This window comes from Gouania willdenowi, chromosome 6 (assembly GCF_900634775.1).
Source record: "Gouania willdenowi chromosome 6, fGouWil2.1, whole genome shotgun sequence".
Classification (NCBI taxonomy): Eukaryota; Metazoa; Chordata; class Actinopteri; order Blenniiformes; family Gobiesocidae; genus Gouania; species Gouania willdenowi.
This window is the reverse complement of record NC_041049.1, coordinates 70,804,156-70,865,103: the sequence shown is the minus strand read 5'-3', so window position 1 is coordinate 70,865,103 and position 60,948 is coordinate 70,804,156. Positions and strand designations below refer to the sequence as shown.

The 60,948-nt window shown below is 37.0% G+C and overlaps 1 protein-coding gene across 2 annotated transcripts; it reads right to left on the bottom strand.

Moving 5' to 3' along the window:
- Positions 1-15,540: 15,540 nt before the first annotated feature.
- Positions 15,541-55,599, bottom strand: kitlga (kit ligand a). 2 transcript variants are annotated; one of them, XM_028451699.1, is made up of 10 exons: positions 55,366-55,599; positions 27,284-27,394; positions 26,271-26,327; positions 25,996-26,148; positions 24,435-24,615; positions 21,759-21,815; positions 20,615-20,712; positions 19,365-19,468; positions 17,668-17,730; positions 15,541-17,564 (listed from the first exon to the last, which is right to left on the bottom strand). In XM_028451699.1, exons 1-9 carry the CDS (start codon positions 55,378-55,380, stop codon positions 17,700-17,702), a joined length of 807 nt encoding a protein of 268 aa, XP_028307500.1. In that variant the 5' UTR covers positions 55,381-55,599; the 3' UTR covers positions 15,541-17,564; positions 17,668-17,699. The 2 variants fall into 2 exon arrangements, with proteins under 2 accessions (XP_028307500.1, XP_028307499.1); XM_028451698.1 differs by lacking the exon at positions 55,366-55,599 and adding an exon at positions 35,958-36,005.
- Positions 55,600-60,948: the final 5,349 nt, after the last annotated feature.

The following is a 60,948-nucleotide window of genomic DNA, read 5'->3' as shown; positions in this document are numbered from 1 at the left end:
GGTGGAAGAATATTACATACCAAGTCCTTGGATAAAAAAAAGTTTTTGCTTGTTTTTGTGGTACACTGGATTAAGTATCTGACTCAGGCTCATAAGGTTGTTGGTTTAAAACCCTTGTGTTTTGGTTGGGTTTTCCCACTGCTTCTGTTGGTAATGTACTTTTTGTCATTTTGGTAGCTTTCTGTAGCTGATGGAAACTTTTTGTTTCAACAGTTCCATTTCTACGAAATGGGGAGGTTTCACCTTTTTAACCCTGATTAAAAACACCAGAAACCCTGACAGAATGATCCAGCCAGCCAAAGACACAGGGGAGACATTTGTGGCTCTTTGATTATTTGATCCCTTCTTCTACCAAATAAAGATCCAGAAGGTCATTCCTCACAACAATAGCTCCGCCTATCACAGGCAGAAGATGGTGTCAAGAAGACTAAAGTTCCTGTTTGCAGACATCAATTTTCTCTCCTGGCTAGGAATGGCTTGCAGTAAGCAGCATAAACACATCCTTACAGGTGGCTGACACCTTTTAGCCTAAAGCCAATGTGCCATAAATGTACCTTTCTGCCGTGGGACGCCTGGTCTAGCAGACTTGCCACACCGCAGGCCTTCTGAGCACTGCCCATCTGGCCTGTCAGGCCCTTCCCACAGTAGGCCTCCTGAACTCTGCCTGTCAAGGCTGCCACACAGACGTCCTTTTGAACCTTGCCTGTCTAGCCAGAGTGACGGTAAAGCATGATTGAAAGTTGCTGTTTTTTAATCTATTAAGATTTACATTCCAGTATCTCAAGTCTATAACCAAAGTCAAACAAGAAATATGAAGTGACCATGAGTAAAAGCAAGTAAAACTGGTGCAACTTCTGAGAATGGAGGTAAGACAATAAAACTGAGACTAAATTCCTAATAAAGACCCACCTTTGCTTGCCATTTTAGGGTCATTCCTTTCGTGCTCCAACTTGTTATTTGAAAACCTTACTTTCTGGCAAAGCGTTCAAGGCTGACTCACCTCACTGCACATTATATTATTTCCATTTTATTGTATACTTAAACTAAGAAATAAAATACATCCTGTTAGGAAAATTTAAAGTGAGAAAATTCCCACCAATTTACCAACAAAAAGTTTTTAGTTTTTTTTTGCCATCATAGAAATGTGAATAGACATCTCTTGCATTTCAGTAGGAAATGTCATGGATTTCTTTGAGTTAATTTCCAAAAGACCAAAAGTATTAAATCTGAAGTAAACTCTTCTCTGATTAACACAGCATTTTAACACATAAAATATATACATTTTTTTGGACACCCAACTGTGAAATTGCATGCATTTGGCCTGTTAATTCTATTACTTCTTAGTAAAAGTGTTACCATCCACAAAGGGTTTCAAAATGACCAACAGATTTTGAAAGCGCTTGAAAAGCACTTAAAAAACACATACTTATAAAGTCTGTCATACTCAATGTGTTATTTCCTTATTTCCTACAGTTGATTACCTTTTAAAACAATTTTAGATTGATATGTGACATTCAGAAGACCAACTTGCTGAGCACAGATCGATGTAGTTGAATCGTAGGAGTATAAATCATTTATCCATCTATGAATAAATTGTCTTACTCATAAGGTATTTGCCCAAGAACATCTAACTCCAATGACCACTGTGATTGACAGTTGCTGTGATAAGATCATCATGAATCGTGTTTTTTGTACTAGAAGTAACATGATGCAAACTTTCCTTAAGTTCAATATTTCTCTGACCAACAACTGAATACTCACATCAGTTAAATATTCCATTCAGTTTAAAATTTGACAGGAGATTTTTATTTCGCTTTAGTCATAGTGTTTTGACTAAGATGCAACTTAGTTTTAGTTCAAATTTGGTCATCGAGATACAGTAGTCGAGTTTTAGTCAACTAATAATAATGCATTGGATTTTATGTAGTGCTTTCTCATAGACACTCAAAGCGCTTTACATTCATGTGCATTATTCTTTCACTTCACACACAGTGGTGGTAAGCTACTATTGTAGCCACAGCTGCCCTGGGGCAGACTGACAGAAGCGAGGACGCCATAGTGCATCATCATTCCCTTCGACCACCACCAACACTCACACACACATTACATTCATACTAGGCAATGTGGGTAAAGTGCCATGCATGAAGAAGATAAACCTCCTTCTCAATGAGCTGATGGAAATGGAAGACGATCGTCCCAAAAAGAAACCTTTCTTTCAGCGACTCGTCAAAAATGTGACGTAGCGATGGCAGAAGATGAAAAACAGCTTTTGATTGGCTACAAGAGGCCACCACTAAGGGAGGCAACCATTGGAAAGTGGACCATCCTAAAATAAACTCCAACTTTTACCAAAATTTGGCAACAAACCACGTTTAAAAAATGTGTGAATTTTTTTGTCCCTTTTGACCAGATTTACTGCAATAATTGTGATATTTACTTTTCTCGTAAAAATGTAATGTCAGAGTTAAATCTAAATGTTAAATCTAAATCTCAGAGCAGCGATCACCACTTCCGGGGAAACTTTCCATGATTGTTCACACTGTTTTTTACACAAAGTGAAGACCGCGTGCGTTGCACTTTCAGATGAAATCTCTGATTAAATAATAAGAGTGTTTCATGATTACTTTTCTTGCAGTTTTTGTTTTGGACTTCATAAGCCAATAAGTGAAATAATTGCTAATATATCAAAGAAATAATAATAAGGCAAACATTTTGAACAAAAAGAGGAAAAATGTAAGGAAAAAAGAAAACAAGTGTTATTTATTGGGCAAAAGGTAGTTTACATGGATGAAAAGTGGAAATTGGATAAAAGAGTAAAAAAGAACTTGCAAAAATGGACAAAAAAGGAAAAAAAGGGATATTTATATGCAAAATGAAGCTAAAATCTAAAAATAACAAAAATGTCAATTTTTTTTTGGAAAAGGGGCAAAAATGGGACAAAGAAAGTTCCAAAATGGCCAAAGAAAAAGGTATTTGTAAGGGCCAAAAAGATACTATTTTAATAATAGTAATATTTGTGTTTAAATATCACTTTTTGAATAATATATTTTAAGTTTATCATAATTTATATGTTTTATATTAGTTTAAAATGCATATTTTAGGGATGTGCTTATATGTTAAAAATGTGTTATGACATCACTTCTAGTTCTTTATGGTGATTGGATGTAACTTACATCAGTCATGTTTTTTCTTAAGCCCAACATGTGATGGAAACAACACAGTCTTTTGACCGTGTTTCAGACATTGTATCATTTTTATTATTTTTGCAACTAAAAAGTTTAAAACCAGAAGGACGTTGTTATGTGTTGCACGTGTCCAAAATGTGGTGTTAAAGACTGGGTTTACACAGTGGTACATGAGAGGAACGAGTGTTACTACAGTATCTCTGGTCTTACATTAGGTTTTTTTTTTTTTTTTTTTTAACACTTTAATAAATAGGGCTCTTGTTTTGAAGTTAACTGGATGTTTTGTCAATAGAACAATGAGTTTCCGAAAATGTGTTTACAAAAATGTGTTTATGTGAGGTTTATGGGTCAAATGAGCACATGATGTTATTCTACTTGGTCACACATATTATATAGTCATCTTAAAGATGTAAATCCTTGTTTTCATCAGAATTAAATGGGTTAAAAGTTACAAAAAACAGTGGAAAATGTGGTGAAATGGGAGTTTAAAAACTGCAGAAATTGGTTAAAAGTTGCAAATTAGAGTGGACAAAGACAGACAGAAAAAGTGGTAAAAAGGGTTTAAAGTGTCAATATTGTCTTAAAAGTGGCTGAATATAAAAGCAACCTGTTAGGTTAGTAGGGTAAAACAGGTTAGTTTTACCCTACTAATGATGTGTTGTTGCAATAGTTAAAATATATATATATATATATATATATATATATATATATATATATATATATATATATATATATATATATATATATATATATATAAGCCCCCCTGTATAAAACACAAATTGTGTATAAAACACTTACTGTGACATCACTCCTTACATGTACTGTACATAATATTACATAGTTCTCCTAAAATGACGTTAAACTACAATGAAATAAATTAATATACAGATGTTGCCAATGTTTTTGTTAAGCTAGGATTTTACCTGTTTCTGTTTAGCACTAGCTGCTAACATTAGCATGGTCGCTCTGCTAGCTTGTTTGACTATCATGGATTAATAAATTGTCATGGATCTTCAAACACTGACTTACCTCTGGCTTTTCCACGTTTTCTTCCTCTTCTTTCCATTGTTTTATTCCATGGGCATCAGATCATTATTTTGTTGTTTAGACATGACGTAACGTGCTGCAGCAGTAAACAGGAAACAACTGGTTCGAGCTGACGTCACGCCTCAGAACTGAACTGTCAATCGATTTGGGGGGCGGGAATAAAACTATTTATTATTTTTTTCCATTAAAACTAGACTTACTAGTTATTAATAATTCTACTAAGTTTAGTTTGATAATAATATCAGCACTTTGACTGTTTAATTAATAAAAAATAAAATTTAAAATAAATAAAAAAGTTTTTCTTTCTTTTTTTTATTCTATTTTGCTCCCCATATGATGGCCGGCGCCCCTAGCATTTGCCTATACTGCCTATGCCACGGGCCGGCCCTGCATACAGATAGATTAGATGTGATCATTGTGTAAAAACCACATAATCACATCAGTTCTGATTGGATTTTGTTCCCTGTGACGAAATTATACTTACGTTTTTATTAGTTTATGTAGTTTTGGGCAAACCTGTATTTTTATTTTGACTAGTCATTGTCTAAGATTTGTTACTTAAACATATATAGTCAATGTCAACAAAAAGAAAACCTTTAGTTTACCAAATGAATTGAGTGCATTTTGCCTGTTTAACCAAATGGAGTTGGGCCGAAGCTCGGTGCTGAGGTTGCACTTCTTTGTTTTGCAGTAGCGCGTGAGGCCTACTGTGTGTGATGTTGTTCTCCTGTAACCTCCTCCTGTAAAATGGATCGACTGAGCGCTGTGGGAATGTTTTCCATGTTTATCTTTCTCTCACTGCACTGTCGACTGTTGGTCTCACTAAAGTCTCGAATGCTTTTCCAGCCTCTTCAGAATGGTTTCTTGTTTTTTCAGCCGTTCAGCCGTTGTTTGAGAAAACAATCTTCACGGCTGGATTTTTACTTTTCAAGTGTTTGTGGAGGAACTCAACATGTAATGCTCAACATGTCGGACTTCTGTATTTATCTTAACAAAGAAAAATAACTCTACACATTTTCTTTTTTTTAAAGCGCTTATTGATGTACCAGAGGACAAAAACTCTATATTAAAGAGAATGCAAAGCTTTCCTACTATTTTATCATACACTTCATCATTATTATTATTTTCCTTCCATCAGACTGTAACTCCCTATTTCAACTGACTCCCCTATTTTTATTTATTTATTTATTTATTTATTTTATCTATCGTAAAAATGTATTAAATTGTTCCACTAATTATTGGCAATTAAGATAGATTTTGGTAAAAAAAAAAAAAAAAAATCTACCTTTTTTTTTAACTTATTTGAACCTTTTTTTTAAATTTTCAATGTATTTCGACTTATATCATAAACTTTTCAATGTTTTTCCAACTTTATCAGCATATTTCACACTTTTGTCTCATTTTATTACATTTCTCCTTCATTCAGTATTCAGATATGCATTTCAGCATAAGACATTCCCAATTCCTTTTTATTTTGGAAATGCAATTTTGCCTCTAAAAAATCCTCTCCCATCCCTAATACAAGGTCAAAATAAACTGGTATACATAGAAATCATTCTTATCTGTTCATTTGATGATGTTAACAACGTTTTGTGCTCCAAATGTCTATTTTATGCACACTCGCCGCACTACCAAAAAGAACAGGTGTCTTTCATGTTAAAATACTAAGAGGGAGATAGCTTTTGTTTGAATTTTTTGTTAGCCGGCTTTCAGTATTATCATGTTTCTCCTTTGAAATCACTGAAAAGGGAGATTGAATGGGGAAGCGGTAGTTTTTTTCAAATCCCTAAAGTACGGCATCACCCATTTATTTTTTTTCTTGACATGTTTTCTGGGGAAACCTCCAGGGATACTTTGGTTTTGGCTATATACATTTTTTTTAAAAGTAAGATATACATCATCTTCGGATAATGTAATGCCTTGAAATACTTTAATGGATCTAACACTGAGGAAAGAGCCAGTGTGGAGTGTTTTAAACTCTAACAGCTCGCCAGATGGTCTCATCAAACCTACAGCAGCTCTCATGTGGAGGCGAGGTGCTGACCAATGTTCCCTTCGGAGCAAAAACTGTGGCTGCATAGAAACAAGATCCTCTCCAATAATAAAAGGCTGAAGTTAAGTGAGTCATCCTCAATCCAGCGCTGAGCAGGCCTGAAAGCAGCATTCAGGGACCACTGAGTCACACTGTATGAAGAGGTGACCTTAGTTCAGATGACGGGGGCTCGAGTTGTTGTGCTCCCGCTCTGCGTCGAGGTGACACCAAACAAGAGCTCTCAAGGCCCTCTTGTCTGCTTCACCCACACACCTCCCCCTCCCTCTCTTTGTCTCCTCCTCCCATCCATCTTCCTCGATGACTGTCTGTTTCCACCGCTATTTGGTGAATCTCTCACACACTGCCAAATGATTGTAGTTATGCTAAGTAGCAGCTTCCTTCATATAGGTAAAAACATACATAGTAAGGATTTTATTTATTTATTTTGACAGGCACATATGTACAGTATTTGTCTGTTTGTAGGATTACATGAAAACGGTTTTTGACAACATTTTAACCAAATATAAATCGTACGCCATGGAAGATTGTATACATTTTTGGAGGGGATTCAGATTAATATACTGATACTTTAATAGTTTGAGAAATTTAAAAATCCCTATTCCTCTTAATGGCCGAAATTAAAAAAAAAAAAAAAACATCACATCTTGGTTTTTAATTACCTTGATAACATTTGACTCATTTAAGCAAGGTTGGTGTCTCAATTACCCCAACAAGTTTTATCTGGATTGGATCCAGATTAGTGTCATTCAAACTTGAACTTTTCAGTACAGATCAGAACAAAATTTCATTGCATTCGTATTGCAGGATAAAAAACAGCAGCAAGTATTTACATAAGGTAAGTAGTATTTTTTTTTAAAAAAAAGTAAGATGCAGATATACATAGATACCAAGAGGGACAGCTATTTGTTAGATTGCTTTACAAATAAGTATATTGCACTTTTTTTTTATTATTATTATTTTTTTTTATGCATATCATATTGTCTTTTTTTTCATGCCAGTGAGGTAATGCGGTTCTGGGGGTTTGAGGGGAAATTAAGGGATTATTTTTTGTTCAGAAGTCTTATGTCCTGAGGGAAGAAGCTGTTACAGAACCTGGAGGTTCTACTTCAGAGGCTGTGGAGCCTCTGTCCAGAGTCAAGGTTCCCATACATTTAGACCTAATGTATCATTGTCAATGGGGATAGAAATCTCGGTAACACTTTACTTAAAGTTGTATACATAAAAGCAGACATTACACTGTCATTATTATGACATGACACCTGTCATTAGCATGAATAAGGTGTCATGAAGGCTGTCATTAAGTGTTGTTTGTTACCATAACCCTAACCATAACTCTAACCCTTCGTTACTCTAACCCCAAACCCTAACTGTAAAATGGTAAATGGTAAATGGACTTGATTTATATAGAGCTTTATCACCACTGAAACAGTCTCAAAGCGCTTTACATATCAGCTCATTCACCCAATTACTCTCACATTCACACACCAGTGGGACAGGACTGCCATGCAAGGCACTAGTCGACCACTGGGAGCAACTTAGGGTTCAGTGTCTTGCCCAAGGACACTTCGACACAGTCAGGTACTGGGATCGAACCCCCAACCTCTCGATCAGAAGACGACCCACTACCACCTGAGCCACGGTCGCCCTCCCTAACTGTAACCCTCCCTAACCCCACTAGACCCCTCCACCTAACCCAAAAAATGTCAACATAGTTCCAAAGGTGTCATAATTTGGTAAAATGTCATAATTTAGCGAACAACACTTTATGACAGCCTTCATGACACCTTATTCATGCTAATGACAGATAATGACAGCGTAATGTCAGCCTTATGTAGAAAACTTTAAATGAAGTGTTACCAAAATATCTTACACTGCCACGCAAGGTGCTAGTCGATCATTAGGATTCAGTGTCTTTAACCCCCAACCTCTCGATCAGAAGACGACCCCTTTACCACCTGAGGCACGGTCATCGTAATGGTGCGTATGATCAGGATCACTGATCCAGATAACTGCCAGTATGTGACAAAGAGGATATTTGGTGCTTCACAGAGGTTTGAGCTCTTAATTAGTGCTTTTCTCAACACTATATGAATTCATCTATCGCTAAGGACAACACAAGGATATTTATTAGAGCTATTCTAAATTGTTGCACCACAGAAACTCCACAATAACAAGGTATTTTATTCTCCCTCTCTGTTTTCGTCTTCTTTACCAAACCCAGTTTAATTTCAATAGTACAAAAACAGAACTTAAATTTGTCATCTCTGTTTGAGGTTTGGATACCTGCTGCTGTGCAGGATCATCAGCACCTTAAGACTTTTCTCTCCACATAATGTCTCTCGTTTTTCTGCTGCTTTTAAAAGTGTGTGAAAGCTTTTCTGCAATCATATTTCGGCCATCAGCTTATGTCAGTGTAAAAAATTGTTATTGTTGTAGAGATGCTGTGAACTTCTCTATTATGTGTGTCTTGTTGCATCTGAGTATTCTGATTCTGTCATCATACAGACTAAATGTGTCTGTATAAATAAGACATTGTGAGTCCTTTGTTTACATAAATCAACACCTATAAGCGATTGAAAACAGCTAAAGCAAGTAGCATCTCTGTGTCTCTCACCGTCCCTCACTACTCCTCATTATAATCCACTATCTCTACCTGTCTCCGCCCCCTCCCTGGTTGGAGTACTCCTGAAGGGGGAGGGAGGGCCTTCTCAATTTCCCTCCTGCCCAGAAAAATCAATATTGGGAGGCGGTCTGAAAGACCTTTCACAGGAGTATTACAGCACAGCCCGGCACTCCGATAAGCCTCCTGTTACGTTCTCTCGGGACGTGGCTGGCCATGCCCACGTTCCCCACCTGAGGGGGAGGCATTCTGCTCTGGCCACAGGGAAGAGCGCCATAAAGGGCAAGACGTGGATCACAAGTCTATTGGTGTGGGCTATTAGTAACCTTATAGGCCCTGACCTGTGACAAGGGTCCTGTGCTGATTCCCACACACACACACTATAACAAAGTGGGAGGGAACAATGCATAACACAAAACAGTTTATGACGATAGAGAGCTTTGTGATGCATTCAAGAGAGCAGATAGAGCTCATCTTTGGTTTGGCTAATAATGTATGCACAAACAGTAGGCAGGTTAAACGTTTCTGTGGTGACTCATATCATCCGACATCACAATGACAGCATTTGAACCATCTTTTAAGAGAGACCATTCTGGATAACACAGTTATACATTTAAGGGGTCTAGACCAGTGGTTCCCAAACTTTTTACTTTCCCTACAATGCTCCCTTAAAACATTTAACCTGAAGCCACGTACCCACCCTCCTGCACACTAAAAACACAAGCAGCCTTACAGTGAAATGTCTCTTAATTTTACCTATCCTGTTGATGAATAATATTTATTAAAAAATAATAATAATCTGTAAACATACAAGAAAATCTCTTATTCAGAATTGACCTTTCGCAAAACCCCGCCCACAAACAGTCATTGTCCCAGCCAGGTACCTCGTGATGCAATACATCATGATAAAGATGTTATCACAATGCAGCGATTCTGCAATAATCGATATATCGTGGGAAATTTCATCCACAATACATTACAATATCTGTCACTAAAGAATTCAGAATTTATTGACTGCACTGAATCCATTTCACAGAAAATACAAAACATTGTCAATCAATTTCACATGAATGACACACACATGCACACACACACACACACACACACACACACACACACACACACACACACACACACACACACACACACACACACACACACACACACAGAGGACACTCACACACGCCCACACACTTATAGGATGCACACATTTAATCGGGCAGAAAAAAGAAGACCCGAGAGAACACGGCCCACACCTTTCCGACCAGAATGAAGACAATGTCTCTTTAAGCCCAAACACGTCCATGCACGTGCATGTAATATGATCCGTTGTGAGTTATAAACATGACGAGCAGCTTCATGTGCGCTACACACTACGTTTTGGTTGAAACACACTGTTCATATTGGACGGTAATTACAGTTACCAAGCGGAGTAAGTACACAGGGCAGGCAGCATCAGGGGCAGCTAAGTGGCTGCAGGGGTCCTCTAGGTCCTCGGGTAAAGACAGGGGCATCCGAGCAGATGGCCTCTATTAAATTGATGGTACGGCTGATGTATGTGTTTCTCAGTTAGAGAGATTAAAGAGAGTTTAAACAACCCATGCATGCCTGGAAGTGCCTTTTGTTTCCAAGTGTGCAACAATTATTACGATGCTATCGATTAAAAAAGGAAAAAACAACAGAAAAGCCAGCGTGGCTGAAAACTGAACGTAGGGGTCATCATTGCTCCGTAGGGGAGCAAAATGACAAAGTCAGGGGCCCCTACACTCAACAACGCTGGCGAGAACCCTGTTCACCATTTCCTTTGGTTCAACGTTTGGGATCTGCTTTGTTTACCTGCTGAGTACCTCCAATATGGCGACTTCTGGTTTGATGATGGCATGAAAACCTTCCATGATTCCACAGGTGATGACCACAGACCATTTCTCTGTTGTCCTCCTTTCTGAAGGATCTTTTTGTCACTTTTGGCCGTGCTCTCACCACTTGTCATGTTAAAACGTGGGAATCTGTGACTCCTCTTTCCACAGTAAAATAAAGGAAAGTGAAAAAGAAAGAGAAATAGATAGAATGATATGGGTGTCAAACTCATTTTAGTTCAAGGGCCAAATACGGACCAGTTTGATTACAAGTGGGTTGCAGGTTTTAAGCGGGAAAATTAACAATTTCATCAGTAGTGTGCCGAAGTTTGCACTTTCAGTAATAGATTAAACATAAAAGATGGAAGGCATTAACAGTATCGAAGCAATAAGTGACAGATAATTAACTGTCCTTTATTTTTTTTAGAATTTTTGACAATTTTTTATTTAATTTGGCGAGATTTTGTGGAATAATTTGAGAATAATTGCAGGATTTTGGAAAAATGTAGTTCTTTCAACAGCAACTGAATTATTTGGTGATTTACACAATGATTCATGTTTTCTCTGTCATTTTCGCTTTCTCCTGTGGGCTGAATCGGGTGCTCCGAAGGGTCAGATTTGGCCCCTGGGCTTTGAGTTTGACACATGTGGGCTATGTCTATTGCACATGTATGTTTAGCTTAGCTTTAGGGGGGTCAGCAGGGAGCCATTTACAAGCCTGATGGCCTGTGGATAAAAAACTGTTGGTGTGTTTTGTGGTTCTAGATTTCACACTTGTGTATGTTCTTCCTGAGGGCAGAGTTGTGAACAGGCTGTGTTGTGGGTGTGTGAAGTCTTTCATGATGGTGTATGTCCTTCAGTGACTGAAAAGTTGCCTCTGAGATGTTTTGTGACGTTCCCACTTCTTAGGAAGTGTCGTGTGTTGTGACTTCTTCAGATTGGACTGTGTTATGAGATCAGATGAGGTACTTGCTGATGTGGACTCCAAGGAACTTAAACATTTTAACCCTCTCCACATGAGTCTCACCAATGAACAGTGGAGCATGTAGTCCAGTCCTCCTCCTCAAAACAAATCTCCTTGGTATTGTGAAGGAAAGATTATTGTCACGGCAACAAGTCAGCAGTTCTTTCACGTCTCTTCTGCATGTTTCCTCTGCCCCATCAGAGATCAATCCAGTGAAGGTTGTATTGTCAGCAAGTTTTGACAGTCAGAATCTCATCACTCCTCCTCCTTAAAGGGATCCTCCACTGTTTTTACAAATGTGACCCAGAACCTTTGAAATGTTATTACAAAACACATTATTTTGCACCATATTATTATAAATACAGGCAACCAGGATCAAACTGCTGCTCTGAGCTGCAGTGGATCCTGGCCGTCTATGAAACAGCAGAATTAGAACTGTCGCCCCCTGCAGTCACAGATTTTTTTGGGGCACGGACTTTGTTTATCAAATTTTGGTAAACAAGAGGTTTACATAAACTTTTACTGATTTTTAGAGGAACTCAAAACAGCACAAGTTGTCATTTTCACTGAAAAAGCTGCTAAATGATCCTGAATGCTTCACCTCCTATAGAACTCAATAGACTGAAAAAGGCGATTGGCGTCATCAATGACGTCATTTCAACATGGCGGCGCACAGTGTAAAGTATACCCAGTTTTAAAAGTTAATAAAACAAATATGGTGCAAAATAATGCGTTTTGTTAGACATAGATCTACTAATAAGAACATTTTAAAGGTTTTAGGCCATATTTGTAAAAACAGTGGAGGATCCCTTTAAGGTTTTTAATCAAGAATATAAGAGTGGATACTTCACAATATCACTTCATAGCGCCATAATCTCACTCGTCCCTGCTTCTTCCTCCTTAGCTAATGGTAGTATCAGTGGCTAATCTATGTGCTGCTGCTACCTTCAGGGCATCAGGTGTCACTAAATCAACAGAGAAGCCTTATATTCACAGTAGAACTCTGTGAAAAAAACGCAATGGCACTGAGCGTTTGGATTTGAAATGACAAATTATCTCGTCAATGGCACTGAGTGAGTTAATTATCCAGCTGATCATGTTCTGTATTTAAACCACGGTAACACGCCTACTTCCACACGCTTTGTCTGCAAATGCCTCGCAACCCACCCCCCACCCCAGCTCCTCCTCTTTTGTCTAATTAAACACTGTCTTTTGTTGCCATCTAAACATCTGTGCTGCTGTTCCTGGGGGTCCTGCTGGCCGCTCTCTCTGCTTATGCCTCTCCATGTAGCTCATGGAAAAGCGAATGGGAGCTTCCTTCGCTTCAGGCTTTTCACGCAGCTTTGGAGTGGTCTTTTACGGCAGGATAAAGCTACAAATAAAAAATTATTTGAAAGTGGTTTAAGGAGCACCAATGAGTTTAAGTCACTAATATTGCTTTTGAATTCTTTAGATCTTAATCTAATCTAACATGTAGGATGTGAACTAATAGAGGTCCAACATCAAAGCTGGCAGAGCTTTAAAGATCTGTTGCTAATGTCTCCATACCAGGAACCATTGCATATGGATGTTTATTTCAGTCTAGTTAGAGTAGCCCCTAAAAGAAGATACTTATGGGCCGTTTGTCTTAAAGTTGACTTCCTGATGAATAAAGAGAAAAAGATCAACCAGGGGGCAACGAGATGAAGTGGAATTACCTTCAAATAGCCACAGTTCACAACAGCTTGAAACGTGTACATTTGTCTGCCAGAGGCAAGTTAGAAACAGTCCTGCCACTGAGCTGCTAAACTATTTTACCCCGAGCAAGTTTAGGGCTTACTCCCTACTGACAGACAGTGATGAACAAAAACCACAAACCAAGAATGCATACAAATGTTGTATATGTTGACTTTATTCATATTTCATAGATGTTTGTTTACATTTATACAAAAATACAGAATACAGTAGAGTTTTCACCCAAAATACCAAATGGGCGATATTTACATTTTGGCACCCAGATCTATTTCCTGCCTAAAGCCAGTGGGAGTAACTGGAATACTGTGGCTAATACACAAAATCAGACCACACACCAATAACCCCCAGGAAAGGATTACAGAGTAGCCTTTTGACTGAAACATGAAAGTATGAAAGTGCTCGCAGACAGGCAAACAGTTTCTGTTGCTCTCGTGTTAGCAGGTGAATGGGGTAACCTTTTATGTATTTCTTTATTTTCAGTTCACAGCTTAGAGATGTTGCAGTTAAATATATTTGATTATTTATAGACAATGAAGCATTTTCTAAAAGTCTCTTGTTCATTCTCAGCCAGCCTTAACTGTATCTGTCACAATACTGAGCACTGCATATTATATAATCTTCATGTGGCAACGGGCAATCCAAAAAAAAAGACAATGTCTTGGGTCCAAACTGCCTTCTTTAAGTGTATCCATCAATTGCGTTCAAATGCAATTTCTGATGAAGAGCAAAAAACTTTTGAAATCAACTGAACTTTCCCGACAATGCTCCTCTCAGACATCTGTTACAAAATACCCCTGTTGAGGACAGTGTTGACACCAATATGGTATATCAGACTGCGCTCTAAACTGCTGTGGCTTAGGTAGCATCTGACCATAAGCAGTATTTAGCAAAAATGCCTTTTTTAATGAAACAAACCATTTTGCATTTCAACACAACAAAATCTATATATTACTACAATAACAAATTCCATTGACTAGTGCTAAATGGTAATGTCAATCCAAAAGAAAACACCAATATGGTATACCTTTTTGATCACTTTGTTTTTAAAACAAGTTTTTGTTTGCGCAACACGCTGTCGTCCTTAGGATTGCTAAATAATTCACAAGGAACCCACAGATTGCATGGGTTATACTTTGTTACCTCAAGTGTGGGACTTATGGTTAATGCTAATTAAACAAACAACTGCATTTTCATTTTGGGACAAACTGGAATTAGATTTGAGGATTTTTTTTTTTCCAAAGACTTTTCCCAGCAAAGATCTCCAAGTTTTCTGCTACCTGAAACACAATCAGGCTTTAAACACCATCAATTCAAGTCTATCACACACACAAGGCACACACAACCAAACTATGAGCACAAAATCTGATCAAACTACTCAAAGAGAAAAATATAAAGATGAGATGCTTGTGTCCAGCAACTTGTCATTCAGTTTCTGCTAGCTGTCTGATGGCAAGGGCCACAGCCAGCGTGCCCATTACTGTCATTACTAATAAACAGATCGTCTTAAAGCCCCCCCCCCACCCCCCATGTTAAAAATGGGGTATTGTATAAAGTACAAGAAAGTCATATAAAGGGATCCTCCACTGTTTTCACAAATGTGGCCTAAAACTTTTGAAATGTCCTTATTAGAAAATCTATGCCTAGCAAAACACATTAATTTGCATCATATTCGTTTTATTAACTTTTTTAAACTTTACCGTTTTCGAGTCTGTGCGCCGCCATGTTACATTGCTCCTTTTAGTCCATTGAGTTCTAACGGAGGTGATCAGAGCTGCCTGTTGTCATGAAGGAGAGAAGAAGAGCTCCGTGTTGATTTACAGCAGAGTTTCATAGACTGTCGCCCACTGCAGTCACAGATTTTTTTCGGGTTTTTGTTTATCACATTTCGGTAAACAAAAGAGGTTTACATCGACTTTTTGACCTTTTACTGATTTTTAGAGCAAGTTGCTATTTTGACTGAAAAAGCTGCAAAATGATCCTGAATGCTTCACCTTCGATAGAACTCAATGGACTAAAAAAGGCGATTGGCGTCATCAATGACGTCATTTCAACATGGCGGCGCACAGGGTAAAGTAGTCCCAGTTTTAAAAGTTAATAAAACAAATATGGTGCAAAATAATGCATTTTGTTAGACATAGATCTACTAATAAGAACATTTTAAAGGTTTTAGGCCATATTTGTAAAAACAGTGGAGGATCCCTTTAAGGTTTTTAATCGAAAATATAAGAGTGAATGAACTGTGAACCTGCTTTTGACAGAAGTATTTTGACTATTGTAAAATTTCCCAACATTGGCCAACAAACTAGGTTATTTGGCAACAATGAAGTTGCTGAACAAAAAACTACCTAAAGAATACAGCAACTTAGAGGAATATGTATATATATATATATATATATATATATATATATATAATGTTACCATGTAATTTTAGACCTTGGTAAGATCAAATCAGGTACAAAAAAGAAGTCATTTATAATGAGGCGATGGGTCGATTGCTATTGCAAGGCGATTGATGAGTAGGTTGAGTCAAAAATGGGTGGGCGTTTCTTGTAAAACATCTGAAGGATGTAATCACTCAAATGCTTTAAAATCTACCTAAAGGAGTTGTTCTGTCTAAGATGTTTTCAACTTAGACGGCTTTCTCTCTATTGGCTCCGATAGGATCAATTATCACCAAGAGCACCTCCACCTCCTTAGTTATCAGATCCTAGAGTGCATCAAGCAAAGAGGGCATACACAGGCCCATAAATAAATAAATGTAAGATTGGATCTGAGAACTTACTATCATGTTTTCACAACCATTTTATTAACTTGTAGTGTGAGATGGATTACGTGGATCCAGCAGTAAAAGTACAAACATAGAAGGTTGCACCACTAGCCTGCAGTACATCGTTTTCAGACCATGTTTTAAAAAGAGGGAAAGTTTAAGGCAAAGGCAGTTAACATACAATGAGTAGCAAGTGGCAGACTTTGAACACTGTGTAATGCACAATCGTCTACAGATGGAATACAACGGAAACACTTTACTTTTTGTTAATTTTTCAAATCCTAATAGCTAAAGCCTAATTACCCTTGCCTGTGAACGACTTCCAATGATCTTTATTCCACAATCCACTTACCCTTGTCAAAATGACCTAGTAACAGTCAACACATTATTCACTATGTTACAGACTTAAAAAAAGGATTCTTGAGACACAGATTGCCATAGCTGATAACAATAGTCGGATTGTCATAGTAAGTCAAAACAGCATTATGTGTATATGTTTGACATTCCAAGCCACCAAATTACACCGTGTATACCAAAAACCAAAACAAAATAAATCTGTTTTTTGTAATTTACGAATGTGCAATTGAATCCACAATTCGTCGGTATGCAGATTACTCACTACACACATTGCTCCTCAAAAGGCGCACATAAGCAGAGGGTGCTCCTTAGTAGTAGCTTCAAACATTTTATTTCGAGAAAACAGCAGCAGTTGTGTGCTGCCACCAAATAAATAGATATTTTCTATTGTATACATAGCTATTATAAAAAGTGACTACACCATTCAGCACTTAACAATAAAATACAGAGTCTGAGAGGAAGCTTTGCAGCTTGGTGAAACGCATGAGGGTCACTGGAGGTAGTAATTCAAGCCTCAGTTCATACAAAAAGATAACCGGCATCGGTCACTGTCTGCTTTGTTCTTTGAAGTCAGACTGGCAGGCAAGCAAACAAAAAACGCACAAAAACAGGCAAACTGGAACAAAGTGGATACAGAGGCAATGATTTCCCTCAACAGTGGATGATGCAGCACAGCAAGATTTTTGTAGATGATCAGTTAGAGCCAAAACCATCTGAAGCAGGATAGAGAGGAAGGGGGAAGTGGGTGTTGTACATGAGGTTCTTATTAGGTAAAATCTTAAAGTTCTTACGCCAATACAAGTGTATATGTAATCTTGAAGAAAGGCAACCTTGTCCAGAGAGTATCAGGCATTATATACCAAAAGGAATCTTCTTTATGGAAACTGTGGAGCAGTCAAACAGGCCATTGACACTTGGATGAAACTTGGCTTCTTATTTGTTTTTCACTTTTGGGCGTCAGCGTGTAAAAAGGGCAGATACCTGCACACGAGCGAGAAGAAATACTCAAGATTCCACTTTTTGCACATGACTATCAATATAAAACTCAAATGATATTTATTTTGTATTTTAGATGGAAACTTACCGTACACTGAAGAGCCCATATGTGTAGAAGTCTTACACTGTTTTGACAACATGCAGCTTGTTTCTGTAATTAAAACGAAAAAAACATTACAAACAACCTGCTTTGTCAACAAAGCATTATATACATTAATAAATCTACATTGGTTTCTATATTTTATATTTCTGCTGGGAAGCAACATTCCTTTAATCGTAGCCGACTGATTGGCAAAGACTCTTTATTGGTTAAAATCATGGTTTTTAAATCACCAGGGGCCTGATTTACTAGCTACAGTATTTGCGTGACAGACAAACACATGATATGGTTGATCTACTGACTTGAGGAGTCTCTCAAATGCACAAAATAACACAATCTATCTATTTCGCTTGTTTGTCGCTAATTAATATGTATAATGGGCGGACCTACCATGAACCACGCAAAAATATTGCTCATTTCGCACACGCAATGTGATTTACCAAATAGATCTCAATGGCAGTAGGCGGGGTGGACTGGCCATCTGGCACTCCAGGCATCGTCCCGGTGGGCCGGTTTGGTACGCTACGTTTTTTTTTTTTCTTACCAGCGAGTAGAGGCAGACATTATAACAGGTGGCCAATACTGTGTATTTGATTGGGCAATAAACCTGCTCAGATAACCTTGATCTGCTGACTTCTCTGTGTGTTTGTTGCTGCCCTAAGCCAAGCATGTGACAATGTGGGGGCTTGTCCGGAATTTCAAACTTTTAACCTGGTTTTCTCATACAGTTGGATTCACAATTCTTGTCAGCAGCAGAAGTGAAAGTATTGGTTTACAAATACTCACATTACTGAAATTGATTTGCTTTTATGGGTACTTGTACTTTTTTGCGTATATTTCTAAATCAGTCATTTTACTTGTACGCTAGTACGTTTTAAAAGAAGTAAAGTCTACACCCAACCGTTACTGAGTAAATTATTTTTTTTGGTTTTAAAATGATCAACGGACATTGTGAAACTACAAAAAATGAAATGACCAGACAACAATTAAATAAATCACATCATAGCTGACCAATCAGATTAAACATAATGTACAGCACCAAAAACACTATTAAATGGAGGTTATTTTCACAGTTTTAGAGTTCATAAATGTAGCTATACTTAGAGCCTGATCATTTATCTATTTTTTATTAAATTCATTGGTGTTTTTTTTATTTACTTTACTTTGTGGAAAATAAATTAACTTACGATAGTGCAAGATTTGGTCTCTTACTTTTTATGTTTATACATGAGATGTTTAAGGAACCATGGCAAAATGTATTACCAACAATAAACATGGTGGGTGAAAGTAACGCGTAACTTTTACTTTGAGTACTATTTAATTGAGCTACTTTTACTTTTATTTGTGTATTTTACGTGTGACTTACTTGAGTACAATTTCAATCAAGTATCAGTACTTGTACTTGTACTTGAGTAGGATATATCAGTACTCTTTACACCTCTGTTCAGCGGCGACTAAAAAGTCTCCTCAACAGAAGTCAACAAAAACATTTGAACAAATGAAAAAAAATATAAATCAATCCCTCAGTTAGGGTGTCGCTAGAGCCAATTACTTATGGCAAATTTTTGTTCATAGACATCTGTATTATTCACCAAATTATATGATTACCTAAGGTTGTTCTAATGTATATCAGCTTTCCAAATAGGAGAAACTTTTTAAATTGTTATTTGGTGGCAAGCACCTACTTTTCTGTTGTATCTAAAGGGGGAGTGGTCTCTTCTGTTCCGGTGAAGGGCCCACTTTCTCCTAGGTTTTGTTCAACATCGTCCTGGTTCCTCCGTGACCTGATCTGTGTGTAAAAAAAAAGAAAAAAGAAAATGCTCTTAGTTCTGACGCTCACACCAGCCCTCAATGAGAGCTTTAATTCCTCTTTAAAGCAGAATAAAAGTTCATTCCTCTTTAACCTGACCTTGTAAACACCTCATTCCTAATGCTAATTTAATTCTGAATCAAACTTAATTCCGAATTAGGTAGCTGGTTTATTCCATTTTCAATTCCGAATTAAATAATTCCTCTTTCATGTAAACAGTTAACAACACATAAAGCTGTTTTAAGTTAATTCCAGTTGTTCTGCGCATGTGCGACTTGTGGCGAAGACGCGCTGGCGACGACATAATCCAACACGGTGGCCCGGAGTAGAACCGACACTATCTAATAAGAGCCTTAAAAGACATGGGCATAAAGAAAAAAGGGGATGGACGGAGGCATAAACATGCGGACATTAACACGGACACATGGACTTATCACACACATGGAGGTCAGCAAACGGAACGGCGTCATCGGATGGGTGGAGCCTGTTCTCCCGGACACGGAGTAAATGCGTCCCCATACTGCTGCACAGGCAGTAATATCACCAAGTTTTATCATTGTAACGGTTGTGAGAGCTACTATCTTTACCAGGGAGCACAGATTTATTCCTGGTTATTGTTTTCCAGTGGGATTTAATTAGCGGTGATTAGTTCATATCTCCTTTCTGCTCCTTGGACCAAAGTGTGTTATTGTGGAGCTGTTGCTTCAAAACTACAATCAAGATAAAGGTGAAAACGGTTCTCATGTGGTGTTCTGTGTTACAGCCGACAATTAAAGGTTTGTTGTGTGTTTTTCACGTTCTCCCCTGTCCAATCAGAGCCTTCCCAACCCTCAGACCTAAAGTGGAAGTAACTAAAGTTGAATAAACTGGTTTTCCATGTAAACCTCAGTTCAGGTTTATTCCAAATGGTTTATTTCGGAAATAACTAATTCCGAATTAAAAAACATCATGTAACCGTGGTCAATGAGGTCAACACAACGTGCAAAACGACCTGTGTGAAGAAGCAAGGTCGTCAGTAAAAAATGAATTTAATAAAATAAAGCAAGGAGACAAAGAAACAGTTGTAGCAGCTGCAAATCTTCAGAAGTTAAACTACGGTCAGCGTGATGTCAAAAGACAGCTCACCTTCCACACCAGCAGGAAAACAAGGGCGAGCAGTGGAATGAACAGTAAGGAGAGAAGGCTTCGCTCCACCACCTCAGGCAGAAGTCGTGATTCTTTGCCTGGATAAACAAAGAAAACTGAAAGGTTAGTCGTCCAACATCTACAACTGACTCAACACTTTTTTAAAGAGCTTTAGTTTAAATAATCTAATATACTGTAGTGCCAATGATTACATTCAACTCTTTTTCCTAACCTAAATATTAAATAGTAAATATTACCCCAGACTAGACTTTCGTAATACATAATTCATGCAATTATTAGATAAATATTAATGATTTATTTAGAATGAATAAAATGTATCAAAAATGTTATCCATTACTCTGTTTATAAAATTTAGTCTTTTATATGTCCTTAGTCTTTATTAATTAATAACTCATTTTACTTGGATACATCATTTAATTTAGAATCTGCATGAACCTATTTTTACATCTAAAAATGAATTACTAAAAGATAAAATAGAAATAATGTTTGGTAAAAGTCTATAATCAGACCATTAGCCAATCCACTGAGAGTCAGAAATCTTAGTGTACATATGTATATATTCCGTTTTTCGTGTGAAATGTACTTATTGCACCATTGTCTTTCCTCTTTCGCTATGTAATGTGTATATATATCATCCATTTTTTTTACATTTTATAACGCTGTTTATTTATCTACTGCTGCTGTAACACTGCAATTTTCCCCTTTGTGGGACAATAAAGGTTATCTTATCTTATCTTAAAAGTAAATGTAATACACCTTTTGGATGAAAACTAAAATTAACACAAAACAAATATTTTGATGAAAGTCTTTGTTGTACTATTCTTATTTATAAAATACCTAGAAATTTTTTTATATCCCAAGCTCGAGATTAAAAATAAATCAATCCAAATGTGCATTCCATTGATGTCTTTACGTCGCTCTCAGATAGAAACAGTTTAACGACTTTAGAAAGATGCAGACCTTTTGAAGCCTATACGCCTAAAAGGTGAGAGACAAGAAAAGGCATGGGCTGTCAGGTGGAATTTGCCCTGAAGACAATCATTAATCAATGAACGTAAAAAGAGTGTGACACAACTGCTAGGGCTGCTTTTGCCACTTTCAAATATACAAATTTTGAACTCACTTGTTGAGCAACTATTGAGACACTCTACTGCCGCTCTACTGTCGGGTACCGGGGAACCTAAGGGAGAGAAAAGAAAAGATAACCAACATCTGAAGACAAGATTTTTCAAAAATAATTTGGTTTGAAGGCACCTCAGTTTCACCCTTCATTACACAACAGATCAGATCTATTCACCTGACAAAAAAAAGCCAAGCGCTTGGAAAGATTTGCAGATTGCTCTGTAATCAACACTAACACAATCAGGCTTCGGCTCATTTCTTCTCTTGTAAATGAGCTACCTTGGAACATCTTTCTGTAGTCCTGTTACTCAGCAGTCAATGGACCATCCAAGAGCTTTATCTCAGATGGTTCTTGTCAAGGCATAATGGCTTCTGCATTTAAAAGGATTCCCAAGCAGTCACAATAAATGTGTCCTAAATAGAGCCTGTTCACAGCGGTTTCACAAAGAACAGCAGCAGCTCCTTGAGCAGAGGTGAGCTCGTGAGTAGCAATGGATGGAATGCTTTTGCAGCTTTAGAAAGAATGTGACCTATATTACTGTCACTAATGAGTGCAATGATAATGTTCACTAAACCATAATCTCTTGAAAAACAGGTCCTATATTAACATTGACAATACAAAGTAAAGACTGTAAAGAGATTTATGTCCTCACATATCTATATGTCACACATCCCATCAGAAACATTGTATTAATAGATGTTTATGTATGTATGAGAATACAATGCCTCATGTATACTGATATCAGTTTACAAGGAAACAAAGACTTTTGACAGTTAATTGTGAAGCAACTACATAGGTTATAATTAGAAATGATGTGATCAGGGCCAGGCAAAGTTAGGCAAATCAAAGCAGTAGCTGTTAGCGTTAGGGTTTGAACGACTGTCAAGAGTTCAGTTATTAAGAAAAAAAATCACTTTCAACACTGTTTTATTGGCTCCATAAGTGGAAAACTGATGCTTAGAATTTTTGCATTGACTCCAATTGCTCACATTACAGCAAAATTCAAAATGCTGTAAAAAATTTCTGTTTTTGAACTAAAATTTGGATATTTTCCAAACACCATCAATAATGACTCCAAAATTGTGTAATTTTTAAATGACCAATGAAAACATATTTAGCTAAAATTTGCAAGTATACATTTACAAAACCCTTTACAGTCAAACATGTTGAGGTCCAGTTGGCTCAATTTTCAATGAGCCAACATGAACCTAGCAATAGCATTAACCTAAGAGTAACATTAGCTTAGCAATAACATTAGCATAGCAATAGCAGTAACCTTGCATTAACACTAACCTAGCATTAGCAAATTCCTAGCAGTAGAACTAACCTAATGTTAGCCGAGCTATAACATTAGCCTAGCTATAGCATTAACATTATAATTAACCTGGTATTAGCAATAACGCTAATCTAGCATTAGCATTAATCTAGCAAAAGCACTAACCAGGCATTAGCACTAACCAGGCATTCGCATTAACATTAACCTCGCAATAACATTAACCTAGCATTAACACTAACCTAGCATTAACACTAACCAAGCATTCGCATTTGCCTAGCATTAAAACTATCCTAATGTTAGCCTAGCTATAGCATTAGCCTAACATTAGCATTATAATTAACCTGTTAATAGCATTAACCTAACATTAACACTAACCTTTTGCATGAATCTAGCATTAGCACTAACCAAGCATTAGCATTAACATAGCGATAGCATCAATCTATTAATGCTCACATTATTAATGTTATTAATTGTTGTGTCACATTAACCTAGCTGTAACATTAACCTAACAATAGCAGTAACCGAGCATTAGCATTCACCTAGCATTAGCACTAACCTAGCATTAACATAGCTATAGCATTAAAATAAACCTGGCATTAGCATTCACCTAGCAATAACATTATCCTAGCATTAGCATTACCTAGCAATATCATTAAGATAGTATTAGCACTAACTTAGCATTAGCCAAGTAATAGCATTAACTTAATTGTGAAAATTGGTCAAACAACAAAAGAAGGAGGTGAAATGTTTAAAATAAAAATAAAGTATGAAAACAATAGTGAGGATTCCTCACTAATAATATTAACAGATATTAAATAACTATAAACAAGTTTAAAAAGTTGCAAATGTGTCACATTTCATTGAACATGTGATATTTGTCATTTTAGTACAAAAGAAGGAAAAGTTAGAAAGTTTTCATAGTTTAATGGACGGTTCAAAGCTTTGCTCAAAAAATGTAAAAATATACTGCAAGTCAAAATTATTTGTAAAGCATGTAAAAGATGTATAGTTAAAGCATGAAGAGTGAAAAAGCTACATTCATGCAGTCATTTGTGAATGCTTACATGATTAGTGGTAGAAATCATTAACACTAGAACTCTGCCCAGCAACATCAAATTCAGTTGATCATTTATTAGGTACATGTCTGTCTTCTCTTTGAGAAATAACCAAAGGGCTTTTCTTTAATGTCAAACCATTAACAGTTAGCAAGGTTCTTTTGTACTTTGAAATTCATCCAAAATACAATTAGCTCATGTTTGTGCCAGAATCAGAGACATTTCCTCAAGGCTTTTTGAAGGTATTGCATCACACAGAGTGTGAAAACACCAAAACTCCATAGCAACTGGCATGGTTCTACAGGCGAAAACGTTTTAAACTAGACAAACAGAGGCTGTTTTTACCGTGTATATAGCCTTCTGTTGGTTCTGTGTAAGGTGTGGAGGGACAGGGAGGAGGGTCGCAGTTATCTGAGTAGCTTGTATTCCGTGCAGCTGTGAGGAACTCTGTGATAAAGTCAAAATATTGCTCCGTCTGCCACCTCTCGTCCCTGTAGTGGCACTCAAAGTCATACATGATCATCTCCTGTAAACACAAAGACACATTGTTACAAACAATGAGTTATGACCAACCAAGACATTATCTGTTCAGTCATGTATTAACTAAATTAATGCAACAATGTAAAGATATAAAGGATAAAGATCAATAGGGGTGATAGATGCAATATTATATTCAAACCGGTCTATTATCCATTCTTCAACTAGCATGAAGCGATAGCAAACGTAACCATATCATGGAGAATCCCAAATCAATTCAACTTTTTCATATAGAGCAAATGACAACAACAGTCATCTCGTAGCACTTATCAAAATATATTCTTATTATTGCAGCAGATTAATTGCATATTTCAAGAGAATTGTTCACTTTGGTATAAAAGCATGACATTTGACACAGATACTCTAAGGGCCACTATTTTGGAAAAAGTCATTGGCCACTCAAAAATGTAATATGTCGGCCATTTTTCAAGATGACCACCATTGCTATTCAATAGTTGTTATATGACCAAAAAATGGTGTCAGCGGAAAGGTCACCGTAAAAGTCCAAATATGTGCATCACCCTCGGGTAGAGTCAGAACCCACGAGAGGCAAAAAACTCAATCGCAGGTGCAAAAAAATTGCTTATTTTGTAAAAAGTGTGGCACCAGTGGACGCGTTTTATTCCCCCCAAGTCTGAATAAATGGTTTGTTTTGGGCTAGAGGTCGAATTGCGCCTGCAAGAGGCCACGGAAGTTTGGTGCACCAGGGGTAACCTTGGTTAATGGGAGAAAGCAGTATCAAAGTCACTCCCTTTTGCTCATACTCCTCTGAGGTTACCCCTGATGCAGGAAAATACCAAAGTGACACCTCGTTAGACCAGATCCAAGCATTTTCTGATTTTTTCCAAGTTTTTTGAGGCAAGTGAGTGTTTCGCCTCTAGTGGGCGCAGTCCCGTCTCCACCCAGGGGATGCACATATTCGGAATGCAGTGAATAGGCATCTTGAAAAATGGCCACCACATTATTATGTACATTTGTATTTTTGAGTGGTCAATGCCTATTTCCAAAATAGTGGCCCTGAGAGAGTATCTGTGCTAAATGTCATGCTTTTATACCAAAGTGAATGATTTTTTTTTACTAATCTGCTGCACTGTAAGAACAAACCCACATGCATCAGGATTATTCAAAATTAATGTAATTTATTCATAGTGTTATATTAATAAGGTGGAGTTATTGGTTAATGTCTTGTTTAGTGTGTCTGTAGGAATGTCTATATGCCTACATGTGAACACCTAAAAGAAAAAGTCTGTCAATAAAGGTTTCTTAAACTAAGTAAAAGCTGTTTTTACTTTTTTAAATCCAATATAATACAGACATTTTCAATCACAATCAGGAAGTATTGGCACCAGCAGGGACGATAAGCACTTACCACAGAACCCATTTTTAGCCGAAGGTCCTGGAGTATGAGGATGAATATCCTTAAGTCATTTTTGTTGGTTGAAATAGATCCAAACTTATGAGCTAAATCCTGTAAACTTGTCTCCAAAGCAAATACATTCAATTCGACCCAACACATGCCACCCTAAAAAAAAAGAAATGAAACTAAGTAAAGACGGACATTTAAAAAAGAAAACAATACGACACCTAAAAACATTAGGGTACTCAGTAATTGTGCTAAAAACAGAAATGTTGTTAGGTACTTGCCTCTTGTTTTGGAATGTAGCGCACAGGAATTTTGTAGTCTTTAGGAATATTTTGTTTCTGTGAAAGAAAGGATGTTCATTATCCCAGACATAAATCACTAAAACACTGCAACAGAATTGTTTCTTCACTCATTTACAAAGAAAATAACACAATGAATTTTTTATGAAGTGGTAAAAGTAAGCTGCACGACTATAAGCACTTTTATAGATTCTAAAACTGAGACCCCTAGAGAAGTCTCTTTAAGCCCGAACACGTTTTAACTCGACGGTATTCACATCCGTGCGTGAGCATGTAGAATGATCCGGTATGAGTTATAAACATGACGAGCAGCTTCATGTGCGCTACATCTAGTTGAAGCCACACTGTTTATATTGGACGGTACACACAGGCAGCATTGAGGGCAGCTCAGTGGCTGCAGGGGTGAAGACGGGAGCATTCAAGCAAATTGCCTGGATTAAATATACAGTGCAGTTGATGTGTGTGTTTCTGGGTTATTCAAAATAAACAGAAAGTTTAAACAACCCGTGCACATCTGGAAGTCCCTTTTGAAAACTGACCATAGGGGGAACGTAGGGAGAAAATTTACATAGCGCTCCATAGCGCTGGCAAGAACCCTGGATAGAGTTACATCAAAGGCTTTTTTAATTGAGCTATCGGTGTAACGTGTTGCTACTATTATGCAGTGGAGGGAAATCTGCTGTGCCAGTGTAGTGACATATTGTATGTAGAGAGAATAACAGTGGGGACCATCCCCATGCTCAGACACTATAAAGATAAGAGTGAACAGAGGAAGTAGATGTGTGCTTCCAACTGTGACAGAGCTATTTCTATGTCACAGCTGTCCCAAAGCCCCAGGCATGCCTGTGCTAACACAATAGATGTTGGTGTATGAGGTATTATTGAACCCCAGCACTCACAAAATCAGATATACTGTATTATATATACTCACAAAAAAATCGCCAAAAAATACTAAAAAAGTCATAAAAGTTTTGCATCAAACTAGCAAGGCTTACCAAAGTAGAAAGTTTATAGATGTCATCGGTCACTGGGTTGACCTCAAGTGAATATGAACGTATTGCAAGCGTGATCAACAGCAGGAAACGGACACAGACATGTACCCAACTCTGCAAAGAGAGAATACCATTGTTATATAATGCAAACATAAAGTAATCAACACAAATACATTTATGAAACATTCTTACAATGTATATATAGCAATATTACACACAAATGCATGTCCATATCTACTTGGTTTTAGCACACTGAATATGACTTATAAAAAGTAATCGACTAAAGACCATTATATAATAGACAACTAGTGCACGGACAACACAATAAAAATGCTGTAACTACTCAAAAAAAAGTATTTGCTTCAGCATTTGCGGTTTAAATAAAATAACCTCAATGATAAACTGGCTACTTAGTGAAAGTTGTAAGTTAAAAGCATGAAATGGACTTCTGTCTCCTCAACTTACACTACACACATTGACAGCATGCACAAAACCAACAATGTTTGACACAGAACAAGAAGCTGCTGTAATACGCTGTCAATTTACTGCCAGTTACAAACACAGCGGCAATAAACCTGAGTGTTGACCCAATCACTTTTATCAATACAGATCAAAGCCTTCCTCAGATGTAGCGACAGTGATCATTACTGCCGACTGGGTAAATTATTAGCATTGACAGCTGGGAATCAAGCTGTCCAGGCAATGCTGGTCCTAAAAGTAGTGTTTTTGATCCTAAGACCAAAGCAGCTGCACAGTTTGACATTTGAATGTTTCAGTTGTGATGGAGTTATGGACTGTCAACATACGTGGAGGAGTAAGAGGAAAAAAGAACAAAAAAGTGCTTGGTTAATTTAAATTCAACAAAAAATGGTTCTCCTTTGTTGCAAAATAATATCTATATAAAATACATATATTGACAATCAAAATATCTTTAATTGTAAGCATCTTTAGTGACGTTTCGTCAATAATTATCCCATTTTCCCTATTTTTTGTCCATTTTTACATGTCCTTTTTGACACTTTTATCCTATTTTTGTCCTTTCTTTAAAAAATTGTTGGCCACTTTTCATTTAAATATGCAACCTTTTGCCCAATAAATATTACGTTTCCTTTTCGTCCTACATTTAGCCTCTTTTTCACTATTATTTGCCACATTTTACCTGTTTAAGTAACTTTTTGCATTACATGCCACCTGGTTCCTTTGTATTTGCCCATTTTTTAGCCACTCTTGACTGCTTTTGGCCAATTTTAGTCAATTTACACTCTTTTTTTGCTACGTTTTTACCATTTTTTTTACCATGTCTGCCTACAGTCACTCGTAAATAAAATTAAAAATTAAAAAAATTATGCCTGGTATACCAGTCCACCCTTGCTATAATGTATTTAGTAGTTGATATAATTCTTGGTATGGGTACAGGGTGAAACCTTCAAACGTTCCAAGACTTTTAACTGACTTGCACCTTTTATTCAGATTTTTTTGGTCCAAGCAGCACAGGAATGATCTGACGAAGCTCCCGCTAAGCATGATAGCAACAGAAACTACCAGAAAATATAAATGCCAATGTCAAAATAAATAAAAATGTTGCTTTTGAGTAAAATCTTCCACTGTAATCATAGGCATGTTAAGAAATGACGAGCCGAGTCCTTCAACTATACCCAACACCAGCATTGAACAGTAGGCTAATGCTTGGTGACACAAAATATCACAAATGTCACTACAAATCACATTAAGATATTTAAAAAAAAAAAAACTTTCTGCAAAAACAAAAAAAAAAAAAATATATATATATATATATATAAAATTAAATGTGCAGAGAAAAGTGAAATTACAACCCAACCAACAGATGTGTTCATCCTTTTTGAATATGCATCAAACAAATAAATCTGGTACCAGCCAATGAAAGTGGTTAGATTAACATAATAGATTCCTGTGCTGCGTTAATTTGACTTTAGGAAAAGTGGCTTAGGAGGTCAAATCATAAAGTCTTCTATTTTGGTTATATAGAAAATTACAATATTGCCTAAATTGATGTATATTTTTTATAGTGTATTTTGAATTAAAATTAGGGATATAACGATTCACTCAACTCCCAATACGATTCGATTCACGATACAGGATTCACGATACAATTCTCTCATGATTTATTTTTTTGGGAAACTATTGATAAACTATTCAAAACAATGCAATTTAACAAAAAATAAATCTTGAATGAAATAAATAAAGGAATAATACAAATGAAGAAGAAGCCTATTAATTTAAATTCTGGTTCTATAGTAAACAATGCAAAACTGCATAATAGTTATTTTTCTTTTTAAAAGTGCAACTGAAAATGTATTTTGTGCCTTAACAATTGGACTTTAAAAAAAAAACCAGTCCGCACTGTATTTACGTCCGATATTTGTTTGGACCAGCAGAGGGCGCTGATAACCCAGTGGTCGGTTGGCATGCAGCTATTTTGTGCAGTGAAGAAGAGATGCTATGCGCTAGCAGACAGAGCTAATAGAAAGACGTGACTTTTACAGATATTCACGTAATATTACAGATATTCTTTCGGTGCTAAAGGGGTGAGGAATCATTTATGAACATGTTTAAGAGTAGAAGGTGGCCAGAAAGAAAGTAGTAGAAGATTCCGCCCGCCGTCTCAGCATTTGGACAAGAGAAGGATAAATATATAGCGCCCTCTGCTGTTTAAAAAAGTACTGCAATTCAATATTCAGAAAATCAATATGAACCGTGATACCTATGAATCAATTTTTAACTGTCTTACGATTAATCGTTACATCCCTAATTAAAATACTCGTTTTAGTCGCTGCTTTCCCTACTTCTCAGATCAGCATGAAATGCTCAGGTAGGACGCACTCAGCATTTCATCTAACGCAGACCATCCCCCAAACAAGCCACACTACAGAACTCACTCATACCTGCTGTCCTTAAGAGGAGAAAAAGCCAAAAGTTGCATACAGTATATTATGCTGTCGTTTGTTAATAACTGTGCCTGTGTGGCAATTTTGAGAAAAAATATCAAGATTGGTCCATATCGTCATATTGCCAACCCTGTAAAATAAGAAATCATCCTTTAGTTGATCATTAAATGTTGAGTCCCATATTAGTTCAATAGAGGACATAATTTGTTCTGTAATTTCATAAATGTCACACACACACACACACACACACACACCTAAATCTGACAGTACTGAACAAAATAAAACACAGGAAATACTAAGGCTATTCCTAAGGTGGAATTGTTATTCACACCACACAGCAGCACAGCTCACAACACCTGCACTTCTTTTATTAATGTCCACTACACCGATACTCCATAATGTCCTCAAAAGCAAAAAAAATAAATAAATAAAAAAATCTTGCAAAAGTAGAGACGTGAGTGGGAAGAGGCACATCAAACGGTGGGATGTGTGACATCAGCATCAGGAGAACAACTGCAGACATGTTAGTTGACTAATACTAGAGTTGTCACGATTCCAAAATGAGTAAAAACGATACTATATCAGACAAAGTATCACGGTTCCGGGTAATATCGCGATACTGAATCCTTTTTTTATTATTATTATTTTTATGAATTGCAATGTATTTGTACAAGTTAGAAATAATTATTAATTAATTACTTATAGTGTTGTTTGGTGCATGATAAGAGTACATGAACAAAAGCATAAAAGCAATAAAAAAAACTAAAATGTAATTAGAATTTATATGGTTGAAATAAAAAAGATAATCATTCAGTTTCCTTTGCACATTAAGTTTAAATAATATAAATAATTAACTTAGAATAACAAATCTACTGTCTTAAAAAAAACCCAACTATTTTACAATAATGCTTCTTCTCCAACATAAACCATAGAGGAAAAAATACAATAATCAGGAACTGATTTCCTGAGGAAACTATTTTTGTATACATTTTCTGGGTGACATCACTGATGTTTTATGAGATTGGATGTGATCCCTCCTTTGTATGGATATAATTTGTAAATATTGTTTGTACATTGTAAATATTTCTGTAAATCCATCCATCCATCCATTTTCATACCCACTTATTCCCGTTTAACAGGGTCGCGGGGGTCTGCCGGTGCCAATTTCCGGCTCTCATAGGGCGCTGGGCGGGGGTACACCCTGGACAGGGCGCCAGTCCATCACAGGGCAACACAGACAAACAACCATTCACTCTCATTCACTACTATGGGCAATTTAGAGACTCCAATCAACCTTACAGTCATGTTTTTGGATTGTGGGAGGAAGCCGGAGTACCCGGAGGAAACCCACGCAGCACGGGGAGAACATGCAAACTCCACACAGAAAGGACCCAAATCCACCCCAGGGCTTGAACCCAAGACCTTCTTGCTGTGGGGCGGACGTGCTAACCACTAAGCCACCGTGCGCCCTATTTCTGTAAATAAAAAAGTTAAAAAAGATCGCTCTGAGTCGGTGCGGAAAAACAAACCAAAAAAGTATTCCATCCTTTGGCTCCTATAGCTGGTGACAGCGCCTGCACAGTAGATCTCCTATTGCTTTACCATCTCTGCCTCGTTTAAAGCCAAAATAGTTCCAAATGAGACTTTTAGGGCCTATGCTGCAAATCTAGAGTGGATTAATTTACGTTAGCTGGCTTGAACTAACCAAACATTCCTTTCCACATATGAGCTGAATTACGAACGTCAATCAAAAGTGATTTCACCCTCGTACGTGCGCCCTCACGTTTAAGGGGTGGAGATTAGAGCATCTGGTAGAGCGTCTTCACAGGAGGAACAGTTTATGATCTTAAATATAATGAATATAAATCCATGATGACAGGGAAGAGCAACAGTGGTGCAGGAGGCGGAGCTTTTACAGTCTATCAGATCTAATCCATTTCATAACCTGATCGGTTACGTGTTGCTTGTGGATATAAATACGTATCTGATCTTTTGCAATGCGACCGCTGTCTGAAAGGCCGGGTCGCACACTATCTACTTGCGTCTACTACTGTGTTTTGTTTTGTTTTTTATGTGCGATGAGGAGGTTTTTCCTAGTTCTACACTGTACTACCCAAAGGGAACTCAGTTTAGGACCTGCCTTTTACCCCCTCTCTTTTCCCACTTTTCATCTCAACATGATACGTGGCGCTGCCTTAGTGGTGACCCACAGTTCTATTCGCTCCCGTCCTCCCATATTATATGAGATTGTCTTTTTGTGTTTCTTGGATGGGATGTAACTGAAATGCAAATTTCCCCTAGTGGCACGAATAAAGGATATCTCATCTCATCTGTGATAGCGTGATAATTCTGCATCCCAGAATTATCACTTTAAAGCACTGTGCTGATCAGCTGTCTCCAGTGTTCACAGACATTTTTAACACCTCACTGGACACATGCACCATACCAGCCTGTTTTAAGGTCTCCACCATCGTTCCTGTCCCTAAAAAGCTGAGGATCACAGGACTTAATGACTACAGACCCATCGCTCTGACATCTGTGGTCATGAAGTCCTTTGAACGCCTCATGCTCTCCCACATCAAGGACATCACCTACCCCTACCTGGACCCCCTGCAGTTTGCCTATAGATCCAACAGGTCTGTAGATGATGCTGTAAACCTGGCTCTCCACTTCATCCTCCAGCACCTGGACTCCACAGGCTCCTACGCCAGGATCCTGTTTGTGGACTTCAGCTCTGCTTTCAACACTATAATCCCAGCTCTCCTTCAGGACAAGCTTTCCCAGCTGAACCTGCCAGACTCCACCTGCAGGTGGATCACAGACTTCCTGTCTGACAGGAAGCAGCACGTGAAGCTGGGAAAAACCATCTCTGCTCCCCGGACCATCAGCACTGGATCTCCTCAGGGCTGTGTTCTTTCTCCTCTGCTCTTCTCCCTGCACACCAACACCTGCACCTCCTCACACCAGTCGGTCAAACTCCTGAAGTTTTCAGACGACACGACCATCATCGTCTCATCTCTGATGGAGACGAGTCTGACTACAGGTGGGAGACAGACCGGCTGGTGTCCTGGTGCAGCCAGAACAACCTGGAGCTCAACACTTTAAAGACAGTGGAGATGATAGCAGAGTTCAGGAAGAACCCAGCCCCCCTCACCCCCCTCACCCTGGGAGACTCTACAGTGAGCTCTGTGGAGAACTTCTGCTTCCTGGGGACCATCATCACTCAGGATCTCAAGTGGGAGCTGAACATCAGCTCCCTTATCAAAAAAGCTCAGCAGAGGATGTACTTCCTGTAGCAGCTGAAGAAGTTCAGTCTGCCAACAAAGATGATGGTGAACTTCTACAGCTCCATCATCCAGTCCATCCTCTGCTCCTCCATCACCATCTGGTACGCTGCAGCTACGGCCAAGGACAAGGCCAGACTGCAGCTTATCATCCACTCTGCAGAGAAGGTCATCGGCTGCAATCTGCCCTCACTCCAGGACCTGTACCCCTCCAGGATTTTGAGGCGTGCAGGAAAGATTGTGGCCGACCCCTCCCACCCCGGTCATAAACTGTTTCAATCTCTCTCTTCTAGAAGGAGGTTTAGGTCCATCAGGACCAGAACCTCCAGACACAAAAACAGCTTCTTTCCCTCTGCCACCATCCACATGAACACACCCCAAGTCACCCACTGAACCCCCCCCCCACCCCATCACCACCTCCATGATGACATTATCTGCTGCACTGTATATATATATATTTATCCTATTTATCCTTTATTCTCTATCTATCCTTTATTTATCCCTCATCCTTTATATTTATCATCATTATTATTATTATTATTGTTGCTGGGTTGTTCTTTGTTTTTGTATTTTTTGTTGTTTGTTTTGTGCACCAACTACCAAGACAAATTCCTTGTACTGTCCTTAAAACTGTACATGGCCATTAATACATTTCTGATTTTGATTCTGATTCTGAGAATGAGCAGCGGAGGAGGAGAGAAACCCCGGTGAGAACAGAGTAAAAAGTAGACAATGGAAGGAGAGTAAGTTCTTAAAATGTATAAATATTTATCATATTATACATATAATCAGTGCCACAGACACACGAAGATGAGATGCCTCCATGTTTATTTCCATAAACACAGTCCGTGCCTGCGTGTGCACGTAGTACCTTGGGACCTCTTCTGTGCATGCGGATCACTTCAAGGTCGCATTCCGCTCACACCCCAAACTTGTAGAAGATGCATTCAATGTATAATATCAATAGGCACACAAAAAAAAAGAAAATAAATCAGATTTTTCAAAAATATCCAAATTGAGCATTAAAGGAGACATATCATGCTTTTAAATCCTTCCTTTTTACATATAAATCATACAGTTATGGTCTATATAAAGCAGAACTGCAATGCTTGGGTCTGAATTCCTCATTATTATAGCTCCACCCCTTTTCTACCACTTTTCTGATGTGCTTCTGAGAGCAACTCGTTTTGGTGCTGTCTCTTTAAATGCAAATGAGACACTTCATACCCCGCCCCCTCTCCAGGTTACAGAGGTGACACTCGGTTAAACTCCACCCTGTTCGGCCATTTTTGTAGTTTGATAGAAGAGATATGATTATGTAGCGGAGCATAAACTTTTTATTTACACGTTATTTACAAAATGTCAACAACGTTAGACTTGTCCATCCAGCCTTACATGTTCCAGCCAGAGTCTGACCCAGTGGAGCGAGATGAAAATGAAGATGATGAACCTGCAGAACCCTAACAAGTGAGCTAACACAAGCACCGAGCTAACGCTAGCGCCTAGCTAACGTCACAAAATGCATTTTAATACAGTCTTTTCAGAGACAAAAATGTCAAAATGAAATGACTAATGAAAACTTTAGACTTAAATTAAATCACGTAGGCCATATCATCAAGGATCTAAAACGAGCACACAGCGCTAACATATGAAGACGGTGCAACTGCTAATGCTAACAAAACAATGACAGGGACGTCTTATCATCACACTTTTTAGCGTTATTTACAGCTTACCGAAGTGCTCTGTTCATCGTCTCCAAAGATAGAAGGAATTGAACCCTCAATCAGACAAAGTCTTTCTGTAAATCCTTCTTTATACTGGTGGAGGTTGATGAAGCAGTCATCATTGAAGTGCTTCACACACACAAAAATGACCTTATCCACAGATGTGGTACATTTCTATAAAAAATAAAACTCAACCAGACACTTTGAAAAGGTTCTGATGCTGGGAGACGTTGTAATGAAGCGTGTGGGTTACTACATCCAACAACCCAACATTTTGACTTATCCTCTCGTAACTTCTGCATCCTGGAGCTTGGACTACAAAATAAAAGCGAGATATAAAAATGGTGGATTGCTCGAAGTGTTGGGCCTGGAGTCGATGTCCTAATTTGGTAGTTCTGCTGCAAATACTGTGATGTAATAGTTCAAAAAACGTAATAGAGAATCGAAAAATCGAAACAGATTGAAAAATATGAGCAAAACAGAATATAAAGATATCTACGGAGCACCTGAAGAGATTAATTTGAACTTTTCTGTACTTCTAAACAATTTAAATATACAACAAAATGCATTTAAGGGCTAAAAACGTGGATTTAACATGATATGTCCACTTTAAGAGCTTCAGTGTGAAAGTATTTCAATGCCTTTTCTGCACAGTCTTTCCACTTTAAAGACATTTTTGGCACTTATAAACCCTTTTTTTTACCATTTTTCCACCCAATGTCATATGTTGATCCATTATTGTCACTTTTAACTTCTTTTCACAACAATTCCTGCTCATTTTTGTCAATGTAACCACATTTACAATTTATCATGCCAATTATTTGCCAATTGTCCCAATATTGACACTTTGAACCCTTTTTACCACTTTTTCTCTCTTTTTGTCCACTCTAATTTACAACTTTTAACCAAATTCTGCGGTTTTTAAAATCCCATTTCACCACCTCTCCCACCATTTTTGGTCAAAGAATAATCTGTAGAATGATCCGAGCAGAGTTTCCTTAAAAACTCAACTTTATTTAATAGCCACATAATTCTGTTCAGTATACAACTAAAAACATGACAAGCAACTTCATGTGCAGCTACACGCTACGTACTGGTTTATGTCTGTCGTGAAGCATGTCGTAATACTGCTATAACACACACACACACACACACACGCACACACACACACACACACACACACACACACACACACACGACTCAGCGAACTGCTCACAACACATGTAACACACACAGATTCTGAACGAGTCCTTTATTCATTTAGTTTTTTGTTTTTTTTTAAATGTACAAGGTTCTTACTAGGATTTTTTCACAGCATAGGGGGATTGTGTAGAAATTAAAAATGTAAAAACTGACTGAGGGCCAAATGTAGTAAAGTAAAGCTAAAGTATTTTTTTGTTTGTTTGTTACTACATTACTTTAATCCACATTAACGAATCGCGAATGGAATCGACCAATGAAAACGTGATCCACTGTTGAACCCGGAAATGGACAGAATCAGGATGAAACGCTGTCACCGGGAGGCAAGGAATGTTTTTTTATGGGGAAATGTTTCCGAGGACTACTCATTAGGTGGACCTCCCGCTCCCCTCCCATCCTGGCCACTTCAAACACCGTCTAAACTGCCAAAAATAAATAAATAAGCAACTCATCACTCACTCCAAATACGTAGCCACCAGTTCCTACTTAACTTTAATGGCTGTGAAACTCTTTCCGTTTCTCGTGAAAACATGAGTCAGCTTTCATCAGTTCCACCTGCTCAGAACGTTGAAACATCTCATCAGAGCTACAGAAGATCTGTGGATAAAGTTGTTCTGTTGTTGTGGACGAGACCATCAATACCAGGGATTGTAGAGTCTGAAACATCGTAGATTAATAATAACTTCTGATACTTTAAAATATTCTGCCCCCTAGTGGTGAAATAACTGATCTTTGAGTCCATTTGTTTTTGTTTAATCATTACGGTCTGGAATTGATGTCATCAGGATCATTTAAATTAGGTTAATTTAAATTAAGTTGATCAAAACTTAATCAATAAACCTGATCAGATTCAGTAAACCATTGATCCCTGAGGGTAAATATGGAGACATTAATGCTGCTCTGATACAGCTTTATATTACATAAATAATTAAAAAGGAGCGGTCAGAATAATCCATGTCACTAAACTTATATCTACCTTTTAATTGTCTCTTAATCATTAGTTTAAATTTATTTTTTTATTTTTGACATGCATTTTTGTTTAGGTATGGTTTTATTTTTATTTGGTTTCCCCACAGGAGTTAAAAACTGTTATTTTCTGAAAAAATGTATCAATATTTCTAAAAAAAAAAGAAATTTTAAAAAATTGATGCGGAATACAAGGAATTAGGAAAACAAAACAAAAAGATGATATAGGGCCCTAATAGCATGTACTCAACAAAGCAAAAGTCAGTCTAGCTGATAATAAAGTTGATGTATTTGATCTTTGATCCTTCTTCAAGCAGTAAACAGTGAAAGATTTCCAGCATTCCTCTTGCATTGGAAACCTGGGATACTCATATGATATTATGTCCAAAAACACATGTGAGTCGACTTAATGCCCTAATCTTCAGGAACTTGTACCATGACAAGATTTATAGTTATGGCACACTAAAGGTTTATTGGCATCACTTTCTTTTATTGAACAACACATTGTTCCAAGTGAAACAGATGATCCTGGATTACTTCAAGTTTGACAACTTTACATCTGCCAGCCACGATCCTCCTGCCACTTTGTGGTTTTTCTGAAGCAAACAGGAAGAGCAGAACAATGATCCATCCACAGCAGGAAGAACAACACTGTGTAAACATTTGTTTTGAACAGTAAGTTTGTCAGACAGCCAACAAACATTTTGTAGTTATATTTTCATTAGCATAACAACCTGCCTGAAGGAAAATGATCTGAAATACTAGAAAAGCGTATTTCCTGCCATTAGCTTATTAACCTTTGAACGGTGAAACAGTACGATTATAACTTTCAAACATCACCATGACAATTTGAGGACAAAACATGTGTTGTCATGTGTTTTAACTGAACTTATAAAAACGATATGAATCAATTAAAAATATGCAAGGCTTATTTTGACACATAGTCCTCCTATCTTCAAACACAGCCGAAACCGGGAAAACCTGGTGCCTGAGCCAGAGATCCAACACTGCCACTCCCTGAATAAATATACATGAATTGAAAAAACAAGAAGACATAGTCATTGGTTGTCATTAGAACTCAACAACCTTTTCCAAAATGTTCTAAATCTAAGAAAGTAGATGTGTACCTTTAAAATGATTATTACATCAGAATATAAAATAACTAACTACCTTAAACAGTTTCTGAGAAAAGTTGTCTTATTTAAGGAGGATGAACGGATGCAGCTCAAACCTATATCTCCCTTGTGTATAATAATAATAGAAACCTATGATAACCGTATATTTGGTCATTTTCAGTTGTGGAAAATACGATGAACTCAGCTGCAGTTGAAGCTGGAAACATAGACCCTCCAAAGCCTTTTCATTGCCCTTCACCAGTTACACCAGGAACAACTCATTAACCTTTCTTACGAGGCCAAACCCAGCCTTGTAAACAACAGGATCTGATTGTACGAAGACAATGAATTCCTTCTCTTTACAACTAATAAACAGAACCAGCTAAAAACAATGTTTCACAAGCTTTTTGGTTTGAATCTAACTTTCATGGACCATACATGATTTTCTACTTCTGCAAGACTAAAAAAACAAATAAAAATTAAATGGCAATATAATGTGAAGATTTATAATGACTCCTTTGCTCCAGGACTCAACATGTAATCACCATTTGGGAAAGACCGTTAATGTTTCATATGTTTTTAGAGTCCCACAGTCTTTAGTGTAGCATGAAGAAGCTTTTTGTTTTATTTACATTGACCAGGAACAAGACTTTTTACTTCTCACAAAAACATATTCACACGCTACAGCTATCAGCTGACGCTTCAGAGATTGTCTCCCTTCTAAAATATGACTGCGTTGAAGTAGGGCTGGGCAATATGGACCAAAACTCATCTCTTAATATTTTTAGGCGGGGCTACCGGACTCTTAACACCCTCCCTTTGTTCTTCCTGTTGTTGTGTACACTAGTTATAATCTGTTATTCATGAACGGATCGGGCTGAAATGTGGTAGCTATAATCTATGGATGTGTACGCATCAACGCTCGGAGCCCGATTTTCAATTTGGGGCCAAGAAAAAAAAAAAAAAACAAACATTCTTCATTTATTTGCGAGTCAAATATTACGACGGTTGGTGGTACCAAATCAATAACAAATACCAATATATAAATGAGGCCCATTATCTCGTACGTGTCACAGGGGGCGCCAGGGGGTCCCCGGGGACCTCATTTTTCAAATGACTGCTCTGTTAGCTCTCCTTAGATGGGAATGCAGTTTGGTATGAATACTGAAGAGACGCTCGTAGCCCTTTTATTTTAAAAAATGGGGCCCGGAGGTCCACCCCCCATTTCTGGTAATTTAAAAATATAGAGGAACATAGTCATGCGATATATTGTTTCAAAGGTAATTACTATTATGCCTCACACAATTTGATTAGGGGCCCTTGGGGCCCTTTTTTTTTTGGCAATTTTCAAGAAAGTTGTTTTCTCATTGATAAGCATTATAGTCAAATATTGTGACAGTTGGTGGTACCAAATTATTGACACATACCAATAAATTAATGGGACCCATTACTCCGTATGTGCCACGGGGGCACCAGGGACTGAATTCTTGGAAACGTGGTACGTGCGATTTGGCACGGAGACGTTCCGCAGACCCAGCCGTAGTTCATCAGAACTTGTTTCTCAAAATGGTAATACAGTATACGACATAAATCAATATTTTTCACTCACTAAAATCTTACTAGAAAGACAATTCTGGGTTAACAAACAGCCGTGCCACTTTTTGTCCTATAAGGGACAGCATGTGTGAGTGAGGATGCACTAACAACTAACTCTGCTTTCATGCTGTTCTGGGAAGTAGTGAATGCAGCAACTCCTAAAATTAGTATTTTAATACCAAATAAACTATATATCAGAATTAGGACACTGTATGACTGAACTCTATGAATAATATTTAATACATTGAAGTCCAAAATGAAATGTGTGTTTTGATAGGTAGTTTAAATGTCTTTAATATGCAGATTACAAAGCATGCAGTGAAATGTATTAATGTGATGGACATTCAACACCCCAAGGTCACACCCTGACTGCCCAGTACAGGGGGGTCAAATATGGATCAGTTAGATTTCATGTTGGGTGTGGGATACATATGTATGTGTATATACGTATATATGCATATGTGTGTATCCATAAAATGAAGAGTCCGTCCTTAAGACTGCTCTACTGTAAAGTGCCTTGAGATACCATTGGTTATGATTTGGCGCTATACAAATAAAGATTGATTGATTGATTGATTGAGTAGGGCTGGGCAATATGGAAACAAAATTCCATCTCAATATTTTTTCTCAACGTGGCGATTTACGATATAAATCTCGATCATTTTAATTCAAATGAAGTCTCACCATAAAAACAATTCATGGTTAAATTTGCAGATGCAAAATGCCACACAGGCACATTTAGAAGATACTGTAAATACATAATGTGCTGCTTTTCCGCCTATAAAGGACAGCATGTGTGAGTGAGTTCTGTAGTATGTTTTTTTAGGGGAAGGTCTGGGTTAGAGCACACTGAGAAACAGGGAAAGCAGAGACTCCTAAAACAAGTGTTTTAAAACAAAATAAGCTATATTAAAAAAAAAATATATATATATATATATATATATATATACATATATATTAGGCTTGGGCAGTATCCAAATTTTGATACCGTCAAACCTCCTCCCTATTTTACCGCGGTTAGGGTTAGACTAATTAAAAAAATGTGACGTAAGGCTCAGGGTGTGTTCACGTGGGAATGCGACTGTCTGTGTGTGTACGTGTGTGTGTGTGTGTGTGTGTATTGCAGACCCTGCACAGTCACGAGGAAGTCCATTGCATTTTTATTTTTTTATGATGGTATTGAAACTGACCCAGCGGTATACAGTATTACCGTTAGAGGTGTCCTGATCCGATATTGATATCGGATATCGGTCTAACAAATATTGGATTCTATCGGACTAAAATCTAAAATCTCCGATATACATTATATTATATTTATTGAATTGTAGAATACTGTAGATATTATGTTGAAGGTTTGTTTAACATCACTTGATCAGGTGTTTTCTAACATTCCATACTACAAAATAAGTAACAAAAGTATGTATGATTTGTGCTGATATCGAATCGATATCGGTCTCGGCCAACATTCAATACCTGTATTACCGCCCAAGCCAAATATATATATATATATATATATATATATATATATATATATATATATATATATATATACATTGATATAGGTGATATTTTAATTTTCTATATCGCCAAAATGGAAAACTCAATATATCTTGAATCTCTGATATATCGCCCAGCCCTAGGCTGGAGATTATAAGTGGGGAAGCGAGCAATTTCAAAATAAATGTGCCCTAGTTTGAACTTCCATGTGTAAATGGTATGTAAGGCACCAACAATCTACAAGCAATAAGTGACTGCAGTATCAGTTACTGCAGGATCTTCATCTTTTTTTGTTGTTAACCAATTTTTTCTCCATCAGAGATATGAATTTAATTAATGCAAACACGTTTAAACTGATGAATTCAACAGAAAGATCAGTTTTCACACTAGTGTTCACAATACATACAGTAGGGCCAACTGAAACCGACTTTCCAGGGAAACAAAGCCTTGAGTGGATGAAAAATCCATCTATTCATGTTTATCAGGGCAATACAAAATTGGGTGACATTATTAATGCTGCTCTCATACATCTTCATATTACTTATAAATAATCCATGTCAGTACATGGATTTATATTTCTAAAAAATAATGTGGAAAACACAAAATTTGCACAATACTAGATTGTTGTTAGGGCTGGGCAATATATCGAGATTCAATATACGTATATAAAGTTTTCCATTTTGGCGATATAGAAAATTCCAATATTGCCTACTGTATATAAGTGTTTAATATTATTCATAGAGTACAGTCAAACAGTGTCCTTCTTTACAATGTACAATTTCTGAGACATATACTGTATTTCATACCTTATTTTGTATTAAAAAACTGCATCCTAACCCAGACCTTCCACTAAACAAGCCACACTATAGAACTCACTCGCACGTGCTGTCCCTTATAGAAGAAAAAGCCCAAAGTGGCACATATTGTGTTTGTTAGTAAATGTGCCTGTGTAGCATTTTGCATCAAACCAAGAATTGTCTTTCTGGTCAGACTTTATTGAGTTAAAAGTATTGAGATTAATATTGTAAATCGTCATTTTGAGAAAAATATTATTTTATATTATTCAAACTTTCCATCTGAATAGTGATTTTGTCTCACACTTGCAATCAAACGTTCCTAACGCTTCAGCAGAGGAAAAGCATCTCTCGAACCATCAGGTCTAACATGGTTATGGACATTAGAGCGTACTGTACGTGAGGTTACTCTCCCTCACTGAGCTGAGATCTCATTTTACAGCAGCACCACTTTGAACTCGTAGCGTTATTTGTCAAAAAAAAGCCTCCAGAATGACAACCTTGTTGCGTTCTAAGCCACATAATCTCAAAGTAGCTGAGCACAAATCCTGACATGACTCTTTCTACATCCTGGCTTGATTTGAGAGCAAGACGAGATGTGATTTATTGTATTAGTGAGATCACATCTGTGGGACATTAGTTCACTGCAGGTTGGTTTCACAAGGATTACAGAGAAGTACATAATGCTTTGAGGAGAACGTGTGTCTTTATAATCCAGATGTTACAAAGATTATCCATTTTAATGCTCACTTTCCAAACTATAATAGACCCATTTCAGATGCTCTCAGCACACGAGGGAAGACTGTACTTCCCACACATTTTCATTCATGCATATACTGTAAATATATACTGTACATCAGAATGAAGAAACCTTCAGAGAAAAACAATGATATTGAAAAGACAAAAAAGATCAGAGCCTTATGGGAATATTTTTCCAGGCTTGTGCTGACCATGACATATGTTAAACATTATCAAAAACAATAGTGCACGTATCCCCCATTACAAGTGCTTTGACTCAACATATTAGTGCTGCTTGAAATAGTTTCACCAGTTCAACCATCAGCAACGCAGTCACAGCAGAAATTCAAGCAAGTGAACAAAACCATTCATTTAATTCATGAGGAAATCAAATCAGTGTCTAAAAGCCCTCCATTTGTTGCTGCCTGCTGTCTACTAAGATGCACTTACTGGAGTTAATACTAACCTAATAAACTAGACTGTAATAGACAGGAAATAGACAGCTACAGTAAGTCAGACAAAGGAAACTCTAGCACTCATGTCTGAAAAAATTACTTTTGACAAGTAATTTTAGCACTCGGAGAGTACAACCTCCCTGACCAGTGTCTTTGTGAACGACTTTTTTTCTCAATAGCGACTAGTGACAAATGTATGGACTTTATCTTGTATTATTGGACATATTTTCTGGTGAGACTCTGACATGAACATACAGTACGTATCACTCTGTAGTGACTGTGCCGAGCAGCGCCAGAGAGCTCCCACAATGGGCTGTGATCTCAGCTGCTGCTGAGAGCAGAGTGACAACCATCACTCTGCATCCAGACTGTAAAATTAATTCACCTTAAATAAGCTTCTCTTAGGTTTACACCTAATTTATCCCGTCTGTCATCACTCTCCCTCTGACACCAGTGTCTGTGTGTGGCGGACAGTCACAGGGATCCATGAGGACACAAAGTGGTCCGTTCCTCCAGAGTATGTTTGTGCCTTTAAACTGTCGCTTCTCAACATCGGTCTGCTGTTTTAGGCTTGATTTGCCGTGTAACTGTTGTGTCTAACGCTGCGATGGAGACTTCTGCTGGAATCAATGGCATGTGAACGCGACTGACTTCAGTCGAGCAGCCAACATGGAGCACATGTTTGTAGACAGATCTGTGATTGGCTGAAGTCCAGCGTCATGCTCCTGTATACAATATGCTCAAAGATGATTATGGATTTTGGACCAAATGATCCCCCAAAAAAACTTACATACTGCAGCTTTATTAACAATGGGTTTAAATGTGTAGGCACCACTTTTCTGAAAAATCGCAGTGAAACATGCAATCTGAATCAGAACTGATTCAGATTGCATAAAGATTGGTCAATTAAAAACCAAGATATTAATTTATTTTTTAGTTTTGCCAATGATAAGAGATATGGATACTGATCGAGAAACAGTATATTCTTTTGACGTAATCCTGCAAACAAACAAACAAGTAAATAAACGGTGTTGAAAATATTACCTCTTTGGCAAAGGTGGAAAAAAAAAGTTTAAAAAGTCTTATTACAATTAGACAAGACCAACTTAAAATAAAATAAACCATTCTCTGCCTGTAACTTCAGCTTGTGCTACAAAGACAAAGTATCATAAGTCCAGCTTCTTCCACCAATTTCTCTTCTTTTTTTTTTTTTTCCTCAAAAGAATTCTTCAAAAGTCTTAAACATGTGTTTTATGTCATTCTCTGACCATGTGCTTTACTAGCACCTGCTTAAAATGTATTCTGCTAGAAACCTCATCTTAGTAAAGCAAACGTACATTTCTGTATGAAAGGAGATTTGTAATTACCAAAAGACATAAATACATAAAGGTCTTATTCAAATTAAAAATCTTGACTACTGGATATTTTAGTGATACCACACCTTGTTCTGGTATAACCATTAGAGGTTTTTATTCACACAACTAATAATAACGATGATATTAATAACAATATATTTTATTTATAAAGCACTTAAAAAGCACTCAAAGTGTGTTTTAAAAAAAGGCTTAAAATGAATGAAAAGCGTTGTTAAGACGAAAGTCTTGAAATGTATTTATATACTGTATGTATTGTATTTTACCTGATTTCCTTCGTTTGTCTCAGTATTTACGACACAACAGCCACACTTCCTGTTTATTAAGCAAACAAAGACTTCTATTAGTCTACGCTGGCCTTTCATTTCTCGCCTCAGCTCGAAACACAGAGAAAAATTATATTTTGAAAGATTAATTTTAGTTGGTCTGCAAAAAGTGGGAGGATCTTTGGTAATTGCTGTCAAATGTTACTGAGAAAGACTTTAAATCCTAGGTTGTTTCCACTTATATTGAGATCATTTGGAAAGTTAATTTAACTTCTGAGACTTTCAGGCACCAACTGATGTATGGACAACCATGTTAACCTAATGACGATGGTTTTCTATGTCACATGACCGTGGCAGCGATCAGATATCTGAGAAAAGGCTGTATTAGCTTTTAGGTCCATAAGCATTAATTACTCTTAATAACTCTGGTCCTACATCAGAACGTGCAGAAAACCAGGATAAATAAGAAGGACACAATTATAAAATCACTTAAAATTTTAAATATTTTTATATATTTTTTTACAAGATGACAAAAACAAAGACAGGCAAAGACTTGTTAATATCAGAAGAATCAGATAACCCAGTTACAATACTTTTAAGCAAAACTTGCTTCATTAAACATTATTTATCTTGTAAAAATATTCTCTCTGGATTGAATTGTTTTCACATAAAACACATTGTTAGTTTCTGCACAAATGTACCCTCACATCAACACCAGAGAACCCTCTAGAATAACACATTTATACAGGTTTGTCTGTTTTCTGCATTTTATTAATATCTTCTAAACCAAAGGTCACTAACGTTCAGGTACAGTATGTGACCTTTGCTAATAAAGCTACCAACAGAGGGTGCTAAATTAGCTATTACTGTAAAGCCATGAGTGAATACCAATGTAACAACATTTGTTTTAATGCCTCTCCAAAATAATAAGATTTTTATGCACAATGTGGTCAACTCTTATAGTTGTGACTTACTGTCAGTAATTATTTCCAGAAAACTTTTAAAAATGTACCAAAATGTTGCTTAAACCACTTCCTTCAGATACAATAATCCCAACCTGGCATCGCAGCATTCTACTATATTTGACTTTTCTCTCTCCCCTTCATGTTTTGGTATTTTCATACCAAATTCATATTGGTATTGGTATTCATAAAGTTGAAAGAAACAAGATGGATTTCAAAACGTAAGGCATAAAAAGTGCCTTACGCATAAAAAGCATTGATATTGGTGTAATAACGTAGTTAATAAATGAAGTCTTCAGAAAAGCTTACTGTATGTACAGTTTCCATCGCTGAGTGTGAATGTTTGTGTGAGGCAGTGACTTTTTAAATCAAAATTAAGTTGAAGTTGCAATATGACACTCATTATACCATCGTATGCATGTTTTGGGACAATATTATGTGAAAGATTGCATGTAAAAGCATAATAGACAAAGCAATGGAAATTTTGCCAGAAATTATAATTAATTAGCAAAAGCCAATTAAAACTAAATGGAAAACTGATGCAGAAATGGGTTATTTGAAAAATAAAATCAGATCAGAATAATTAGTTAAGCTAAAGCTCTTGTAGAAGGAAAAGCAACAGAAACTTCACCAATAGACATTTCTCAGGTGACCTTTGTAGCTAAAGAATTTAAACAAATGAAGTTCTATTCTATTTATTTAAATCCACGTGTCTTATTCTATATACTGTTTTATTTCCAGTCAATATTAATATTAATATTTATTTCGACTGTCTGCAATAAAACTGAATGAATGGTTTATTTTGCAACTGAGAAAAAAAGGCTGATTGAGCAACGTTAATGCTCAACTTGATGTGTGATATGTGACGCTTATTCTCACGGAGCGATGGAGCAATTAATGATCCGTGTAAAACTCTCTCAATAGCCAACAGCAACTTTTTTATTCATGTTGTTCACAGACAAGAGTAATTTGGAGTAATGGAGAACAATTAATCACTTTGTAACTTTAAGCCAACATTTTCACCCTGAAGAGCATAGAAAATGTCAAGTTTCGATCTTGTGACTTCGATCATACTTATTGGTATAAAAATAATCTTCCAACCATTTTTAGAAGCGGACAGACTTTATGTGGCACAAATATATATTTTGTTTCTCCAAGAAATGTACCATTTTCCTATTGGCTGAAGGAACCAAACATCAATTAATTCAACTAATCAGATCATGTTTTCCAGTGAGTTTTTAAAAACGACAAATGCATACACTTGATTATTAAAAGCTGTAAAAGGGCTGCTGTCATCATCTGTACGTTACCAGTAGAAACCATAGAGCTCTGATTTTTGTTCCACCAAAGAGCAGAAGTTTAAAGTTTTTACTGGATATCTAGTCATGTGAGAAAAGCATATATGCTTAAAGTTATTAAGTTATTCTTTCAATTTTCTATTTTGTTTCAGTTTCATCATCTTTCCCTGTTTAGATGACTTTACTGACTAATAAACGTCCAGAAATCAAACCAAACATTAAGACTAGGGCGAATCGAATCAACTACTGTTATTAATATGACATTTTATGTTTCTGATGATTTGATCATGCGTGAAAAACAGTGTGTGAATGTGTGATATTCTCCCAAAACATGCACGTGAGGCATTTCCAGGTCATCTTTGGGGCCTGATCGAAAATAAAGAGCAAAAAATGTAAATAAAAATAAAAATAAAACAGGTCAGATTGAATTCTTCGATCTGCGATCATGGAAAATCGGAGGCTCTATATGTGTAAGTGATGTAATTCACATTTTTACTCACTATGTGGAACTGCTGACTCACTGAAATATATGGATAGCTCGCTCCACCGTACAAGTCACCTCCTCAAATCTTAATGAAAAAGTGTGAAATATACCAGCAGGGAAAATACAATAATCTATTAAGCTTTTATTTTGGATGTATAAGCTGTATGTCAGTGCAAGTTTAGCTTATTTATTAGTGCTTTTACAGTATTTGGAACTCACAGTGGAGTAGAGATGTAACGATTAATCGCAAGGCAGTTAAAAATCGATTCATAGCTATCACGGTTGATATCGATTTTCTGAAAATTGAATCGCACTACTTTTTTTAAACAGCAGAGAGCGTAATATATTATCCTTCTCTTGTCCAAATGCTGAGGCGGCGGGCAGAATCTCCTACTACTTTCTTTCTGGCCGCCTTCTACTCTTAAACATGTTGATAAATGATTCATTACCCCTTTAGCACCAAAAGAATATCTGTAATATTACATGAATATCTGTAAAAGTCACGTTATTCTATTAGCTCTGTCTGATAGCATAGCATCTCTTCTTCACTGCACAGAATACCTGCATGCCAACCGACCACTGGTTACCAGCGCCCTCTGCTGGTCCAAACAAATATCTGACGTAAATACAGTGCAGACTGTTTTTTTTTTTTTAAAGTCCAATTGTTAAGGTACAAAATAAATTTTCAGTTGCACTTTTAAAAAGAAAAGAACTATTATGCAGTTTTGCATTGTTTACTATAGAACCAGAATTTAAATTAATAGACTTCTTCATTTGTATTATTCCTTTATTTATTTCATTCAAGATTTATTTTTAATTAAATTGCGTTGTTTTGAATAGTTTATCAAGGGATTCTTTTGACAATGAAAAATAAAAGGAAAACAGTACAGATATTTTTCAATCATCATTTGTCTACAGTCTCATTTTGTAAAATAAATCGTGAGAGAATCGTATCGGGAGTTGAGTGAATCGTTACATCCCTACAATGGAGGTATCCAGCAGTGGAGAAATTAACAATGTGACAGTTTGACTCTACTTTTTCCTCGATGAGAAACCACGTAACACTTCCAATTTAGTCGGAAGCAAAAAAACATTTCAAGTATTTAGCAAGAGTGAGATGATGATATAACACAGAGCAGAGCTTTATGCTGTTAGGATGTATACATGGACGTAAAAGTCCAGACGAGCATTGGTTCAAGGCACCAACTGTAAGTTTCACTGATTTACAAAGTTTCTGGAACTGTCAGTGATATTCAGTGGATCCTCATATCCATGTGACCAAATGTTTTGGAACTTTACATTAGGTCACGATTTGACCAAAGCTGCTAGGTAGAAAACCACTTTTACTAAAGCTGGACCATGAAGAAACATGAAGTATTTTTTTAACATCTATACTTTGAAGTGTTTCTGTTTAATACTTAAATTAAAAAAAACAAAAAGCAATAAAAGCATCAATGCAGATCTCCATTTCATCACTAAAATGATGGAATGCTGTAAACATAGACAGGATACAGTTGACTCAGTGTAAAATGAAGAACAAGCATTTTTAATGGTGAAACTCATGACTGGGAACTTCTGTCAAAGACGCCTCAGATCTGAGCGACTTCCTCCTTTTACTGCATTCCCATTAAAGTTAGGGATGTAACCATTCACTCAACTCCCGTTACGATTCTCTAACGATTTATTTTAAAAAATGAGACTGCAGACAAATGATGACTGAAAAATATATTTTTTAAATATTCTAAATGACAAATACTGTCCTGTTTTCTTTTATCTTTCATTGTCAAAAGAATCCCTTGATGAACTATGCAAAACAATGCAATTTAATTAAAAATAAATCCTGAATGAAATAAATAAAGAAATAGTACAAATGAAGAAGAAGTCTATTTATTTAAGTTCTGGCTCTACAGTAAACTCTGAAAAACTGCATAATAGTTCCTTTTCTTTTTAAAAGTGCAACTGAAAATGTATTTTGTGCTTTAACCATTGGACTTTAACACAAATCCCATATAAAAGAAATATTGTAAATAAACAAACTATGGCTTTCATTCACTCTCGTTTCTCCATTTCCTCTCTGTGACCCTTTGACCTTCCACACTTCTGATTTAAAACAAAATCTAAATCTTTTTATTCATCTAAATAGATAACGCCCTTTGCTGTAAAAAAACAACTTTTTTTTTTTAAAGTACTGCGAATCGATTTCAGAGTATTGATGTGAACCGTGACAACTTTGAATCGATTTTTAACTGCCTCACTATTAATATATATAGTATAGCATATACTATAGTAGCTTTAATGCTGAGCTGTATGTCTGCATTGTAATTGTTAACCAATATCAGTATGTACATATACTGTAAATGTACATAAGCCATTGCACCATAAGGCAACCTCTACTGGGCAAAAGTACATTGTAGAATATCAGTCTTCCAATGCAAGAAAATTAATTTCACAATCAAAAAGACAATCACATTATTGTATTTTCTAGTACGTCTCAATTTATCATTAAGGAAATAATATCAGGAAGATCCCAGTTCACCCACAAACTAGAACCAACTTTCATCCTCTCTTCATCAAGTCTGGTTTAGGCCTACTATGTATTTAGATTACAATGTACATTATGCAATATACATTATACATTGAGTGCTTTAATAAATCTTACTGTAGCTGGTTAATATAATAAACAGTTCTGTTAATTGTCAATCTGGTAATTGGTTGGAAAAATTTATATATAGGAATAAAAAAATTAAAAACAAACCAGAACAATCTGGTGTGTAGTAGATTGTGTTGATTTTTTTATCTGAACTCTCACGATACAACCAGTATCCTCTACGATACATCTTGTGAAATTTTATTATCACGACACCTTGATGCACAATATATTGTTCCAGCTTTAATGTATAGTGTATATACAGTATATAACAGTAAATATTGGTTTGACTGGTGTCCTACTTGTGCTGCTTTACTGACTTCTGCTTTGTCTTTTCTAGAGTTTCCAGGTTTTAAACAACATTTATGTACATCAGGTCATGCCCAAACTGGCATAGAATGTACAGAGTGGCACTTAAAACTACAGAACAGTTGCAACATGTTTTCCAATGTAACATGAATTTCATTAAATCTCTAGAAGGAGAACACATTCTGCGGAATGTGTCACTTCTCTTTCCAATGTCATGTCATTGCTCCAGGGTAAACATCAGTACTGCTCTTTCAAAGCATCGTCATTTACATACAAATCTAAAATCTCCTGCGGCAAATCCTGGTGAAGTGATGATAAAAATATGCACTTCAAAGTTTTGTTAATTATGAATTATTGAGACTGAAAGAACAAATCTCACGTGAAAATTAAATTATGTTTCAATTTTTTACCTTTTTTTTTTTAAGAAAAAAAGCAATTTGTTTCAAACCTAATTTGTTTTACATACTTTTCTTGGATTACTAATACATTTCAAAACCTGACACCATCAACCATTCCATCCTACTTTCCCACTTACAATCCCTCCTCAGTATCACTGGCGATGCCCTCACCTGGTTACACTCATACTTCACTGAAAGAAAACAATTTATCTTCATCAACAACTGCTCCTCCTCCACTGCCCCCCTGTCCCAAGGAGTCCCTCAGGGCTCTGTGCTTGATCCTCTCCTCTTTACCATCTACCTCCTCCCACTCGGTCAAATCATTCGTTGTCATGGTCACCGTTTTCACTGCTACGCCGACGACATCCAATTATACATCTCCACCAAGTCCATCACCCTAGAAACCCACTCCACACTGTCAAACTGTCTCTCTGATATCAAAGCATGGCTCTAAGAAAACTTCCTAATCCTCCTCATTGGTCCAAACAGCCTCAGACTTTCACCTCACCAATGATAACTCCACCCTATGTCCCGCCTCTCACTGCTGTAACCTTGGCATCATCTTTAATAATAATCTTTCCAACGACCACTACATCAAACAAATCATGAAAACCGCTTTTTTCCACCTCAAAAACATCATCTCTTGTCTCCGCCCTTCACTTTCCTTCCCCACCGCCAAAACTCTCATTCATGCCTTTGTCACATCCCGCCTCGACTACTGCAATCCAACCTGCACACTCCAGAATAAACTCCAATACATCCAAAACGCAGCCGCACGCCTCCTCACCCACGCCCACTGCGGTGACCATATCACCCCCTGTCCTCCACAACCTCCACTGGCTCAGGATCAACGCTTCACGCTGACTTGTTTCAGAGGAGGGCATTTCAAAAATCACACCCTCTGAAATGCACACAGTACAGTATGCGATTACAAAAAGGTGTAAGCTAGCGGTAGCACCTGCTGTTCATGTAAAACACACAAAAAAAGCTAATAAAGGATTCAATGTGAACATTAAGTTGGACCTCACTGCATTGGAAAACAGAAAAAAAACATGCATGTATTGAATAAAATCCATAGGTTGTGACATTACAGTGAAATGTATCAAGAATTCCATATGTGACCAAATTAATGCTTTTCAAATAAATACTTAATATTTCCAAAAAAGCACTGTTCTGTTATGTTCTGTTTTTTTCCTTTTCTGCTTTTACAAAAGGCTGGTGTAGTTATGATCATTAGATTATTTTCTAAAATCGTTCAGCCCTAATCTGGAATCACTGGTTGTTGAATTACAATGGACAGAAAATTCTTCTCTGAGTGACACCAAAGTTCCGGTCAATAGGTCAAAACCCTGCAGCAGAGTGCTGGATTTATACTCCAGTGTGAGGCTTCCATTCACACTGCTCCACATCACTCTCCCCATCTGTACCAACACGGGGCCAAACCCAGGCCTGACATATTGTTGAAGTAATCCAACCGGTCATTTTAAGTCTTTGCCCATCTGCCTGCAGGGTTTCCTAACTGACAGACCTAAACATGTAGAGGTTAATGGTCCTGATCTCTATAAACATTGTTTCAAAGATCATTCCTCAGGTATGTTTCTTTCTCTCGGCTGGCTTGGAAGCTTGTACACAAACAAAAACAGTGAAAAACTACCTTCAGATGTTTTCTGTCAGTATTTCACTGTAAGTAGTGAGTCTTTCTGGCTCTTGTCAACAAACATTTTCCTCTGTAATCTGCAGTTAGACACTGTAGTGGATGAGTGCAGCAGTCAGTCCTGCATGTGAATCTAATGAAACACAACAAACACGAGGCCTGGGCTCAGCGACTAAGCAGAAATGAAGTTATTTTGACCAGTCTGCATTTTTTAGTTTTCTTTCATCATTTTATTGATAAGATTTCTTACATATCTATTATTATGCATGACAACATGTCAGACCTGTGACTATTTATTTCAAAGCCTTTCACAAAAACATCTTGCAACACTAGGTTAACACAGTGGTCTGGTGCTCACAGCATGTCATCATTATTGTCATACAACCTAGGGCTGAGCGATATGGACCATAACTCATATCACAATATTTTTTTCTCAAATTGTCAATATACGTTATAAATTTCAATAATTTTAATTCAAATTAAGTATAACCTAATAACTGTGAGTTAAATTTGCTGATTTTGCATTTTCTCCTCTAAGGGACAGCACGTGTGAGTGAGTTCTGTAGTGTAGCTTGTTTAGGGAAAGGTCTGGGTTTGGACGCACTCAGTTGGATAGGTCTAATTTTTAGACTCTAATAATCAATGTCTTTTAAAATGAAAAGCCTGTTTTTCTCAAAAATGAAGTTTACAATAGGGCTGAATGATTTTGGAAAATAATCTAATTGAGATTTTTTTCCTCAATATTGCGACTGCAATTTAATATGCGATTATTTTTTTCAAGGGCCTCTTGTTCATGTATTTTTTCAATGAACACGAGCAATAAATCAATCTGTTTCATAATAAACAATTTCAGATTTAGTTAAACTTAAATAATAATAACAATAAATATGAAATGTAAATTTTAAAGCACAAATTACAACATTAAAGCAAACAAATCTGTGTCTTAGGGATGGGTATACTACTACTCTTATCGATCCAGTATTTTATCGATACCTTACTTCTGGTGTTCTTCCGTTTGCTAGACATTCAACCACTCAATTTACTGCAAAAAATATGGGAAATTATATAATCTGAAAACATGTAGCTGAGGTTTTAATCCAATGTTATTATAACAATGTTTTCCATATTTTCCCATGAAGTGATTCCAACCCAAGTTGACATGTTATGTTTTTTACTTGTATTTTTTGCTTGGATACAAATATTTACATGTGGATATGATAGTTATTTAAAATTACTCCCAATGTGCATTTTTTCCCCATTAAATATTTCCCATGAAAAGGTTTTGAACATTCTTCGATTATTTTAAGTTTCCCACAGAAATTTACTGGAATGTTCATTTTGCAACCGTATTTAAAATATCATTAGGGGCCTATAATGAAACTAACTCCCTTTCCAAAGACTTGTTGAAAGATGTACAGCCAGGCATGAGCACAGAATGAAATATGAGTCTAATGACAATTACCAGAACAAAAATGATTACCAGCAAAGCTGGGGGGAAATTTACTGGCTCTGCACTTGACTTCAGAGAGCTTTAATGAATCATACATCCATGGAAGTCATACATAACAAATGATCAAATGAGCCAAAGCAGCCTGGACGGAACGAGATGTCTTTGATGTTGAGCATATTAGATTAAACTGCACCGACACAGTTCACAGTACATCACCTTGGGTAACGCTGCACTACTTTGCTTTTCTATTGTTAGTCAATTAGTTCATTTTTTTTTTTTTTTTTTTTGCCACAGGTAAATTTGATCTATAAACAGTCACACCTTTGTTATCTAATCTAAGTCTACAGATGTGCAAACCTCCACATCCTCCTTTCTTTCCGACCGTTACAATCTTCCCTGGTGGACTGTTTAACTCCAACCTCATGCCCACCCACACCAGGACACAGCCTGGCGCGTCACGGCTTTAACACCTGCTGGGTACGTGTGCCATCTCCATAAGGTGTGTCTGCTGTGGCACACAGTTAAGTCTGCAACAATCACACCAACTAAAGGCAAGTTTAACTAAAGGCCAAAAAACTCATGCGTAAAAATATTCTGGTTTGACTTGTCCCAAAACTCATACGTAAAAGTAGTCATGAATTATAATTGAAAAGACAATTAAGCGTGGGAAGTTTGGCCCAAATTGCGTTAACTGAAAGAGAAAATAAATCACAGCCTCTTTAAGACACACAATGTGTTAAAACAGGGATGCGCTCAGTGCACGAGCGCCAGTAAAGAAGGATTTGACAGGAGCACAAATCGTGCGTAAAGGGCGCATTTCAGGTCCACTTCAACACAACCGGGTGTAGCCAGGCTTCTGTCTGCGTCTTGGTTAAACCAATGCAGCGGTTCTAAATTCAAGTAAATGCAACACCAAAACCCCCTCCCCAGCCCAAATGAACAGCCACTTACTTTTGACTTCTTCATATGGAATGACAGGAGTAAATCCACGGTGCGCGAAAGCCTATTTTATTTTACTTCTACGGGAAGGAAATGGGTTGTCATCCTCCTGTGTGCACATACCCAACGCCTTAGGTCAGCAGACGCCAAAACAAAGGAAAAAGCCTCACAAAGAAGACATGGAATCAAACAACGTGTTGTCTACTTGCTATGACACACAGTCATCCTGACCACAGCGTGAGGAGCAGAACAGCATGGAGAGGGAGGGAGGGAAAGGAGGGACCTTTATACGGTGCGTAAAAACGGAGCCGCCTCCTCGACTGGGACCATAAAGCTGAGAATAACAGACATGCGCGCGCTTTGGAGGGAAAGGACTGTACTTTACTACTGAATCCTTATTTTACATACACACAGTTACGTTTAACTGCAGGTGTTTAACGTTGATTGATTTACTCAGAAAATCTCAGGTTAATAAATGCGTGTTCATTTACTCATCATAGTATTTTTCAGTCAAGTAAAATTCTTGTTTTACATTTATTCACCAGTTTTATCTTTTTCCCACCAGGGGAGCCCACAACACCTCATATCTAACTTCTCTAACAGTTCATTTCAATTGCCTTATTTTTAAGTGCCTAAAGCCCTTTCAAAATGTTTAAATTGATTGAATTACATTTTTAAAATGCCAAAGTACCAACCAACTTTAAAAGATTACAAATTAAAAAATCAATTAAAATCAACATCCCACAGCAAATGTTTGGGTGCAGTAATGTGTAGTCAGGGTGGGCAAGATAGGCAGTGCCTACCCAAGGCATACCTGTCAAGTTTTGGATTTGAAAGGGTAAATTTTCTGGCGCCCCCCACCCCCCAACCAAGCTCCAGTATCCCTTATATTTTAAGATAGATGTACAATAAATCTAAAATACCCACTTGTCAACCACTTACTAAATACAATAATGTGATTAGAATCTGGTAGGTCGACCTTTATTAACATTAAAATGCTGTGAACATTCCTACTAGGGCTGGTGATATGAACCAAAACTCATATCTCAATATATTTTCTCACAATGGTGAAATATGATATAAATCTAGATAATTTTATTAAATAAAGTCTGACCAGAAAAACAATTCTGGATTAAATTTGCTGATTAGCAAACAGCTGATCAATATGTGTCACTCATTAATCATCAAACTGAGCTTTACATGTTGTTCTGAGAAGTAAAAGCAGCGACTCCTAAAACTAGTATTTTGATACATAATAAGATATAATATATATATATATGAAATAATACAGTTTTCTATATCATCAAAATAGAAAACTCGATACATCTTGAATCTCGATATATCGCCCAGCCCTAATTCCTAAATTATAAAACAGCCTAAATAAAAACATAAATGTGTATATGAAGCACACGTGTTTATTTAATATACTTACAGTTTATATACAAGTCAACACGTTGCATATTTATTATTAATTTCACATTGTTTATCTTTAAGTTAGACATTAACATTTTATTTTATTATATATTTTATTATAATTTCTCATACTCACTCATGTGGTTCTCTGGTATTCACTAATGACTTATTAAACACATTTATTACAGACTTTACATTATTTAACACTTTATAAACAGTGTATATTTGTGGAGCTTGTGATTGGATGATTTTTCATGGTGACTTACGTGGTTCCTTCTGCTGTGGTAGACGTTAAAATATCAGTTATTAATCTAACAGAACGTGTAACTGTGTCACATCCTGATGGTCTTTAGGAAGATAAACTCTATGTTATATTTCACAACATATTTACACCAGTTCTTTGTTTTTATCACCAGAACATCTTCATTCATCTTTCTTCTGAGTTGTTTCCGAGTTTGTTGCCGCTCTCGTCACTAATATCACGGGAACTTCCACTCAGGCCATTTCAGGTGACAGTTCTCACAAGGCTAGTGACGGCGTTCAGTTTAATAAGGCATCTTTGAATTATTATTACATTAAAATGCGGGTTATTTACGGGAAAATACTGATACGGGAAGATGGCGGGAAAGAGGGGTAAAATACGGGAGTTTCCCGGCCAAAAGGGGATACTTGACAAGTATGACCCATGGGTGTATTGATATTTTGATTATTTGTTTTAATTATAATATAATTGTAAATTATTTATTTTTCCATTTCTGATGCCTACAGTACCTATAAGTTTGAAAGTGTCAGTATTTTGTGCTTGTCATAGTCCAAATAACTAAACATCGCTATTTCCTGGTATAGCAAAGACGCTGCACAGTCTCACTACGCTGTAAGGCAGGAGGAGGAGTCAGGAGGAGGCCACACCCTCTCCCAAAAGCACATTGCTGCTCTGCCTCTGTTTCCATAGAGTGTTTTCATGCTCAGTCAGTTCCCCAAGATGACAACCATTTACGTAAAAAGGCAGCTCTTTTGGACGTAACCGTGCTATGCTAAATGCTATACATACCTTCACAGTGCATTAGTGAATTGATCCAGCATAGCCGCTACAGCTGCTACGTTCTCTAGCTAGTGGGCGGGATAACACTACAGTCAGGATGACAGCGCTAGAGATGATAAAGAAACTTTCTTTTGAGGAAAAACGACAGCTTTTAAAAGATGGAGACCAACACCTGAGTTACCAGAGCTTCAGCAAAAACAACAAGAGCAGGAGTTGGAGTTAAAGGACTTACTCAACATCCCACAGTGATGACCACGTGGATTCCAACCAGTGAACCTCCGATTAAAAGCCTGCTTCCTTAATCGTTTATTGGCTGAAGAAGTTAAAAAAGAAAAGAAAAGGAAGACAGAAGGATTCTTGGTAAAAGTCAGACACTCACTGTCTCTAAAGGACTGCAGACGCTGGTTCTTTGTACCTCTCTGAAATACACAAAAGACATCTTTGTAAGTCACTTCACTTTACCAGTACACATTGAAAAAAAGCTACTTACAAAACTTAGAAGAGAATCATTTTTACATGAAACAAGTCATTCACAGAGTGCTACACAAATAAAAAGCTTGTATCCTGATAAATAAGATACTGTAGCTACTGAAGAAGATTGTGTAGAAAGAATGTGATTAGACACTGTTTACTCGTGACTTGTTCCTATAAGCAGCATGTCTCACACATACTAACACTTATTTAATACGAACAGGATATAACGTACATGCATTGAGCTAACTAAGTCTATATTGTTCACATTGCTATAATAATGCAATAGAATACAAATGTATTAACCTTATATAGTGTCACAGCAGCAGCAAATACACAACAGCTAATCTCACAACCAAACACTAACCAAGACTAAATATAATATAAAGCACAAATAATCTGAATATATAGACACATGAACACAATACAGTTGCACATACTGTACATATATATACACATATATCTATACTACTGCTCATTAGATCAGTGGTTCTCAAACATTTTTGGCTCAAGTATCCTCTTTCTCTTATTTCTGAATCCAAGTCCCCCCTTAGTCCGACTACAACATTTTGCTTAGAAAACTATTTAAAACAACTATAGATAATCCTGAAGTCAACTACCAGCTTTATTTTTACAGTAAATTCAAAACCTACTTATTTGCTACATCGTATACCGTATAATAGCGTTAACCTAACCACTTGGAACAAAGCTCTAAACCTAAAAATAGGAACTAAAAACTATATTATAGTAGAACACCAACATTCTATTCAAACACAGCTCAACCATCTACACATACTGTAGCTCTAATGGGCTGCAACAGGTGAAGTCCAGTCAGACACAGTAGTATTGCCGGGTTGTAGCTAACCCCCACTTTTGTTCCTCGTTGTCGACCCATCCGAGCGGTGGATTTAGGGGTATTAAAACATGTGCAAATGTCACATCATGTGTTAATAAGGGGTACAAACTCCAGGGAATCAGGACTGCACGTCTTCAGCGCATCACAATCATTTAGTGCGTTTCCCTCTGATGAATATGTAAAGTAGGCGAATCTCACAAGTGCAGCAAAAAAATGGGAGGAGGAGATGCAATTAAATGAATGCAGTGGGCGCGATGCAATTCATCAAATCTGGAACTGTTTGTAGTGATTATTTTAGCACCGGAAAATAGTAAGAATGACAAACAGGTGCAAACACACACGCAGAGATCAGCTGCAGTAAATGTTTACACAAAACACCTCAGAGATGGAAAAAAAGACTCCAGTTAATCTTTCTAGTATAAGAAAATAATTTAAATAAAACAATTCAAACAAGTCAATGTTAACACCCACTGAATAAGAAAATGCAGATTTACATGTGTGTGAGGGAGAGAAACAGCTGGACAATCAGTCCAGTTGTTTCCAGTGGAGTCCAGTGGCTGCAGTGGAGAGAGGATGCTGTGTGCGAAGATCCATGGATGTCTCAGACCTCAGGAGATCATCTTCAAATGGTGCTGATCGACTGATTGACAGACTATGTTGCTGCATTAACTCAGATCAATGACATCAACAGATCAATAAAACAGTTTCTGCCTAAATCCGCCTGTTTTAAGAGCAAAGTTACAGGACCTAGTGGAGCACCCACATTAAATAAGGGGGAAAAAAATATCATTAAGTAAGTATATCATAAAGTTGTTGTTGTATTTTTTTTTTGTTTTTTTTAAACAAACATTTTTATTTGTTTATTTAGTTTTCTACATTATTAAATGTTTGTGCAGCAGACAGAGAAGTCCATCTGCCTCCAATTGAACTTCTTCAGATGTCATTTTGTGCTTCTGTGCACTCACCTCTCCTCACTGAACAAGCAAAATGTTCATTTAAATAGGGCGGTCTCAAACACGTCAATACGCGCACCTTACGCCACAATGTTAGTGAATTCCCCACAATAGGTGAAGAAACGCACCTGGTTTAGGGTTTCAGATCTTAGTGAATCCACCCCTCACTGCTTACACACTATTTATACTGATGTCCACCTCATACTCATTATCATTCCACTTACACATAGTTTAGCACCAGGTGTTTCCATGCAGGCACACCTGATAATACTGTATCGTGTTTTTCTGCAGTCAGTGCCTTCTCCTCGTCCTTCTCTCTCTGCTCTGTTTCAGGTGTCGTGAAGCTGATGATCTGTGGTTCACGGCTAAACTATTCTGGAAAACTCTGATGTTCTATCTCACTATCCTGTTCTGTTAGTCCTTCTGTTCAGTAACCCCAACCAGTCGACGCAGATGGCTGCCACCTCTGAACCTGGTTGTAACAGAGATACAAGGGAGTTGTTTCTTCCCACTGTCACTAAATGCTTGTTCATGTGACTCTTGTTGGGTTTTTTCTTAACTTTAACTTATTTGTGTAATCATCCTAGTAAGAACAGAATCAGTCTCTCAAATTTCTTTATAATATGAGAGGTGAGGGCTACAGGTCTTTAGTCACCAGGTTCAGTAGGGTGTTACTTCTTAGGAATGGGGACTAAGCAGAATGTTTTCCATAGTGATAGGATTTTTGCAGATTCAAGCCAAAATGACACAGGTATGTTAGGATGTCACACAGCTGGATGGAGCAGGACTTAAGCAGACCAGATGCTTTCTTCGGTTTGTTCAAGTCTCTCCATTTTTTCTTCAATCTTCACCCTTAGTTT

Excerpts from the sequence above, each read along its gene's own strand:
- kitlga (XM_028451698.1), bottom strand. The coding sequence starts at position 35,990 with ATGAGCAGGAATTGTTGTGAAAAGAAGTTAAAA. Across the intron at positions 26,149-26,270 it reads GCTACATTCCAAAACAAGAG|GGTGGCATGTGTTGGGTCGA; the intron begins GCAAGTACCTAA and ends CTTTTTTTTTAG. Across the intron at positions 17,731-19,364 it reads CCTTTAGATACAACAGAAAA|AAACAAGCTGCATGTTGTCA; the intron begins GTAGGTGCTTGC and ends TTTTAATTACAG.